General features: G+C 48.2%; 2 protein-coding genes across 2 annotated transcripts; one reads left to right on the top strand and one right to left on the bottom strand.

Moving 5' to 3' along the window:
• Positions 1-18,085: 18,085 nt before the first annotated feature.
• Positions 18,086-42,272, top strand: LOC119435668 (fatty-acid amide hydrolase 2-like). Its single transcript, XM_049659881.1, has 6 exons — positions 18,086-18,343; positions 25,470-25,681; positions 28,764-28,883; positions 29,368-29,522; positions 30,439-30,534; positions 41,994-42,272. The coding sequence occupies exons 2-6, from the start codon at positions 25,600-25,602 to the stop codon at positions 42,270-42,272; spliced, it is 732 nt and encodes a 243-aa protein (XP_049515838.1). The 5' UTR covers positions 18,086-18,343; positions 25,470-25,599.
• A 6,154-nt stretch (positions 42,273-48,426) lies between these two features.
• LOC119435667 (uncharacterized) lies at positions 48,427-49,455 on the bottom strand. Its single transcript, XM_037702407.2, has one exon. It carries the CDS (start codon positions 49,354-49,356, stop codon positions 48,484-48,486), a length of 873 nt encoding a protein of 290 aa, XP_037558335.2. The 5' UTR covers positions 49,357-49,455; the 3' UTR covers positions 48,427-48,483.
• Between the last annotated feature and the right edge of the window lie 10,546 nt (positions 49,456-60,001).

Below are 60,001 nucleotides of genomic sequence, written 5' to 3'. Positions count from 1 at the left end.
GCCGACTACTCAGCCTTGTGCAAAAAACTGGCGACGGAACATAGAAAGGTTATCACGCCTTGGTCTAGAACGCAAATTCGTACTGCTGGCGGGCATATCGTAACACCGTCGGGCACGTGCACGGTCAGAGTACAATATCGTGGGTGTAAGTTTCTAGCCAGCTGCCTTGTACTCCGCGATTGTTCTCTGGACCTCATCTTGGGCGAGAGTATGGTGCCAGTGTAGACCTCCTGGAGCGCACAGTGACTTTTTCGACAGAAAGAGCAGCGAACAGCCGCGACACTTGCCGACGGAACGCGCTTCGGGTTTACGCCGACAGTATAACTTTACGACCACGCGCAAGTGTCCTGGGAGCGGTCGTGTGCGACGATCTGCGTGACAGCGAAGCTGTTGCAGAGGGCAATTTCTCTCTTATGCTGACCTGTGGTGTATGTGCAGCCCGCAGTCTCATTATGCTTCGAGGTGGACGTTCTGCGCTCCTCGTGACGAATTTCAGCCAGGAACATCGACGCCTATTTCGTCGTACTACTATCGCTTTCGCTGAGCCCATAGCGGACGTTGCTGAATGCTTTGCGTCTATGATAATGGACAGCCCAGCCCAGACACTCAGCAATATCGGGATCAGTTTGGACCTTTCGGAGGAAAAAGCAGAAAGCGCTGCGAGAGTTGCTACTTCGGTTCAAGGAGTGCTTCGCATCTTCTATTAAGGTACGCCAGACGGCCATCACGAGACACTGATTATCAGGTATGACGATTCTCACCCCATACGACAACTGCCTTATCGCGTATCGGCGACAGAGCGCAACGTGATTAATGCACAAGTGACAAGTGAAAGAAATGCTTGACGATGATGTCATACAACCATCCCAAAGCCCTTGGTCGCCGCCGCGGTGGTCTTTGTCAAAAAGTCACACGGAACGCTTCGGTTCTGCGTTAACTATAGAAAGTTGAATAACGTCACACAAAAAAAAGATGTTTATCCGCTACCGCGAATTGATGATTCGTTAGATCGACTGCGGCGAACCAGGTATTTTTCATCTATAGATCTGAAGAGTGGATATTGGCAAATCGAAGTTGACGAATGAGATCGCGAAAGAACTGCCTTAGTTACCCCTGATGGACTGTACGAATTTAGAGTCGCCCATTCGGCCTGTGTTCTGCCCCGGTCACATTCCAGAGAATGATGGACACTGTTCTGACGGGTCTGAAGTGGCACAGTTATTTAGTATACCTAGATGACGTCGTTGTTTTTGCGGCGACCTTCTAAGAACATCTGTAGCCTTAAGAGGCGGTACTTCAGGCGCTCTGCTCCGCTAATCTCATTCTGAAGCCAGAAAAGTGTCACTTCGGTTACGAAGAGCTGAAGTTTCTCGAGCTTGTTGTGAGCGTCGACAGCATCCAGCCTGACCCAGACAAAACATCTGCTGTTTCTTCTTTTTCGAGTCCTCGCGACAAGAAAGCAATATCTGTGTGCGTACTATCGTCGCTTCATCGCTAATTTCTCCCGGATCGCCGAACCCCTCATACGCCTCACTCAAGAAGAGTCACCCTTCGTTTGACGTAATTGTTCAGCGGAAACCCGCAAGGTGGAGAGACGTAATTAAAATGGAAAATGAGACATCCACCCAATCGTAGCAACATCCACCCTTCGTTTGGACGGATGAGCAAGACGCAGGACGAAGGGAGAGCACAGACACGGGCGCTGACTAACAACCATGGTTGTTAGTCAGCGCCCGTTTCTGTGCTCTCCCTTCTTCCCGTTGTTCAGCGCTGTTTCGTCTTCTCGTAATCATGAACCAACCAGCCCAAATGCGTGCCCTTCTAGCGGCGTCTACGAGTTTTATGCTTAAAAGAAGTATTCAAACTATTAGAGTGGGAAGGATTAGGAGTGAAGATCAACGGCGAATATCTCAGCAACATTCGGTTTGCAGATGACATTGTCCTATTCAGCAAGGATGGGGACGATTTATAACCAAAGATTGAGGACCTTAACCGAGAAAATTTAAAACTAGTGCTATTGTAGCGCGTATGGACGAGGACGCAATAAGGCACATGAAATACACACACATTGTCATGTGCGTTTTCGCGTCGTGGTCGGTATGCGCTACAATAGTACTCCACGATGCCATACCATCAAGCCCTCATTTGAACAGTGTAAAAGTAGGGTTGAAAATTACTATGCTGAAGGCAAAGGTAACGTTAAATAGCGTGGCAAGCGACCAAGAATTCATGCTCAGTAGTCAGCCTCTAAAATCAGTGCGGGAATACGTTTATTCAGGTCAATTTCTCACTGGGGACCTTGATCACGAGAAGGAAATTTACACAACAATAAAATGGATTGGAGCGCATACGGAAGTCATGACGAAATCAAGACCGGGAGCTTACCGCTATCTTTGAAGAGAAAAAGTCTCTAATCATTCCATTCTGCCGGTACTAACGTATGGGGCAAAAAACTTTGAGGTTAGCAAAGAAGCTTGAGAAAAAGTTAAGAAGCGCGCATCGAGCGATGGAACGACATCTTAGGCGTAACGTTACGAGACAGCAAGAAATCGGTGAGGATCAGAGAACTAAAGCGGATACCCGATATTCTAGTCGGCATAAAGAGGGAAAATTGGACCTGCATGGGCAGGCAATGTAATGCGTTGGGCAGATAACCGGTGCTCTATTAGAGTTACAGAATGGGCGCCGAAGGAATGGAAGCGCAGTTTAGGATGGCGGAAAATTAGGCGGGGGTGTGAAATTGGGAGCCGATTCCAAGCTACAACTTTGAATCGGCTAGCGCAAGACAGGTGTAATTTCAGATCGCTGGGAGACACCTTCGTCCTGCATTGGACACAAAGATACGCCGATGATGATGATGATGATGATACGATGATGATGATGATTACACAACCATTGGTACATACCCAGTCACTCAAGCTTGCGGAAGGAGGTTCGTTGAAGAGCGGTGCATACCCAATGTCACCTACCCTTCCCTCGAGTTGGTCCGACGGTTGTTCTCAAACCCGGTTCCATCAGAATAGCAGCCCATTAGACCTCGGAACTACCCAGTCCACCACGTTGGCGGGAAAACGGTTAAAGACTCAGCTACCGAAAAGTGCGTGTAGTTTCGAAAGAATGCTAGGCGCATTGAAGAAAGTGAAAGGGGGGGACGGTGAAACGAAGAGCTATAGGAATTGCGAATCTTCAAAATTTCGAATACGAATCGAACAGTTTTTGCTATTCGACTCGTTTTCGATTCGGGAATCCCCTATCTGACTATGTCGAATATTCGTCGCTGTCCAAATATGTGGGATCACAGCACTCAATGTTGTCCCGAGGGAGAGACACTAACGTAAGGGGAGATGGGAACTGTTTCAAAATATTTCTGTTGAAGGAGAGCTCTGGTTTTTCCACCGATGCAGCAGATCGTAGACGAATTTACTGGGTAGATAACTTCTGCTGAGTGATTTTCATTCATTCAGTACAAATTTTTCGTTTTCAGGCAGCCTTCACACGAAATGTATGCCTCGATTAAAGCAAAGCAACACAATATTTGGCCATTCTCACAATGTTTGCATCCCTTGAAAAATAGTTGCGGTGCCGTGTAGTATGACAGCTCACTCCCTCCAATGAACTCAACACGCTGCGCACATATGGTGACGTCCTTTTTCATTGTTTTGTGAGACAACGTCCTTCTTAGTGCATTACCTCCCACTCGGTATCGTATCGGGTATATGTGCTACTAATCGTTTTCATGGGCCGATTCCGCGCATACTGCGGTTTAAAATCACTGTTCTGTAGATTGTTCTGTACGTATGTGCAGTTTAAAAATCTGGGCCGATCCTAAAAATGCGAACCGATCCCGAAATTAGTGCAGTCTAAAAATGTGGGCCATTCCCATGGGTAGGTGCACTCTGTAAATCCTGGCCGATCCCGAAGATAGTGCAGCAAAAAAATTGTGCAGTCTTCTTCTACTCCCTCAGGTGAGAGTTGATGCGATAGAGGGCCGTGCGCAGTCACTGCACCCTTCTCACACGAAAATGGACCAAGAAGACATTGTCTTTGATCGACTTCAGATGGACGTTGAATCGCCTTCCAATTTTCTCATCTACAAGCTACTCTGTTGAAAGGATGTCCAGTTGCGAACGGCAGTACGAGCATGTGTAAAATAATGTAAAGAATCTTCTTTTAACAGCGAAGCTGTTCATGCTCGAGGATGTTCTGTCGAGTGTACGCCGCAAAACATTCGCCTGGCGATGATGTCACCATGCGTCGCCTAGCAACGCTTCGCCCCACCTGCGCCGACCGTGACGTCATCGCGCCGTGCGGAGTGGTTGTCGCTGCTACGCATAGGCGGAGCTAAGCCGTGAAGTCACTGCACCGACCCATGGGATATATAGCTCCGCGTTGCTGCCGCGGCGACAGAAAAGTGGTAGTGGTGGTAAACATTCATTGTTCGTGAGCCTTATGTAACAAAACTACTTGTGAGGGGGCTCAGGAGCTCGTAGGGTGGCCGGGAGTTTGTGGCCCTCGGCGACCCTCAAAGGCCAGTCCACCAGCCGTATTTGGTCTCGGCTGGGTTGGAGCTAGACACCGCGGTCTCCCATCCCTCGACGTCGGTGAGTTGCCACTCAGAGGGCGGGTGGAGCTCAGGGCGTATGAACATTATGGGCTGAAAATTGGCTCTAGGTGCGCCGCAGATCGTACATTCCTGTCGATATAGGCGTGCATGAACCAGGGTGAGAAAAGCTGGACAGAGGAAGGGTTGTGCCTGAAGCTGGTGACAGGTAGTTTGCTGGAATTTGGTTAAGGATTTGTGAGGGGGAGGATATGTTAAATGCATTTCGCGGTGATGGAGGGTGATCTCATGATATGCTGCCAATCGGTATCTGGCGTTATCCAGGTCATCGGACGGCGTGGCTCGGTTGACGGCTACTCGAGCGATGGAATGGGCCATCTCGTTGCCTGGATGGCATACGTGCGCGGGCACCCAGATGAGCGTAATTGGTCTGAGGGGGGTCTGACGATTGACAATTTTCCTTGCCAGTTCATAAACTCGGTCTTTGGAGTAGTTGCGGATTGCAGTTTTGTAGTCGCTAAGAATAACCTCGGCAGCAGTGGTGGATATGGCCAGGGCTATGGCAGCCTCCTCCGCCTCTAGGGACGTGCGTGCCTGTATTGTGGCTGCTGGGGTGTAACGAAGCTGATGTCACACTACACTAACAGCATAGGCCGGTTTGTGTGGGTAGCTAGCGGCGTCGACACACACCGTGAGGCGGTCGTGGTGGTGTTGCCTGTAGAGGGTTTTGGCCCTGGCCTGCCAGCGCGCCTCGGGATGCACGGGGTGCATGTATTTAGGCAGGGGGAGGATAGTGAGGCAGTTCTGTATGTCTGATGGTAAGTAACATGTCTGATATTCCTCGGAGGTCGGGCTTAGTCCTAGTTTGTCCAGGATGTGCCGTCCTGTGGTGGTAGAGGACAACCTCTCGAGTTGGGCTGTGTGGTGGGCTTCCGTGAGCTCATAAAGTGTGTTATGTACCCCCATGCGAAAGAGGCGCTCGTTGGGCGTGTGCCTGGGGAGGTTAAGCGCTGTCTTATACGCTTGGCGTATAAGGGCATCCACTTTTTCCTTTTCCGCCCTGGTGAGATGCAAATATGGGAGCGAGAATACTACTGTGCACATCACAAAGACCTGCACTAACCTTCTCAGGTCATGCTCTCGCATCCCATTGTGTCTATTGGCTATTCGCCCGATCAGGCGCATAGTGCGGTGTACTGTGGTGGTGAGATTGGTTACGGTCGCCGTGTGTTTGCTGTTAGTCTTGATGACCATGCCAAGCACTCGTAGCTTTGTGACCTCTGGAATGGAGCACGTCCCCATGTTTATACGGATGCTCGGGGAAGGAGTTAGGTCTGTGCGACTCCTGGGAGGGTGCAGAACAAGAAGTTCCGACTTGGCGGGGGAGTACGCAAGGCATATTGCCGCAGCCCACTCCGCCACCACATCGGCCCCTATACTTGTAAGGTAGCCTCCATGTCGCCTATGTTTCCTGTGGTGGTCCACAAGGTAATATCGTCTGCGTACAGGGAGTGCGAGAGGTTGGGAATATTCGCCAGCTGTCTGGCCATGAGAATGAGATTGAAGAGGAGTGGCGAGAGCACTGATCCTTGCGGTGTGCCTCTGCTACCCAGTTGGAGCTTATTTGTTGTCAGTTCTCCCACAGTCAGGGCCGTAGTCCTTGCCTGTAGGAAAGCTGTGACATAGGCGTGAGTTCTCCCGCCTACGTGTACATCGGATAGGGCCTTCAGCACTGCGGTATGTTCCACATTGTCAAAGGCCTTGGTGAGGTCGAGTGCTAGATTGGCTCTTGTGCGTTTCGCATGCCGGGGGTGCAGGACTTCTTCAGAGAGCTGAAGCATGACGTCTTGCGTGGATAGATGCCCGCGGAAGCCAATCATTGTGTCAGGGAAGAGATTATGCGTTTGCATATGATGTTGGAGCCTTTCTAGTATGACATGTTCGAAGAGGTTACCGAGATATGAGGTGAGTGAAATCGGCCGTAGATTTTTGAAATCTAGCAGCTTGCCTGGCTTGGGAATAAAGGTGATCTTTGCATGAATCCACTGGGGTGGGAGAGTTCCTGCGGCCCAGTGCGAGTTTAAGAGTTGGGTGATTGCCTGTATCGGGTCTGTCATCAAGGTTTCGAAGAGCTTTGTTGGTGATCTTATCCTCCCCTGGGGCAGATGTGGTTCTGAGCTTATGTAAGGCTGTAGACAGTGATGTCTGCATCCAGTTCTGAGTTGTCCTGGCCGTCATAAGGAGGTAAGGGGACCCTTGTAGTGTCCGCCAGATATTGGGATTGCAGAAAGTCCAGCAGTGCTTGGCCTTTCACTGGGTTGCTGTGAAGCAACCCAGTGGAACTCTTGTGCTGTTGGATCTTGTTGTTTTCGGGGTTTTGCAGGCATCGCAGGAATGACCACGTGTCCTTCAGGCCCAAATTAGCACTCATGCGTTCGCACAGCTGCCCCCACTGTTGGCGTGTTAGGTGTGTCACATGCTCTTCTATTTCCTTGACAAGGGCCGCGATTCTGGTTTTGAGTTTGCGATTGTGCTTATTGGCTAGCCAGCGTTTCTGTAAGCAGTTGTGTGCCTCCCACATGTGTAACAGTCTGCGAGTTCTGAGTCTGATGTGGTTGGTACCTGGGATGTGACCTTTGTGGCGTCTCCCAGAAGCTGCTGCACCCACGTGTCCAGATTATCGATGGTGCGGCTGCTCTAATCTTGCCAAACCTGTCCCAGTCACTAATGGCGACTTCGCGGCGTTGTGTCTTAGAGAGCGTGCGAGTAGGGATACGGTTGCTGAGGATAAAGTGGTCACTGCCCAATGAATTTAGCGTGTTGAGCCACGTAGCAATGGGTATGAGCTTAGTGAGAGTAAGGTCCGGGTTTGGGTTATGTTGGACACTGTTGCCTATACTTGTGGGAAAATTGGGATGGTTGAGGAGCGAGAGCCCCTCATTTTGGATGAATGTCCATAGAGTGCATGGTACCTTTCCCGCAGTTCTTTTTGTATCCACAGCTAGTATGATTTGTGTTGAAGTCGCCCACTATTACTAATGGGTTTCTTCCGCAGATGTCTAAAGTATTGCGTATCACCGTTAGTAACGGGGACGCAGGGCCCTTGGGGAGGGGGGGGGGGGCTGTAGATGTTAAGCACAAAAAGACTTGTGTCGTGTCTGTGTCGGGGAAGGAGTTCTACGAGCACTCCATCAATCACGGAATTTGAAGTGGATGGCGCATAGCTGTACAATTTCGGTATACCAATGTGGCTACCCTGATGGAGGTCGCATGGGCTGTCTCGAAAGTTGTGTAATTAAGGAGCTTCGCGGGCCCTTGTGTTTCCTGAAGTGCTATGATGGGTTTGATTTGTGGCTAGGGGCTGTAGGTGGAGTTGCAGGTTGCTGCGCTTAGCCCTGTAACTCCGGCCGTTCCAGTGCCATACCACTGCCCCGTTAAGGTGTGCTGCCATGACGATGACTGTGGAGGGATTCGGCTATGGAGGCCGAGGCTGTAGAATTTGAAGGTAGCAGCCCATTGAGCTGAGTTTGTATTTGAGACACGGTTGCTTGCTGGGTGACCTGCCGTTGCTCGAGCGCCGTGAGTCCATTAGCTATGTTTGCCATCCAAGCAGCATTGTCGTTCTGCATGACCATGAGGCTTTGTTGCGTGCGTTGGATAGCGTTTGCCAAGTCCGTCATAGAAATGGATTCGTTTTGCGAATTTTGTCCACTGCCGTCAATCTGCGCACGGCGCTTCTGAGAGAGGTTCCTGGTGGGGGACGTTGCGCGGGATCGCGGCGGAAGTTGAGACGCCTGCGGTGCAGGGGGGGGGGGGGGGAGGCGAGTTCTGACAGAGGGAACCTTAGCAGGGGGTGGTGGATTAGGGGAGTCGGTTCTACGCGTATGCATGTCGCGCTTAAGCAGTAATTTAATTTGTTCACGTAGTTCGGCGATTTCGGCACTTTGTTTTTGAAGCTGAGCCCTGAGCTCCTTATTCTCCCGCTCGAGGGACGGAGACCGCGGCCCCCAGCTCACTTGTTTCGTGGACTGAGACTCGGCCCCAGGTAGAGGTGGGTAGGAAATCCCCACCGTCTCCGCGCCGAGCACATCTCCGCAGAGATGGGGAGTCCGAAGAATAACGTCACTCCCGTAAAAGAGGAAGCGCTGCGCTAAAGTCACCGCGCCGCTACACGAGAGCCAGTGAGACGACTTCGGTCCGATCCCGAGTATCGCGCCGCTGAAGCAGCGGCGAAAGGTCACCCGGGACAGTCGCGGTCTACCGGGGTGAAGACGCGCTGGACGAAGGTTTGCTCTGCTGTGACGAAAAGAATGACTGCGACACTGGCACTGAATAAACATTGTACATGCTTTAATGACCGAGTGTCCGTTGCTCCTTGGGCTGGCGACTATTCCGGGGTGATCTTGCGCAAAACGTGGCCGAGTCTCGAAGCATAACCTCGCAAAAACTTGGCTGAACCGAGATAAAGCTAGGTGGGGTGGCCAGCTGCGCTGATTTCCCTGTCTTCGCACCAATACTGTGAAGCTGCCCCATTTTTTTTTACCAGTAAGACGCTGCCCAGCTTTTTGTCTTCTTTTCACGCAATTTCGGTTTGTTTATAAACGAGCAAATGTTCTAAATTCGTTCTCATATTCGGTGTTGTTTTTCTCAAATATTCATCTGCAATTCGTATGTAAACTTTCACTGTTTGAACATTCCTACAAACAGGGTAAATAGCAATCCAGCATCTCATAAATAAGAAAGTAGCCATTGCTATAAAACATTCAATTAAGTGCAAATTAGCTTTTCTGAAAGTTAATTAGGAAAGAATAGCGGTACACTATTCAAGTACTTTACGACAAATTAATGATAATAACCAACCATGGCATGTAAAAACAATATTACATGATAGATTTTCGAAAACTCCCCCATATTGCCGCAAATATGTTACAAGAATGTGCGCTTAGTGGGTATTGGCGGAACGGCCAATGCGTATTTGTCAAAGTAGCAAATGCGAACATTTGATATTTTGACAGTATCTATCTATCTATCAATATTGACACGTACACATGTTTATCTTTCACCGGTGGCCGCTTTCAACATTGGCTGACAAATGTTAAACGTTATCGCTCGGCGCAGGACGCGCCTGCATTGGAAGCTTCTCGGACGTTATCAATGCTTCTATCCGTCGTCTGTGGTCACCGACGCCCATGTAATCTGATTGTATGAGCGACGCGAATTGTCTAGAACTTTTTGGAAGACACGCGGGCATCAGGGATTAATCTGGAACCTTCGATGACTCAGGTATAAAAGCCTACGCGTTTCGCCGCTGATCAGATTTCGACGATCGCCGACTGTGTTCGCCGCTATCGTTGTGCTTCAAGTGTAACTTGCTTTTGTGGGCACAGGTTCGCCCAATAAAGAATCAGTTTCGTCATTCCCAGTTTTACGACTGTTTGCTTCATCGTCACTACTACGTGACATCTGGTGGAGGTGCTTTTATGTCCTTGTACCGGACCCCCCCGTCCAGCCGTGAGCCAAGCCCACACCGTCTAGAAGACGTCGACGCCTACCCCGACCAGCGAGCTAGTCGCAGGCTACTGAACCTGCCACCGGAGTACGAACCCCTACCTGAGAAGACCAAGAGGACAAAAGTCATGACCTCGGCAGCAGCTACCATGACAGCCCCTGTGCCAACATCTGCGGTCGTGATGCAACAATCCAGGGAGCCGCCGACTTTCCGCGGTTCGCCATGTGAAGACGCCGAAAGCTGGCTGGAGGCATACGACCGGGTCGCTACGTTCAACAAGTGGGACTGCGACGAAAAGCTGCGCCATGTTTACTTCTCTCTTGAAGATGGCGCCAGAACCTGGTTCGAGAATAGGGAACGTTCACTAACAACCTGGGACCTCTTCCGAGCCGCCTTCCTGGACACCTTCACGAGCGTCGTCCGTAAAGAAAGAGCTGCAGCCTTGCTGGAAAACCGTGTACAGCTCCCGAATGAGAGTATCGGTATGTACACTGAAGAAATGACTCGATTGTTCCGGCACGCCGATCCAGCTATGCCCGAAGACAAGAAAGTTCGCTTGCTCATGCGGGGAGTTAAGCAGGAGCTATTCGCCGGACTGGTACGGAATCCACCAACAACAGTCCAAGACTTTCTCTCGGAGGCTACGACGATCGAGAAAGCACTGGACATGCGCAACCGGCAATACAATCGCCGTTCGACGCCACACTACGCCGAAGTCAAAGGACTTTCCGACGACCTACGAGACACCATCAGGGCGATAGTACGCGAAGAGCTGCGGAAGTTACTACCGTCGTCGCAGCCTCAAGTTGCTTCCATCGCCGATATCGTGCGGGAGGAAATCCAGCAATCGCTAGGACTTCCCGAATCGCCGCAACCCCAGCCGGAAGCGATGACATACGCCGCCGTCGCCCGTCGTCAAGGCCCCCCTCCGCGCTCGCGCCAGGGTCCCGTAACGCCGCAATTCCGTCGCCCAGCGCCGCCGCCGCAGCCAGCACGCCCGCCCGTCGCCCAGCGCAGCTACCCGAGAAAAACGGACATTTGGCGCGCCCCCGACCACCGCCCGCTCTGCTATCACTGCGGGGAAGCCGGCCATGTCTACCGCCGATGCCCATACCGCGAGATGGGCCTACGAGGGTTCGCCGTCAACGCGCCACGTCCACAGCTTGGCGAGCGACCACGTGACATCGCCGACTACCTCGCCGGAGCTCAGTGGCAACCACGACGACCCTCACGCTCGCCGTCACCAGGCCGCTACATCTCGCCCCATCGCCGTCAGTACACCGGTCCCACTCGGGGCCGATCTCCCAGTCCTTACCCGGGAAACTAAAGGCAGCAACCGATGGAGGTGCGGTTGCTGTACGACGCAATACCGAAGATCCTCCGCCGCCGACGAAGAAGATTCGCGAATCACCACGACGAGGTATCAGCACACCGCCTGGCAAGAGCCCTAACGACAACACTTCGCCGCCGAAAGAAGACCTACCGACGCGACGTAGCAGCAGCGGAGCAAGCCGACGCAGCCGTGATCCGACGCCACGACTTAACCGCAACGCCAGTCGACGGTCTACCGACTTAGACGTGCTAATCGATGGTCATCACGTCACTGCTCTCGTCGACACTGGAGCCGACTATTCCGTCTTCAGTGGCCCGTTCGCCGCCAAGTTGAAGAAAGTGAAGACTGCCTGGCAAGGACCCGATATCCGTACAGCGGGAGGCCACCTAATAACGCCGGCTGGAATCTGCACAGCACGAGTCACTGTGAACAACCGCACTTACCCGGCGAGCTTCGTAATCCTGCAGCACTGCTCCAGGGATGTCATCCTAGGCATGGACTTTCTAAACCAACACGGTGCAGTCATCGACTTAAGGTCCAAGTCGGTAACGCTTTCAACGCACAACGCGATACCACCGGATACAGACATCAGTTACCATGCCTTGAATGTGCTAGAAGAACAAGTCACCGTTCCGCCTCGCTCCAGCGTAATGATTTCCGTCGGTACCGAAGTGCCTGCAGACATGGAGGGCGTCATCGAGGGCGATCATCACTTACTGCTCGACCGTGAAATTTGCGTCGCTAGAGGCATAGCTGAGCTACGTGCAGGGAAAGCAAGGGTGATGCTCACGAACTTCAGCCCCGAATACAAGCACATTAACAAAGGCACCACGGTCGCCTACATCGACGAAATAGTACAAGCCAGCAGTGCTTTCGCCTTCACGGATTCCAGTGCACCTGCAACGACGACTATAGTACCTGAACCAACTTTCGACGTCAATCAGAACCTTCCCAGGCATAGGAAAGAACAACTAAAAGCTCTGCTCCTGCAATACAAGGACTGCTTCTCGTCGTCATCAAAAGTTCGACAAACCCCTGTCGCCAAGCACCGCATCATAACCGACGAAAATGTCCGCCCACTCCGTCAGAGCCCGTACCGAGTTTCGGCGCGCGAACGCGAGGCCATAAGGCAACAAGTCGACGAAATGCTACGCGACGACATCATCCAGCCGTCCAAGAGTCCGTGGGCGTCCCCCGTGGTGTTAGTGAAGAAGAAGGATGGAACCCTACGTTTCTGCGTCGATTATCGTCGCCTCAACAAGATCACGAAGAAGGACGTATGCCCCCTCCCACGGATTGACGACGCCTTGGATCGACTCTACAACGCAAAGTATTTTTCGTCGATGGACCTCAAAACCGGCTACTGGCAAATCGAAGTCGACGAGAGGGACCGGGAGAAGACTGCCTTTATAACACCAGACGGACTGTTCGAGTTCAAGGTCATGCCGTTTGGTCTTTGCTCGGCACCTGCGACTTTCCAACGCGTCATTTATTTTATTATTTTTATTTACCAAATACTGCAGGCCCTTTAGTGGGCCCAAGCAGGAGGGGCATAAGAATACAATACTGCACAATGAGAATTGCATCGCAATGACAGCAAAAAACAAGAACAAAAAAGAACATGAGCACTTATTTACAGTGGGGCATGTTAGAGCAGTAACAGGAGAAAACTTATACAAATGCAAAACATGACTATGGATAAGAAACAATCAATTTGTCAATAGAGTCGATGGACATAATCGCATCAGAAGGCAGCCTGTTCCATTCTTCAATTGTGCGTGGATAGAAAGAATACTTAAAGGCGTTTATTCTGGCGTGGTATAGAGTTAGGGACTGATCATGATGATACCTTGTATGACGGGTATTGAGAGGCACAAGATACGGATAAGGACTCATAGAAAGTTTATTGTTCTTTAGTAAAAATAGAAATTTTAGTCTTTGGATTTTCCTTCGTGCTTGAAGTGGTGGAATGGCATGTTCTTTCATTAAAGCGGAGGGAGAGTCGGTAGTACGGTATTTGGAAAAAATGAAGCGTACGGCTTTCCGTTGGATTGACTCCAGTGCCTCAATATTCTGTTTAGTATAGGGGTCCCAAACTGAACAAGCATACTCTAGTTTTGGTCTGATGAGACTATAGTATGCTAAATGTTTTTGGATACAGTACTGGCAGGCTTGAAGTGGCAGACTTGCCTCGTATATTTGGACGACGTCGTTGTGTTTGCCTCAAGCTTCGAAGAACACCTGCGGCGCCTTGAAACAGTTCTTCAAGCTATCAAGACCTCCGGACTCACGTTGAAGCCAGAAAAGTGCCGCTTCGCATACGAGGAGCTCTTGTTTTTGGGCCATGTCATCAACAAGTCTGGAGTGTGCCCTGACCCACAGAAAACGGCGGCCATCACTGACTTTCCTCCGCCCGCCGACAAGAAGGCAGTGCGTAGATTTCTTGGCCTGTGCGCCTATTACAGGCGCTTCGTCAAGGATTTTTCACGGATCGCCGAGCCACTGACGTACCTCACGAAGGCCGATGTCGAGTTCAAGTGGGAGACGCCGCAAATCGAAGCATTTGAAGAACTGAAGCGACGCCTACAATCGCCGCCCATCCTTGCGCATTTCGACGAAAACGCCGATACCGAAGTCCACACCGACGCAAGCAGCGTAGGACTCGGCGCCGTGCTTGTGCAGAGGACTGACGGACTAGAAAGGGTTGTAAGGTACGCTAGCCGGTCGCTATCGAAGGCGGAATCAAATTATTCCACAACAGAAAAGGAGTGCCTCGCCATCATCTGGGCTACATCAAAGTTTCGCCCCTACCTCTATGGCAGGCCCTTCAAAGTTGTGAGCGACCACCACGCCTTGTGTTGGCTAGCTAACTTGAAGGATCCTTCAGGTCGCCTCGCACGATGGAGTCTGAGACTTCAAGCATTCGACATCACCGTCGTTTACAAGTCCGGGCGAAAGCACTCTGACGCCGACTGCTTGTCTCGCGCCCCCGTCGAACCGCCGCCACAGGATGACCAGGATGACGACACTTTCTTGGGACCCATCAGTACCGACGAATTCGCCGAACAACAGCGAGCCGACCCGGAACTAAGGAACCTTGTAGATTACCTGGAAGGCAAGACCGTCACTGTGCCGAAGGTGTTCAGGCGAGGATTGGCGTCGTTTTTCTTGCAAAACGACATTCTCCTAAAGAAGAACTTCTCGCCTCTCCGAGCCAACTACCTCCTCGTGGTACCCTCAGCATTGCGTCCAGAGGTTCTGCAAGCTCTCCATGACGACCCAACGGCTGGACACCTCGGTTTTTCCCGCACGCTCGCGAGGATACAAGAAAAATACTACTGGCCTCGCCTCTCTGCCGACGTCGCCCATTACGTAAGGACATGCCGAGACTGTCAGCGACGCAAAACACCGCCGACAAGGCCAGCCGGACTTCTACAGCCGATCGAGCCACCTCGCCGACCGTTCCAGCAGATTGGGATGGACTTACTGGGGCCTTTTCCGACGTCGACGTCCGGGAATAAATGGATCGTCGTAGCTACGGACTACCTCACCCGCTACGCCGAAACAAAAGCCTTGCCCAAAGGCAGTGCTGCCGAGGTAGCCCGATTCTTCGTTGAGAACATCCTCCTGCGTCACGGTGCCCCAGAAGTCCTCATCACCGACAGAGGTACTGCCTTTACGGCAGAACTAACTCAAGCCATCCTGCGATACAGCCACACAAGCCATCGCCGGACCACCGCCTACCACCCGCAGACGAATGGCCTCACCGAGCGCCTAAATAAGACCATCGCCGACATGCTGGCAATGTACGTCGACGTCGAACACAAGACGTGGGATGCCATCCTTCCGTACGTGACCTTCGCATACAACACGGCCGTGCAAGAAACGACGCACATGGCGCCGTTCAACCTGGTCTACGGAAGGTACCCGGCAACGACGCTTGACGCCATGCTACCGGACGTCACCGACGAAGAAAATCTCGACGTTGCCACCTATTTGCAGCGTGCCGAAGAAGGTCGACAGCTCGCCCGACTGCGCATCAAGAACCAGCAGAGGACCGACAGCCGACACTACAACCTTCGACGACGCTACGTCGAGTACCAGCCCGGTGACCGTGTTTGGGTCTGGACTCCGATACGCCGACGAGGACTTAGCGAGAAGCTGTTACGTCGCTATTTCGGACCATATAAGATCACCCGACGTATTGGCGCACTGGACTATGAGGTCGTGCCAGACGGCATTTCGCAATCACAGCGGCGCCGGGCACGACCTGAAGTCATCCACGTGGTGCGTCTTAAGCCTTTCTACGCCCGCTGACAAACTTAGGTACTTTGTTACTTTGTTATTGTTTTTTGTTATTTTGTTTATTACGCATGGTTTTGTTTTCGCTTTCGTGTTTGTTTGTAGCATCGGGACGATGCTTTTTAAGGGGAGGGTATTGACACGTACACATGTTTATCTTTCACCGGTGGCCGCTTTCAACATTGGCTGACAAATGTTAAACGTTATCGCTCGGCGCAGGACGCGCCTGCATTGGAAGCTTCTCGGACGTTATCAATGCTTCTATCCGTCGTCTGTGGTCACCGACGCCCATGTAATCTGATTGTATGAGCGACGCGAATTGTCTAGAACTTTCTGGAAGACACGCGGGCATTAGGGATTAATCTGGAACCTTCGATGACTCAGGTATAAAAGCCTACGCGTTTCGCCGCTGATCAGATTTCGACGATCGCCGACTGTGTTCGCCGCTATCGTTGTGCTTCAAGTGTAACTTGCTTTTGTGGGCACAGGTTCGCCCAATAAAGAATCAGTTTCGTCATTCCCAGTTTTACGACTGTTTGCTTCATCGTCACTACTACGTGACAATATAAAGCTAACGTCACTCCCGCCCGTCTCGGCTGCGGGAGGCTATGGGTTTGATTCCCACCGTGGGGCACCCACTGGTTCAAATGGGTACAAGCGTGCCCCGGCCTGGCGTTCGGCTTTCTTCAGGGGTGATGCGCTTGGGAAAGGAGCCTGCGCCCTGAATTCCCGTCAAAACCAACATGAGCACGGAAAAAAGTGATGTCTGGGCCGCTCCCATGGCGCTCATTTCCCATGTGGCGCCCCAAGCACCTATTGAGGTGGTGGCACCTTCGGGTTGAGGTCAAACACCCTTTTCCAAGCGTTGAGGTCCCATAATGGCCGAGCACCAGGCCGGGAGCGCGCTTGTACCTATTTTACCGGTAGGTACCCGGCGACAGCACTTGCCTCCCACAGCCGCGGCGGATGCTCGTCTACAAGACCGTCTGTGGTTGGACAAGAGGCGCCCAGACACAAGAGCTGAAATCTCTATTGGGCCCTCTTTCGAGATGTGGACCCCCACGACCGCCGAGCACCAGGCTAGGGGACATCTCTACCCATTAGAAAAACCGGTGGGTTCCCGGCGGCACCGGGATTTGAGCTCGGTACCTCCCGCATACGAGGCGGATGCTGTACCGCTAGGCCGTCGCTGCGGTCCAACCGCAGCGATGGCCTAGCGGTAGAGCAATCTAGATAGATATATATGTGTGTGTGTGTGTGTGTGTGTGTTGTGTGTGTTGTGTGTGTGTGTGTTGTGTGTGTGTGTGTGTGTTGTGTGTGTGTGTGTTGTGTGTGTGTGTTGTGTGTCCGCCTACGTCTTTGTGCTCTCATGGTCGTTTCGTTAACTTGGTAGGTATGAAAATTGGCATGTATGACAGGAGTGTATGACGAACGTAACTATAGGTTATGTTCATAACATAACATATATAGACATGCGGGTTATGTAGGTCATGACAATGACCCAGCGAAAAATATTTAACACTCAAAAACCACTGAAATGGGTTCGGACGTGGGCACTAAGTGAGGGAAACACTAAAGGATTGTGGTAGAAGTTATAATCATGACCATGGCTCGGCAAAAATGAGGACTCAGCGAAAGAAGATGAACGCTCAAAAACCATTGGAATGGGTTCGGATGTGGTACTAAGTGAAGGGAAATGCTAACGGTTGATGGTCGAAGTCATAGTCATGAGCATGACTAAGGCTTTCGCCTTAAAGTTTCTTATGTGTAGCTAAAGGGACTCCTGAGGACTCGTGCCTTGAATGTCATGACATGCGTGTCATGTAAGTCATGAAAGAGCCGCCTACATCTTGGTGCTTTCATGGTCGTTTCGTTAACTTGGTAGGATCCCTGCACACTGCTTCACATAACATCGATTCCCACAGGGCGTGGGATCTGCCGGGTTTTTAAAACAAGAACAAACAGATTTTGCTTACAAATGTCCAATTGGTTTGGGCTCTCAAGACGGTTTATTCAGTTATTTTACATTATTTTACTGAAATAAGTCCTACGTCGCAGTTTTCTGTACTGATTGTATGCAAGTGTAGGTGCTTACGCATACGAAATATCTGGATATAAGCACATATCTTGAAGTGATTACATTGTATGCTTTGCCTGTCACTGCTTTTGTACTTGCATGTACTCCCCACCCACCTCCCAAGTTCATTGTGAATTTTAATCCCACCACTCCTATTGTCCGAGTGATATGTATAGAGAATACGGGACAGGAAAGGGATTTGATACACTATCATGCAATCGTGGCTTGGAAGCAGCTGCCTGGATAATACAAATTATTTTTTGGGCAGTGTCGTTTGAGTAAACAACGAAAAAAAAGCTATGGGAGCTATTGTCCCACACTTCGTTTCCTTATTCTCGCAGGTCAAAAGTGTCGACCTCGTCTCAGCCTACATCACGCGCATCCGGGAAGTGCAGCCCATCATCAACGCTGTCGTCGAGGAGAGATTTGAGGAAGCGCTCCAAGACGCCAAGGAGGCCGACAGACTGGTGGCATCGGGAAGCATGAGTGCCACCGAAATGACCAAAGAAAAGCCGTTGCTGGGGCTGCCGTTCACTGCCAAGAACAGCATTGCCATCAAAGGTTATCTACGGTTAGCCGGGCACGCTACGCCGGAAACATTGAATCATAAATATACCTTGTCCAGGGATGCCAAGTTAAAAGAAACTGGTAAATTTAGACATCGGGGGTGTAAGCAGGCCGGTAGACCGGTAACGAAAGACGTTTATTCATGGAAGGGAACGATATCAGTACATAAAGAAGTCACGTAAACGTCACGTGTTAGTGGTCAGCGGGTATCAGGATGACAGCGCAATCTTTCCACAGGGGGTACCATCAATCTTTTCTTCACTTGACGCTAGATTTGCTAGAATAAAACAACAGAAAGCCGGGTGGCAGCGCCACGTTAAAAGGCCATGCTGCTATCACCCATGCTAACACCCTCCCTACTTTGTGTATGTTCCCACACGAGCATTACAAGGCACATCCCTGGGACATTTGGACACCGACACTTAGATGTTTCACAGCAAAAAAAAAAAAAAAAAAAAGAAAGAAAAGAAAAGACAGTGCTCAGTGGCGAGTAGAACAATACCGACACTGGTCAATATTGTTCCATCTTTTCAGCTGTATTTCACTTGCAAAGAAGGCATACGATGTAACATGTACTCATATATTGCCGAGTACTCCACGACTTTAAATCCTTTATTTCAGCATGTCATAGCTATAGTGTCACATAAATAGAAAATTTCGTATTGCTGGTTGTTTATAACGGCCAGAAACAGAGTGTGAAACGCGGGATTTATCATAAAGTACACACTAAGGTCGTGTGCTTTATGATGTAGTTTGTTTTATACACTGTTCTTGCCTGCCTATAGTCTGACAAAAAACGAGCTAGCATATGACACATAAACGTGCACTTTTTGCATAATACGTAAGCCATCTATTGCAAAGTGTATAAAAATAAAAGAATATTTGGGACACATATTCCATGTCGAATATTGAACTCAGAATACAAGTCGTGACACATGAACACAATCGGTGACATGTTTGGCACAGCTCATGGTGACTGAAGGGGCCTGGTGGAGCTCGCACACAAGCACTTGTAGGGTCATTTGAAAAAACACTTGGAGAAATTAACTTGTATGAGGTAAAATCAAGTTGCAGAGTCTGAATCAAACTCATATGCATACGCTGTAGCAAGCGCCGGAAACGTTCCGGGATCCGATAGCGACTTCTTCAGTGTGTTTCCGCAAATATGACGTTACATGTGTGTTTAAACCGCCGTGTGTTGAAACGTTCATGTGTTTATTTAGAGTCATGTACAAAGCTCTGTGCGTTGTTGAGGCTACAGCTGGACATACGTGCCGTACCCTTGTTGAGCCATATACGGACCTTGATCTCATATCCGTGAGACATAGCGTGCAGTCTGGGGCCACCGCGTCATGTACTTTGACAGCGTCTGTCCGTGTCTAGGTAAAAAATTCGATGGGAAATAACATTATATTCAAGATTAAGTAGTCATACTGGCAGTTTTCGGGAATCTTTCTTGCGCAAGAACGGTCGAAATGGGCTAGAATACCGTGAAATCAGGGACGTCCTGCAGAAGGCATTGAGAGCTCGGTATAAGTGCAAAATAAAAAAAAGGAGTACCTAGGAGAAAGCTTTAGCTCGGGCCCAACCCCAACACGGTCTATTCAAATACATGTAAAACGCAGAAACGCTTTTCTGAGATAACCCCTGGACCGATTTTATTGAAATTTATTGAATTTGAGATAGAAAGTTAAATTCTAGTAATTGTTGGTAGCGGAACTTCGATTTAGGGCCTAAATTTTGTTTAAAAGTTTTCATAAATTCTAATGAATGAATGAATAAACCTTTATTTGAAGTAGTGACTTGGCAGTCGAGGTGGGAGGGTCCCTTATTCCAGGAACCCTCTGGCTTGAATCGCCTTCCGGGCCCCGGCGACGAGTTTGCGCTGGTCGACCAGGTCCGGCTTCGAAAGTTCGAAAAAAATATATATAAGCACAAGGCTCACAATTTAATAGCTCTGCATCAAGTGCAGATATCGCCGTTTTGTAAACGGCATCCATTAGATCATTCAAAGCGGACAAATTTGAGGTGTCAATTTATATCTTACGCGAATTTGTTACGTTGCGTACAAGGGTTCTGCAAAATCTGTATTTCCAGATTACTAATTCTTTTGAGATTCATGTGTAGTACATCAATTTTGTCCGCTTTACATGTGCTGTTAGATGCAGTTCTCAGCATTGTAATATCATTTTTCGTTGCTGAGTTAGAGTTGCAAAGTTGATAGTTTCGTTTTCTGATAATTTGCAATTTTTGCCAATTTTTAATAAACAATTTATGACATAAATCAAAATTTGAAACCAACAGTCACTAGATTTCAAGTTTTTCTTTTAAATGCAACAAATATCGTCAAATTTGGTGCAGCGGTTGCCGAGAAACATTGCTATCGCAATAAAACGTATTCTCCTTTTACAAGTATTTAGATAGGAGCACTCGAGCTAAAGCTTCCTCTGAACTATACTTTCGCCACTCAAACTAAACTTTAAATTACGCTATACAAACTGTAATATCCGCTAGTAAGACGTAAATTATTTACCGAAACGTCTCACGTTTGTCTAGGCTCCGCGTTAGTGAGGAATAAACACTGAATTTACCAGCAGTGTGTTGTGGCCATTTACTTTACTATTCTACTTTTACATAACAGAGGATGATAGCTGAAATTCGGCGTTTACCCTGAGATTGTGATGTTGGAAATGCAGCACGATTCAAAAGGACACAAACACTATGATTTTGCTAGCACGCAAGGGCCCTTGACCCCACATTAACGCTCACAATTTTATATTTCTCGGCACTTCTGATGCTCAAGGTTTCATGTCAACATGGCCATGACAATTACGTTATCTTTATGCAGGTCAAACACTAGGCTTTCGTCCCTTGGTCAAACTGAAAGCTCTTCGCAGTAATAATTTGTCCAAAACCCATTGGATAAGAAAGCAGTGTGTTTAGGCTTACGTGAACGAGCCCAGCGGCTCCGATGTTATACGCCCTTGTACAGACGATCTAGCTTATTATTCGCTTGATGCGATCAAAATCTTATAATAAACTGTTAAAATGTCCACGAATGGAACGTATTAAGATTACTTTGATTAAATTATGGAGTTTTACGTGCCGCACCCACGATATGATTATCAAGAATACCATAATAATTTTGACCCCCTGAGGTTCTTTAACGTGAACGCAACGCACAGTATATACACGGGCGTTCTTGCATTTCGCAGCCATTGAACTTCGGCAGCCGCAGAAGGGTTTCATCCTGCATCCTCGGGACTAGCAGCGCAACGCCAAAGCCACTACGCCACCACGGCGGGCAATTGAACGAGTTTAGTGAAATTGCAGAACACGGAGCATTAAGAGCCCTTCCAATCGGTTTCGTAAGCAGTAATAAAAAAATCGTTTTTTATCGGTTTTAAAAAAAGAAGCATCAGTTGCGATAGCAAATTAGTAGAGAGCTATACGGAGTAAGGATATTAGGTTTATCGGCTGTATAAACTTGGACACATTCGCTTACTAACTGAATTAACAAGCATGGTCTCAGCGCGCAGAAGCAAACATGAATAGATCACGCTCGATGACCGCAGACAACCACTGTCAAAACGCTAGCGTGAACAAGCGCGGCTGGAGCACCGAGAGACAGTTCGTGCGGTCTATACTTCAACGGAAACTGAGCGGCGAAAGCACAGCGCATACAAAGTGAGGAGCCGTGTGCAGATCGCTTTCAAGATACGGTGCACGCGACCGCCCGCAGCCGCGCAAAGTACAAGTACACAGTTGCTGGCAGAGTACAAGCCGCACCCCGTCCCTCCCGCGCTGCCTTCCCGCTTTCCTTCTTTCGCATGCGAGATTGAATCATCAGTTCCCCTTGCGCCCGGTCGCAAGATGCGCAGTTGGTGCCGCAGCTCAACGTCGCCCACCTTCCCTCACATTCCCCCACGGCCTTTCGCGCGACAGAAGACGTCGCGTTTGCTCTCCGCTGCGCGTTCGCTCTCCATGAAAACGCGCGTCCCTCGCGCGCTTTCACTCGCACATACAGCATACGGCGCGCGGCGACGATTTTATCGCCCTTGGACTTTATACGGAACCTGACGGCGACGATGACGCCGATGGAAGGAGTCGGCTTGGAGGGTTGATATAATTGCTGTCGCAATAAAAACATGTATTTTGTGAGCGCATCTGGGAATCCTATGAAGGCAATCATGGTTACAGAGCCCACGCATCATACAGGCAATTTCGGCCGCTCGCGTTATGCGTTTAAATAATAACGTGCGTTCGCGAAGGGTATTTTCGAAGCAAGTTTGAAGTCACTAAAATGTCGCCAATTGTTATGTCATATGGCTAAAAAAGTCGCCCGTCGCTAAATTGAAACATTTGTCGCTAAACAGACAAAGTCGCTAAACCTAGTGCCAAAATCACTAAAATGGCAAAACTGGTTATTTTTGTGAGTTGTTTATAATTGCTACATACAAAGAAAAGTCCTTCAAAATTCCACTGACGGCGCGTGTTTTTTACTTTACATTTGCCCATTCTATTAAAAATGCCAAACGAATATTAGTGCTCACAATCTCAAAGTGGCTTTAATTTCAGTGGTACCCCTCTTTACGGCCAGCGAACTGACGTCTGTGCGGTGCTATTACATGTGCCCTGCATGGCGTGTTAAAGTTTATAGGGTACCAAGTGAAGCGGAAGGGTGCCGCATAAAGTTCACGCGCAACGCTAAACCTTGTCATCACCGACATTGCTTCGCAGTTCGGGCGAAACTGCGAATTCTTTTGTGGACAACTGCCTCCTGTTGGGTAATTGTGTGTCACCGGAATTTGAGAAGTAAAAAATTTGGGGCAGCTTCACACTAAGTGGTGTGAAGACTGTGCAAACAGTGAAGCTGGTGGCCCTTCCCTAGCTTTAACTTTGCTTTCCTTTGCTTAACTTGGTTTGGCTTGGCTGGTTCTTAGCCAAACTTAGCAAAACAGCGAAGCTTTCTTCTAAAGGCCGCTTTATAGTCCGACGTAGCGCTGACGCGCGAGCGCGCTCAGCACGGCGACGCCACGCCAGCGAAAGCATAGTCTGGCGCGAGGCGCGGCCGACGTATCCGGCGTTTGTCGGCGTGCCCCGGCTGCAGCCGGCGTCGAGATGTGACATGCTGCATTTCGTGCCGGCCTCGTCACCCAGAATGAAACGCATCCGCGTCTCGTCTAGCAAGATGGGTTCGTCGATACTGGTGGCAGCACGTGCAGCGAGTTCGCAGTTTCGTATCATCCTGAAACTCCTAGTTTCGTATAAAATGCGCATGCGTGTAGGCGGCGCGGTACGGCGCAGACGTTGGACTATTGACCCTTTTCGGGGAGCAGTTTGTTCTAGAGAAACGAGATGGCGCTTTCGGCGGAAAGCCGTACGTCGCCTCAGCGAACGCACGCGAATACGAAACCATTACCACTTCTACCTTGGTTCTGTGCGATCAGCTGTCGGAAATGCGACTGAGTTTTCGCTAAAGCGCTGTGCTGCAATCATGCTGGATTTAAGACATGTGTGCAGTAGTTGCCTGAAAAATAATGTCTGGCATATTAAAGAACGTAATTAATATGTGCGGCCAAGTTCGCGGGCCACTGCTGCAACAGTCCGTACGCGTTACCGGCACTTCGAGATGTACCGCATTCCTCGAGAATACATAAATTTGCTCATCAGCCTTCAGTATTGCTAGCCATCAGTATTGTTAACCTTCAAAAAAGGACTTCAGCCCCGGAACGTGGGCAAGAGTGAGTACCGCTCGTTAAACAATGACGAAGGTAGTTGCGCCGTTTCCTGTCATAGTAGGCTATTGCGCACAGTATCTACGCACATCTACCCCAACTGGCACGGAAACTTACGCCCACTCTTTCGCTAACGTGTCGAGAATACGTGAATCGGCGCACGTTTGAATCTATGCGCACAATAAATGACTGACTACACCGATAGCGCACGAATGGTCTAAGCTAAATGTTTCGTGACAGTCCACAAGAGTAAGTGAGTTACTAACCATAATACATCTTTGCTACCAGGTATTGCATTGTACAGAACAGCTACGTTTCAAGCCTTGTGCGCAGCAAGAACAAATACATCGGAACTGAGCACAGGCGCGAGCGATTAGGCAGAAAATAATCAGACAGTACCGCACCGAGGAACTTTACTGATTCAGAAACATGAAAATCCGCTGCTTCAAAATATTTGCCAAGTAAAGAACGAAGAGCCAAACACACTAATCCTGATTCAATCCATGCGGAAAGTTTTGCTATCTTGGAATATATATTTAGCCCCACTTTTAGAGCAAGCACCATATACGCTGCTCGTGCCGTTTGGACGCAGCTTAAAGCTCCGAAAGCGCTTTTGCATCTTCTCTGAAGCTGTGGCCAAAGCTTCGTGTCGTCCACTCAGTCGCCGTCTACGATATCTCCCGGAACAGAGGTTTGCTAAGCCGCACCGGCGCCGTACACATCCAGTGTAAATACAGAGGCAACGGAGGCAGCTGAGGCACGCAATGGACGCGTCACCACGTGATCAAACATGGCAGCGCCCACGGGATCGCCGCGAACAGGGTCAATAGCGAGGTCGGTTTTCGCGCCGCCCTAACGTGACGAACTTGGCGTCGCCAACCTCCACTGACGCTGGCTGACGCGCACTCTGCATCGGACTATAAAGTGGCCTTAAGCCTCTCTCTGGTAGCGGCACGCTTCCTCTTCCTCGGGAGTGACGATCTTCTTCGGCTGTGTCACAATCACGGCGATGTGCTCGGTGCGGTGGTGCGAGGCGTACTGTCGCCTCGCCGCGGTGACACGGAGCTTTTATCCTGTGAAATGACGTCACATCCGCAGTTGCGGCGCGGCTGTTCAACACCACCTAGACTAGAGTTTAGGTGGTGCTGGGCTGTTGCGGCGCGCGCATGTGGCGAGGGTGGTCGCTGGGAGGCTCCGCAATGCTTGGCTGTGGCGAGGGTAACCTGGGAGAGGGTGGTAACCTCGCCGAGCAATGACGTCACGTGCATCGCCTAGCAATGCCACGCACGTGACGTCATCGCTCGGTGAGGTTTTCAAGCGTACAACTGACGGCAAACGCCCAGGTTAGACAGCTTCGCTGTTAAAATGTGTTCGCCTCGCAGGTTTGCGACAGGACGCGGGCTCCCTTTTCTGGCACGGACGGCGAGCCGAGGAGGACGCCCCGAGCGTGGCGTTGCTGCCGGGCAGCCGGAGCCTTTCCATTGGCGCTGACCAACTGTACCAGAGCTGTGCATGTGGGGCGACTCTCAGAACCTGGTGGACGGCTGCACGCGGAACCCACACGACACGCGCCGAAGCCCCGGTGGAAGCAGCGGTGCGTACTTCTTCAGCGTCCATTCATCCTTTGGGAAAAAAAAGAGGACTCGACGACGCCTTTGGCCGCCAACAGCGCAGTTCCCACTTTGAGGAATACTTAGAAAACGTAGCACCTTCTCCTGATATGCTGTGCTAATCCGGGTATTAAGTGTTTTATCAAGCCCTGAGCTCAAGATTGACGTTTTGTGTTAACCGCCAGCAGTAATCTTATTTGACTACAGCAATGGCGCATGTTTCCGTTGACCAGATGATTCCATGCACGTTACTGACGTTCTCGTTAATTCATCCATCGGTGATTTCTAGATGTCCTTTTAGGTATATAGATCAATCTAATTTTTATGTCAGACATGAAGCTTCGTAAAGATACCTGCCGCACAACGTCAACGACAGATACTGCAAAAAGGACATCGGGACTAGACAAAATAAACGGGTAAAAAGTCGGCCTTGTTGGCACGCCAGACTGTAAACGAAATACAAAATACAAGGACAGACGAAAGGTACACCACATGCGCTAACTTCAAGAAATGATTTATTTGCAACAGGGAGGGAGCATACAGGATGTTTGACGTAACTTGAACTATAGGCGTATCTACTGGGTGGGCAGGCAGGCACTTGACCCCCCCCCCCCCTCCGCTCTCAGAAGGGAGGGGGGGGGGGAGGTCAAGCTCACCACTGCCCACCCGGTAGATGCGCCTGTGGTTCAAGTTACGTCAAACACCCGGTACAGTCACACACGTGCCACTCAAGTGGTTTAGGTGCCATGCGCGGACTTATCAGCATTTAAAACAGGTAACTCTGTTTCTTACAAAGATATGGAGGGGATCCTCACACACTGAGAACCAAGACTATGAATTCTTGCAAATTGAAATATTAGTCTAGTTAGAGCGTCTTTATTTCTTGTCAGAGCGGTGAAACTCTGAAATGGCGGACACCCCTTAAACGTGCGGCTGTGGAATGCTAGCTAACCATCTCGATCATTTTTTACGTTGTTGTTATGTCTCTGAGGCCATCGTTTAGGCTGTGACCAGACTACCATGCGTAGCATTCGCCACAAGAGAGCAGGAGTTTGCATACTACGTTCTATTTACGGGTCACATAGCTAATTGTGTGCCATTTGCTGCACAGTTGCCTATTGCTACTACATGGCTTGCTGATATTGCACAGCCTAGACAATTTTGGAAGGGGAGGAAAACACTACGTTTAGGTTTGAGCGTTTTGTTATACCTTCTTCAAGCCGGGTGAAATTTTGTGCAGGTATGGCACAACCGCAATTTGTTCTCGGGCCCTAGGAGCGTTCATAGCATTATCGGGCTCATGAGAAAGCGCTTGTTTTAGCAAACATTCGGCTGTGCATAGGGTAAACCTGCATCCGAGAGACGATCAGATTGCGTGAACAAACTGTCATTAATGCAGTGACATCAGCATTTCTTCAGGGCATTACCAAAGCACAACCTAACAACACTTCGTTTTACGACCTTCGAGTGCGCCGACTTGTGGCCAGTCGTTTGAGTACTCGAAGTTAATAGGAGCAACAGGTGCGATCGGCCAGAAAATGAGAGACGATATCTAAAAACTTCGGATAGCCTCAGTGTGTGAGAATCTTTTTCACATCTGTCGAAAATAGAGTAATATTTTTGAAATGTTGGTTAGTCCACGCATGACATCAAAGCCACTTCAGTGTCACTTGTGTGTAAATATATACGCGTGCCCTGTTTCAAGTAAATCATTTGTTGAAGTTTGCGCATATGTTGTTCCATTCAGTCTGTCTCTGATTTCTGCGCTTCATTTGCAGTACACAAAAAACTTTATTGTCATTTTACGCATTGCACTCTTATTTCTGAACTGACAATGTTACAACCAACCTGCTCCGATTCTACCTTCCCGTTGTTGCATTTAAAACAACAGGGGGAAATCTTAAGTGCGCGCCTGATGCTCTGTCGAATAACGAGTATACGGCATAGCGTTTGAGATAGCTCACTCTGCCATATTAGTATAATCCATCGAACTCAAACCGCTGCTAATTAGGAGCTAAAGGCTTATAATTGCACATATAAGGTTCACGCTTGCTCCGTTTGGACGCCGCGTTCTACCCTAGTGCCCAAACACCCTCTTCAAAACACACGGCCCACTACGAATGGGGCGCGAGAACGACTGCAACATTAGATCGAAACCCCTTACTAGATGCCGTATAAGCTAGGCATGTAAACACCTTTGATGCATAAGAAACGTAAGTTGTGTACTTGGTTACGTCATTTATGTACAATATAGCCCCCCATACACCCTCTGCAGCACGCAGAAGACGTTTCACGTACCCCACTACGACTGCGTCCCCGAGCTAATCCCGTAGCTAATTTACAAACAATTTTAACAGCCAAGCCATTCTAGCTAACCGTAAAAAGTGGCGTCTGCTGTCGCAAAACCTCGCCGAGCTATGACGTCACTGCGTTGCCTAACAACCACCTCGCGGAGCGGCGTGTGCCTCGCCTCCTCTCCGAGTCGTGCACATGTTGCCTTGACATGGAACGTTAAGGAGATGGTATAAGAGCATGCACAGGGCGCGCGTAATGCTTGGGAGAGGGAAAAAGAAAATGAGAGTGAGATAGCGAGAGAAAAAAATTGTAGCAGCACCAACGAGGCAACGCGCAGAGCTGCTGCCGACGCCACCCGCGTTGCCTAGCCGCGCTTGCTCCGAAGCAGTAGCGATGACGTCACCTCGCGTTTCCTAGTAACCGCCGGCGCAGGTGCGCGCTCGCTTCTCCCGACACAGACACGGCTCCTGCCTGCCTGCCTGCCTGCCTACGTTTGTGGCATGCCAGGAACGCTGTCACTCGTAGGCGCCGACGCGTCCAGCGCTGCAGTCACGCGAAATGTCGCGAAGGGAAAGGTCCCTCCGAAAATGATCGCTCGAGAATAACTTAACTACATGCTTAGTTAAGTTAAACCAAGTTAATTCCTAGCAGCAACCAAGTTAATACCTAGCAGTAGCAGCCAGTAAGACTTGAGGATTGACACTTTCGCTGTGCCTAAGCTTTGCACGACCGAGTGCAAACTTGCCCGCTTTTTTTCCCCACAAATCGCAGGTGGAGAGGCAAGCCTCCTGGCTGCAGCTGGCTCACTGATTAGCCTAGGCACAGACATCGGCGGAAGTGTGCGAATACCAGCCGCCTACTGTGGGGTCTTCGGCCACAAGCCTACAGCCGGTAAAAAACTACAAATCGATCTTTTGCAATTGATGAATACAGTCATCTCTTTTCATCTACCCACCGTGATAGCAAATTGGCCATGACACCACCCTCGGGAGCTGCGAAGTGGCATGTTCAATTCCAAACCTCACCTGCGACATTTTGACGGGGCGTGTGGGCAAGAACGCCAGCGTGTTGAGATTTTCGCAAGCGTTTGTGGCCCAAGAGGGTTACAATTAAAGTGACCCCGAATGCGAATACAGCTTTCGTTTGCCAAAGGGTTGATAATCAGCAACATATCCACAACTTCTTTCGTCACCAGTCCTCTCTCCTTTGCACATTACATAATTTTTCTCCTGCTCGCAAATGGCCCCGAGCTTGCTCCAATCACGCTTTCGCTGTTAGAAGGAATGTTTTACATTTCCCAAAATGTGTTTAGATGGACGCGATGATGGTGCTACTATTGTTATGTTGAACTCTGCCCTTCTCACGCTAACCTCAGGAGTGGTGCCCAACACTGGACTACTGCCAGATGTTGGAGAAAATCTGGAGCAGTTCAACTGCGTGGGTCCCATGGCAAGGTTCGCGGATGATTTGCCGCTGATGCTCAACGTCCTGGCGGGAAGTGCCACCCATGGGCTTAGACTAAATGAAAAGGTGTGTAGATGTATAGGGTGCTGTCCTAGAGCGAGTGAACGAGCCGCCGTTCGTATGCACACAATGGACACAACAGTGAGCAAAGCGAGAAATACACAGGGTCGCTTCGTGCAAGAAATGCATGCAGTTGTCAGTGTTTAAGGAATAGAAATATTTATTGTGAGAGTACTATAAAACAAGCAGGCCAATCTAAAGCAATGAAAGAACTCTGATCGAACACGAATACGAGTGGAGAACTTTTTATTTCTGCTTGAATTTATTGTTATCTTTGCGGGATGAGTGCCAAACGCAAATGAGCCAAACTTGTCGATAGGGAAAAAAGCAAAACAAACTTGACCCATCAGTATCCCTTCAAAACTACTATGAGTAAAAAAAAAAATAATGCAATTTTTTTTCTGCAAGGTAATTTCTTCACCCCCCTAGACGCCTACTCAATGCTTTGAAAAAGTGCTGATCGAATGCGAATATTTATGTAGATGAGACAAAAAAAAAGAAGAAAGGTAAGATTGCGTATCGAAAAAAAAGAAATTATTTCATGAATGACTCACCAAAAGTGCTTTATTTTATAAGTCGGGGAATCAGTGCGACATTAGCGTAGGTAGCTTTCTTGTCCTTCCGGCAACTAATTTCTCCAAACTTCTAGTTTAACTCAACTTATAGAGGCAGCCTCCAAATGCAGATCATAAGGCAAGGTAGGATAGTTCAGTCCACGATTTCAAGAAAAGGAGGACACCGACACTGAGAACTTGCTAAATCAACGGCAGTGCATTTCTATACATTTCCTAGTAATTACTGATGAGGGTTAACGTGCATAGTTTTTATATAATACGAATGCAATATCGTGTCACCAGCGTATCTTGCATAATAAATGAAAGATCTTTACACCAATAAATGCAAACGATATTTTTTTCTGCAGGTCAATCTGAAGACGCTTAAGCTGTATTACATGGAAACAGAAGGAAGCGTTTACATCAGCCGTGTGACCACTGAGGCTCGCCGGGCAGTTAGACGGGTATGTGCTTTTATAAGTTCTCCACGCAGAAACTTTGAACATGTCACCAGAAACAAAAGGACACGAGTGTTCTGTTTTGAGGGTATTTGGCGTGACATCGAACGGAATGACTGCCTGGCGGAGACCGAGCTGAACCACGCATAGTGTAGATGATGCCTAGCGATGTCTGCTAGCCACTACGTGTTCCCGTGTGCGCGTATGGCGTGCATATTGTCTACAGACTGTGCTTCCGTGGTTGTAGCCCCCCCCCCCCCCCCCCCCCCTAATCTTGATTCTTCGACACGTTTTAAAACTACCAAGAGAGAGCGAACATATATTTGGACCATCGAAGTCGTTGCTCTTGAGGTCGAGTGGGTGGTGTTCTCAATCCAGGACTCCACTAGGCCAAGTGATAGTGAGACGTTCTTACAGGTTCAAGTGGAAAACTGAGAAACTCAAGTGGTACTGGACGAAATCTTGAAAAATTCTGGTGAACTTCAAAAAGTTCCCCTGCAATCTGAAGCATTCATTTAGCAGGAACGTGTACCTTAAACACCGTCATTCATTGGCAAACAACACATGCAAGACACGCCCGGTTAGCGGCTACTCTACGAGGATAATATGAGGAATCTTGGCACATGACATTGTGCATCAGTGAATCCGCGAATCTCGTTGACATATGCAGCACAATGAGAACGCCGTCGGAGCGAAGAAAAAAAATTACGGCAGAGCTCATCTCAAGCTGAATATCGATGTGAATGCGATTAGCACTGAAGCGATGTAGCGATCGACACACCGTGTCGCCACTACCGAAACGCGTTATCTATGAGGGCTGCATGCAGCCGTGCTCCTCCATCACCCTATGGACACGCTGCAAGCGAAATTTGGCGGCAGCACCGTCATGCATGCGGGTGGCGCGTATGTAAATATATATTCAGACAAGATATCCTGATTACATATGCTGTGGGTTGATTTCGCCTAGCACCGGTTAATTCTTAAAGAAACATTTTTGTCCTTGAAGAGCGACACATAACGAGTGACGGAATGGTGGCGTCAAATACTCATCGATGAGCGGCAACGTACCTACTGCCATATACGCCAGTGCTACATACGCCGTGCCACTTGCTCATTGACACACGCTGGTGTCAAAGAGTTTCGTTGAAAAGAGGCACATGACCAGTGACCCACGTTGGCGTGAAATAGGTTCATTGGAGAGTCGCACAAGCCCTGTGATTCAAGTTGGGCCGATGGTTGATTTTGAACCCGGTGCCCTCAGCGTAGCAGCCTGATGCTCTACTCGTTGGACCATGGACTACGCAGTCGCCCAATTTGGCGGGCAAATGATTAGAGGCACTGACAGATAGCTACTAGAAAGTGCCTGAGTATTCGAAGAATGCTATCGGATAAGCATTTTGAGCCAACTCTGACTTTCTCACGTCTTGATAATTTTCGTACAGTGAAAAATGGTAAGGTTGATTTTGATGGGGTGATGAATGAATTAAAGGCTTTTGGGAAGCCGCTAGCAAATGTTTATTCAACATTTCGAATATAGGCGTAGGGTGTCCCCATAGAGGCGCCACTGATGGACACTTAGCGGACGCTTTCGAAAGCACACTCACCGGCAGTAGTAGACGAAAACCCTTTGTAGCAAGGATGGCCGAAGTTCGCGTCTGCGAGTTAGCCTTTGTTCTGGTGGCAGACTGCTTGTTCTGGGTGTTCTGTGGTGACAGCTGTAGGAAAGGCGCGGTCCTCCATGAGAGCAGTCATGTACGCGATGTTACCGGAGTTTGGGATAACCCAGACCGGCACACGTGTGAGGTGTGTTCCGCAGACAAGCGTCAGCCCAGTTACTAAGTGAAGCTCGTATTAAGTAGCCGGTTCGTTTTGTTGATCATCTTTCAATCGTTTTTTTACATTCTATCCTAGCCGCATTACTGTTTCTGTATCTAAATAATAAGCGCACGTTGTCAGTCTGTGTCAGACTTGTACTTCAAACGACTCCGCGCGGCGCGATGCCGGCACAAGTTGAAGGGATCTCGCTACCGCTGAGTACACGTGACACCGCCGAATAACCACTGTGAAATTCGCCCCATGAAGATCAACCGGGAAATTCTTAATGGGAACGCGCACCACCGTCAACAAAGTCGCAAGAAGCACGGGTGAAGAATACCAGCGCGACTTAGCGCTGCACGGCCGTTGCAATTACGTTCTCGATGGTCAAACTGGTCAATGAAACAGTTCTACCGGTCGATGAACTGCCATTGGCGCAAATGTTTTCTCAATTTTAAATTCTCTTAGTGACCTGCTTGGAAACGTACAATGCAAAGATTTTACCAGCATTTCAGTATTTTTTAAATGCATAAGCATTTCTATGCCTACCCAACGAAGAAAACTGTCTGTCCGTACATCACGTAAGATGATAGCGTTGAAGATAGGGCCGGCTCCAGCAAGCGAATTGACCTTCGTGCTTCCACCTCGCTTCAACGCGAACTAAGCGGCGAGGACACAGCGCACACGAAGCTATCAGTGCTCGGTGTTGTCTGTCGCCGTCGCAGATCGCTTTCGCGCCGCCGCCGCCGGAGTATACGGCTGATCACGGTTCATAATGGTTCGACGTGGATGAATAAAGGCTGGAATACATGGAGCGAATAACCGGCGTCCGAGCGAAGAACTTCGTCGGGCGGCGAACGTCCGACGGCCGGCGTCAAGAAATTTGCCGTCCGCAGCCGATCCGCCTGTCCAGACATTTTCGTCGGGCGAACGCCGCCGCCGGAAGCGTCCAATGCGCAGCGGCGGACGACAGCCAATCAGGAGGCACCAGTTCCGGTCGCTATGCATGCTGGTCTATCACGCGCGGGCCGGCGGACCTTTTCGTGTCCTGTGCAATCGCGTTGGTGTTACCGTGTTCTGTTGCCGTGTTTCCACGTGTTTGCGCCGATCGAAGTACCCAACATGAACTCGGAGGAATCGAGAGAGGCAATAGAAGTGGCGCCTAGGCTCAATTTAAAATCGGCGCGGCTACAATATAATGATAAACTGATATCAGCCGTTCAGAAGCGCCCCACAATATGGGATTGCAGGAGGACCGACTACAAAAATCAGAGAAAAAAGACAGCTGCGTGGAGGATGTCGTCGCTGAGATCGGTCGCGACCCAGAAGGTAAGTTTCCCATATCGCATTGAAGTGACATTTCCTTTAGATAAGCGACTAATGCATAGAGTACCCTCCGGATGCGGGCTGCGCGGACAGGTGTCAGTGTTTGTTTGGCCCGTGTCTTTATGGAGCATGTAACAAAACGTTTGCCGCGAACCGCCTGCGATGCTCTGATTTTTTTCCCGCGTCACTAGTGCCGATGCCAAAGTCGTCGGCGAAGTTTCGTCGAGTCCGAGTTCGAAAACGAAATGACAGGGACCGTGAACGTCCGTACCGGTCGCGCCGCCAACAACAGCGCAGCCGGTCGCCACTGCCAATGCTGTTGCCTTTGAAACTCTGTAGCGCGTGCGTGCGCATCTTTCTGTACCTGTTTATATGTTATTCAGCAAGGAAAACGTATATAGTCAGGGGATCGGCAATTATATCTGACCGCTCCTGGCGTCTCTTTCCTTTCTCGAGTTTACAGACTCCGCGCCGCGTGTGCCATGTACTGTACCTTCGATATAGGTTTCTTGCGTCCGTACGACCGCTTTGTGGTGCGTGAACAGGCCGCGGAAAGTACGCTTCGAACGAAGTCAGCACCTAAATGTACGCGACCAAAAAGCAGTAGCTGCTTGCATAGAAAGGTGAAGCCTTGTCAAAAAAAAAAAAAAAAGGGTACAGGCGGAGCGTACTCGTGTAATCGGAAAGGCCAAGGCCACTGACTAATTACTGGTGCTTAAAACTTGCATCAGGTGATAATATGTTCATACTGTGCCATAGCACCTAGATGTTGCTCGAACACTCCCTTCTGCACATACACACTGTTTGCTTGCATGTGACATGCATCTCTTGCGTGCATATTTGACCTTCCTCTATTTTGACGGTGGCATATTTTCATATATGGTTCCACTGCCCAAGCTCGTTGGAAGAGCTTGAGAGACACGTTCTCCAAGAAACACCGCACCTGGAAAACAGGTGCGCCAAGTGATTCGGGTGCTAGCAATGGAAAAGAAGTCCGCTGGCCTTATTTTAAACTGCTCCTGTTTTAAAGGATTCAGTCGATGTCGGAAGGTAAGCGTTAAGTTCAGAATTTACGAGGTGGAAATTGGTTCTACTACATATCATTTAAATGTTGATGAGCTTCTAAGCGTTATTACGACATTTACCTTCATGTGACATTTCCACAGGAGGCACGAGACAGTGTTTGTGTACACTGTAATAAATAGGTTGCTAAGCAGCAGCTTTAATTACTTTTCCAGCACTACAAGCAATCTCCCGCAAGCTGAGCCAGAGAATGCAGAAGCCCTCCTGATGAGCATGTGTCGCCAAGTCGAATGTAAGACATCACATTTATTTATCACTTCAAAAGCATATCAAACAGTGCATATAAAACAAACTTGCTCAGGGTTTGCATGTCGTCACGTGTCACATAATTGATATACATATTTGTACGCCTGAGCAGTTCCTTAGAGGAAAGGAACAACGATTCAATTAGCTGCTTTTTAAATAAAATGCTTTTCTGCAGACACACAAGACGAATCTGGATCCCATGGCAGTGAGTCGCCTGTGCCTGGGACTTCCAGCACGACTGATGAAAACGCCAGTTGAAGCATGCCGTAGTGTTACTCCAAAGAAACACCAGCAGTCACGGTGAAAAGAAAGCGACAGAGACTTGATAAAGAAATTTCAAGTGTAGACAACATCCTTAAAAAAGATGAAGATGAGCCTGCCGTACTTGGCAGCTAGTCGCGCATAGATTGAGAAATTTCCCTAAACGACAGCAGTCAGAATTACAAGTTGAAATACTACAGTTGCTGAACATGCACGACTACAGTTGGAATAAAGTTTTCACACCTGTTTGTTCTGCTACCTTGTCATGTTGCACACTTATAGTCAATGTTTCTGGCACAGTCAGTATCTCCTGCAACAGAGCTGCCCAACGTATGGCGCAGAAGTTCTCACACGTAAAGTACATCAGTTATAAAAATTAAAGCACAATAAGACTTTTGTACAGGCGAAATTACGCATTGCATGGGGTCGGAAGGTAATATGTGCCCCTGCCATGGCACAGCACCTTCTGCCATAAAGTACTTTGCAAAGAGGTTGCGCGTCTGTGCTGCATCCACCGTGTAATTTCTTGACGAAGTTCCTTCCAAGTCGCACAGCTCATTGACCTGAGCCTCTTTCCTCCACTGGCCTGGATTAACATTTCCTTAACAGTCTTCCCCGTCTACACATCCAGGTGGGGAATATGTAGCTTTGCTCGTTGAGCACAAAAAGTTATGCAGCGCACAGCAGGCCAGCATAACATGTGTTGCGTTGCTTGGCAGGAGGTTGAGGCGGCCAAGATGTACTCTCCATCGTGCCACGAGAATCCCAAAGGCATTTTCGATAATGCGCCTGGAACAAAACATTAGCAGGTTAATAATCTGCTAGTCCCAGGCTGTCCAGCCATATAAATATTAACAAGCATGGCTGTCTCATTTCAAACACAAGCTCAACATTGCAACCAAAGTAATTATTTTCATGTTACCTTGCCCTGCTTAGCCTATAGTTAAATACTTTTTGGCTTGGCTGCAGTCCTTTCCATGGTAGGGCCGCATAAAATCCGGCCTCAGTTGAAATGCTTCATCGCCCACAAATACGTGAGGTGCCACCTTGTTGCTCTTCGGGAGGCGTGCTGGGGCTGGCAAGTTTAGGCAATTTTTCATAAGGCCCTTGCCGAATGACGTTGCCTTAAACATACCCCCATCACTGTGCCGGCTTCGAGCCCCGACATCTACCATAACGAACTTGTAGCTGTCGTCAGCCACTGCCATCAACACAATGGAGAATGTTCCCTGAAAAAAAAATGCAGAACAGCGTCTTCACATCTGATCAGAATAGCCCGCATGCATGATATACATACCTTATAGTTGTAGTAATTGCTACCAAAGTTGGAGGTGCCTTTATCTGTATGTATTTGCCATCTACTGCTCCAAGGCAGTTTGGAAAATTCCAACGCTTCGCAAAGCCTTCTGCCACTTCCTGCCAAGCGCAAGTCCTGGCACCTGTGTCACGGAAAGAGATGAGCACATGTCAAGGTTTACAGCACATTTAGTTGGCGACTCGTGCATTTCACTTCAGTTTGTTGTAGCCACGTCCCACTGTCGTCACCGATACTCCCCAGTGTTGCCTAAATGCGCTGCACCCCATCAATTACATTAATTAGGCCCATAATACCACACAAGTCCAGCTGTTGATTTGTTTGTTCGTAATAGCTTGTATAGCATACTCACAGCAGATAAAGTGGCTTTAGTCGCTTACACAATACTCTGCAAGTCTCATGAATGACCAGTCGACAAGTCGCAGGTGCCACTCGAAAACCATTGCGACTTGCTTTATGGCCATTCCTGAAGAGATGTACCTGCATGAAAAAGTGGGTTTTCACATAAACGTGGAGATAACTGAGATATAATAACATTGCTTTAATGCCTTGCTATACCTGATGGTAATGGCCAACCTCTCTTCTGAGCAGAGTGGTTCTCGGCACAAAAACTGCCTGATGAGGTCGTTCATGACGAGCCGGTGCAGGAAATCGAACTTGTCTGGCGACATCCTATAATACTTGAAGAACATTGGTGGGTCCTTCCTCATACCTGGAACTGCAGTAAAAAAAAATCTTGAACTGACCTCTTTCACACACATTTCTTCATGCAATGCAGTATTTGTGTCGCATTTAATTAGTGCACCTCGATGAATGCACTGTTCTCTCGTTTTTTGCAAGGTTAGTTAGATTTGGGTCCCATTTGCAGTGGCTTATTGGTTTCAAATTGCAGTATTCACCTCTGATCCAGATTGCCAAAAAGGAACCCCATCTCCGAATCATTTATTTTTCGTCAAATAGCGCCAGCACTCGAGAAAACTGGTATTGCCGAAGGGAAGTTGAGTCGCTTCACTGTGTACGCATCGTCTGTTTGGGATCCAAGCTGCCAGCTGCGTGAAAAACTTCATGCGGGGTGCAAAGCGATGATTGAATTTGGTGCAGTTTGCGCATCTTAATGGATGATCAATTCTGTCCATATGCGACCCAGAACTCACAGCAATACGTATATTGCTTGCAGTGCTTCACCAGATATAAGACGTGTACTGTTGAAAAGCTGTGATTGGCAACTAGTAGCTGATAGAAGCACCGCTGACAGTATACGGCTGTCACACGGCGCACTTTCGATTGCGATCAAGCCCGATCCGGATTGAATTTCTCAGTCGCAATTGGCTCCTTTACGCAAGGTGCGTAAGGGAGCATATCGCGGTCGAAAAATTCGAACCGGATCGGGCTTGATTGCGATCGAGAGTGAGCGTGTAACACCGTTATTACATGGTAGGAGCGTTGGGAACAGCTATTATAAGGTGATAATTATTGAGCAAACTGAGCGTTACCCACCGCAGTGTGATATTCTCCTTGGTTCCTCCGTTGTTGCCATACAGGGTGTACCATAGCTTTCTCTTTCTCTTCTTCTTCTCCTCGAGCTCGCACAATTTCAGAAGCAGCAGCTTCTTTTTGAGGAGCAGAAGGCGCCGGATGACACCCATTGTGACGCTGAACGCAGCGGCGTGTACTTCGAAGCTGGTAGTACGGACAACCTGACGCCGTGGGCTCTTCACACTTGCGCAACAGCAGAATGGCAAAACAACACTAACCTGACGCCCGTCTCGCAAGCGCAACCAGTACAATACACGCTTTTTGCAAGCTTCGATGAACAACGGCAACCACACTGCACAATGTTGGCTGATAAAACAATGAACACGCCATCTCTGCATTGCATTACGCAAAAGAAAGTTAAAACGCGATAAAAATACTGAAACATTTCATATTACTCTTTATACGCATTTTTTCAATTATAAAAGCGCCATATGACACCTTGAAAAGCGTTTATATTTATTTCGTGGTTTACTTCAACGCATGTGCCCAGCTGATACACTGGCGTCAACAGGACGAACGGCCGGCGGCGGCCGCCCGCTGTTCGCTTGATGTATTGCAACGCCTGCAGCGAACATTCACCGTCGTGCCGGCGGGTCCTTTTTCGCTGCGTGGTGTTCGCCGTGAAAGTTCGCTCCATGTATCCCGGGCTTAAGGCGCTAAAGAGCGATAACCACTCATAATGACCGGAAATCAACAGCGCACCTGCTCCGCCACTCGCAGTCGTTATCTCGCGTCATCGATTCACCTTGTGCCGCCGTCCGCAGCGCTGTCGTTTATATACTGTCGGATCAAGTTTCGTAATATAGATAATGACACCGGGCTGCGTGGAGATGAGTCAGTTTCTTGATGTTAATTCCTGAACCCTTACTTGTGTGCTTCAATGCATAGAACGACGTTTTGTGAGAAAGTAGTGGAACTGCAGTGCATTTTTAGCGCAAGTATGACGGCGCATATACTTCGTAAACGGTGTCATTCACACAATCCTTTTCAAGTGGATGTGCCTTGCAGTCTTACCCGCTAGAATTTGTGAATTGCAATATGTGCGATAAGGTAATTAGTTAAAAATTATTTAGTAAACTTTTGGTAAATAATTATTATGCATTTCAATTTTTATGCAAGTAATACCGCCTCTTCCAGTAGACCAGCTCATGGACTAGAATTGTGCTATCTGCCATAGGCAATTAAAAAAAATTGAAAGTTTTTGCTGAAACACCGTCTTTTTAGAGACGAAGAAAGAGAGAACGTGCTTTTTTCTTCTTAAGGAGAAATATATAGGATCGAGGGCTGACATGTTGCTCGTCATGTCTATCTATCGAACTAACTTCGTGAATTTTCCTTGTGGCTTGTCTGTTCCTTCGTCTTTGCATCGAAACAAAAGAAGACACTCGTACCGTGAGCAGTGATGGGCCAAATTGTGTACACTATACTAATAAGTATTATTCATTCTCAGTTAATCTTATGCCCCTTCTTCGCTACTTCTTCTGCATGATAAACCACCAACTATCTCACATATTCAGTTTAGCCTAGAATTAAAAGATCTTCCGCTTTGATCAATATACTATTGCGGAGGGAAGACACGCGATACACATTGTTCGTACTGCTGCAGAGGTAAATTTGTTTTATGGTGCATCTGCCGGCTTTCTTGCGGTTCGGATCGCAGAACTTCCAAATCTCATAAGCTGAACTGGTTACCGCAAGACCAACAGAGGAATTAGTTTGTTGCACAGTCATTTTCAATTCATGTGACGAACAGTGCATGGAGAGAATAAGGCTACGTTCACACTTCGTCTCGAAGCAGGCGGAAGCGGCAAAAACTTCTAAAATCCGCCCGCCTGGCGGCGAAGCGGGCGGAAAACCAGGCGGAAAGCAAAATCGGTCTCGGACCGATTTTTTCGCCATGGCGAGGTGGAATCGCCGCGGAAAGTCGTTCCGCTCGACCGGAAGCTCCACTAGCATGTAAACATCCGGTCGTAAAATTGTACATGGCACCAAACGTGTAGGCTGCGATGGTGCTCGACGCGATCTAGATCCACCACTTTCTCTACGACAAGAGTGGTACTAAAACGTACTGTCTGCAATACTCGCGATAGTATTCAACGTCGCGCGACCGGAGGTGCAGCAACGAAGCCTTGGGGTGACCCAACTTCTCGCGCTTTTGCAAAGCTGGGCGAACCCACCACAGCCGCTTCCGAGGTGTCCGCTCCTTCCGTTTATTCAATGTCCATTTCTAGGAAACAAGTAGGTAGAAGTATAAAAAATAATTTCTTCGCCCACTTCTGTGGCAGAAAAAGTTGGGCAGATTCTTCGTTGGCGCTCCGCAATTCTCCTCGCACGTGCACGGTATGTTGCAAAAGTCGCAGGGCGCTTTTTCGTTGCGCGGTGGTTTTCTCGTCGCGACAATAGATTGGAAGCATAGTAGGACGCGCAGGCTTCGGCGAGCCCCAACACAAGGGCCAGCCCGGGTTTTAGCTTTGGTGTACTGGAGGCACCGCCAATAATACGAAATGATGAAATGTTATTACAACCTGTAAATAAAAGCTATTAAAGAAATATAATCACGCCTAGGCACCAACCTTTGACTCAGTGGTACCATGCGTATGAGGAGAATTACGGAACGCCTACGAGGAACTTACCGAAGGTCGCAGATGACACGCAAAGTTGCGCGAAATGAACACTTTTGATGACGGGTGGGACAATGAATGAACATACCGCTCGAAATGGTGCGATAATGAGCGCCACCACGCCGACAAACGTACGCAGACTAGATAGATGTGGGCGAAAGCGGCAGCGGTGGCCGCGGCGATAGCAAAACAAATGTGAACAACTTGGACATGCGCGGAAAAGATTTTCCGGCCGCTTTGGCCTTTCCGCCCGCTTGCCGCTTCCCGAGTGTGAACGTAGCCTAACAGGACTTGTGTATGTGCATCTGCTGTACTTTAGCGAAATTTCCGAAGACAACAGAGGTATAGCTCTACCCACCGTGGTTGCTCAGTGTGATGGTTGGGCTGCTCAGCACGAGGTCGCGGCATCGAATCCGGCCACCGCGGCCGCATTTCGATGGCGGCGAAATGCAGAAAGCACCAGTGTACTTAGATTTTAGGTGCACGTTAAAGACCCCAGGTGGTCCAAGTTAATCCGGAGTCCCCCACTACGGCGTGTCTCATAATCAGATGGGGGTTTGGCACGTAAACCCATAATTTAACTTTAATTTAAGTAAGCTCTTACACAGGATGCACAAAGAGCAACAGTCTCTATGCCTTGCCACTGAGATAACCTTTACTCACCTTCGCGGAAGTATATGATGAGGTGCTATAGTCTGTAGATTTAGTGCTTTCGACGAAGCCGCGTTCACTCATGCACTGCTCTGAATGTAATGCGTGAACCGTCCATACCGTCCGCGACCGTTTCGAAACAACTTGCAATAAGCATGCGTTGCAAGATGGCTCGTCGCATCTGTTCCAGCTTCCGCTTTGTAAGAGGCTTTCGCTGCTCCATTTTATCAGCGACACTTTATCGCAGCGATCTGGGCAATCGCCAAAACACAAGGCGACATTGTAATCTACCGTCGCGCGACATACCACCAACTCAAAAGGCTGTCTTCGAAGACCAGTTAGGCAAAGGACGGACTAGCAGGGGCCCCCCACCCGCGCACGCTTGCTTAAAAGGGTATTTTTCTAGACCGGCGACATGCATGAGACAGCACATCTCCTCGCTTCCGTACCCCGCTCACGCACTCTGGAGAAGTGTGCCGTGGGCTGTAAATGCTTTTGTATACCCCAACTTTGTGCAGCTCTTACAGCCTGACTTCTCTTTTCTTGCTATAATTCATCAAAGTAGGTGACATTATTTTCACAACGTTTTTTTGTCTTTGTACTCTACGCAGGTGACCCAGTACCTAAGCGGGGCGCACGGACTCGAAGCGCATCGCGCTGCACCTAGAGATGCGATTGGGCATGGTTATGTGGTTCAAGGTGGCCGCCGCCAAGGAGCCCAAGCCTTTGCCCGAGATGTTCCGGCCCGGCGGCTTCAACACGTTAGCGAACTGCTCCGCCACCTGGTGGGAGCTGGCCGGCATACACTTGCAGCGTTGGCCACGATCAGCATGGCGCCGCTTTTCCGCTTCGGTTCGAAGCAGCAGGCTGCGACTACGTGGCCTCCTTAGACATCGCCCGCGACCGGTTCGAGGAGACGCGGGGGAAAACGGAGTGCTCGTCCTGCCCGCGGCCACCAGCGCTGCCCCGTTCCAGAATCAGGACTTGCTATTCTTGGATTCGCCGGGCATGACAGCACTGTTCACTTTCAAGGTGCCCGTCACGGTGTGCCCGTAATGTGGTCAGCGGAGAGATTGCCCCTGTGTGTCCAGGTGGTGGCGAAGAGGGGAAACGACAGGCTATGCCTGGCTGTCGCCAGGGAGATCGAGAACGCTTTGGTAGGCTTGATCCTTCAGCGAAACTGCAGGGGCGAGTCTGAGGTCCGGGCAAATGACACTTCATTATAGCTGGCCCTTCTGCCAGCGCGTTTTATGTGGCTAGAATTGCAAGGAAGCTGTTTCCAAGTGTGCGCAACGGCAAAGCAGAGATGATGAGTGCCTCAGGTGCAATAGCTTGTACGTGTGCAAAATATTTTGTACATTTGTTATCGTGTGCATTGAAAACATACGCCGTAAAGAGCATGTGGCATTTTCAAAAATGATGCGTCACGTTTCGTATAAAAGATTCTCTTGTTTTATTATTTAAATCGTTGCACAGAAAGACTAACATTACTAGCAGCTTGTTTGCAGGAAGTTTGAATAAAAGAAATTGCAACATTTGAGGCCTTATTCCCCGCAGGTGTCCCTTGCGTCAAATCCGCGATGTCAGTAATTATGCATTCAAATTATTTAGTCGCAGCGTCTGACAGAAATACAGTGCCGTGCCGCGAAATCAGATCGAGTGCTCGCAGCTGCTCAACGGCCCTAGACTGTATTAGAGACGGCTCGAGGAATCAGGCTGTGCGGCCCTAAGGTTTTTTTTCTGCGCGCCAGAAGACTGTTAGCAGCTTGTACCTGATGAGCCGTATATTGCCAAAAGACCACTGGTGCCTTTTCTTGCATGACTAGTGTTGTGGCCCATTTTTTTCATTTTAACAGCGAAGCTGTTTAAGCCAGTCGTAAAAAGTACACGTTTCACGAAACTATCATCATCAAATGGCTCGAGCGTCGTCTTCTTCCGCAACTGGATCGTTCCCTCGGTTAGCGCATTGTGACGCGAGGCTTGCTGCTTTACGAGAACCGCCGGCGCAGGTGCGCGCTCGCTTCGCACGACACAGACACGGCTCCTGCCTGCCTGCGTTTTGGCATGCCAGGAACGCTGTCGCTCGTAGGCGCCGACGCGTTCAGCGCTGGTCAAGCAAGGGAAGGTACCTCCAAAATTATCGCTCGAGAATACCAAAAACAGGAGGCGAGGACACTTTTTAAGAAAGCAGCCTGCATAAGAGAGCAAGCGTATATAGCCATCTTCGTCTTCGGATCTTCCAATCTATACAAGAGGCGGAGTCCGCGCTAGAGCTCCCGAATCTAGGTTGAACTTGGTAGCAGCTAGGTTCGGCCTTGGCTATGCCTGAGTTGAGCTTGGTTATGCCAGGTATCTCTTAGGTTATGAGCAATAGATCGGCCAGATTCGCTGTGTCTCGAGCTTTGCGCGGCCTGTGCAAGCTTTGCCTTTTTAGATGCGAAGCATCTTATGGTCAGGGCTATGTCACTCCTTCCCTCCATCCATCCGCCGTGCGGCGTCCACACCCGCACTGCGCATGCGCATCCTCCTCCCCCTCCTCTCCTTGTCTCCTCTCCACACCGTACTGCGCATGCGCATCCTCCTCCCCTCCTCTCCTTGTCTCATCTCCTCTCCTCGGCATTCCTCCTGTCCTCTCCGACGCTCCTCTCCTCTCCGGACTGCGCAACGAATGGCAACACCTGCGGCTCCGCGCCGATAATGCGAAGCAGCTTAGGTTAGAGCGAGGCGCGACGGTAGGCGCGGCTTACTCCGCTGGGGGGCGCCACTGTAGCTCGCGGTATAATGACGCGCGCGCTCCGCTCCTCTCATTCTCCTCCCGCAACGTCGCGATGAGGCCACGGACAGCGCCAGCGTCAACGCCAGTGTCAGCGCCGTGGACAAGCCCGCGGAGAGGAGGGCTCGAGCCGCTGCCACGAAACGGCAGCGGCGACAGGCTGATCTGAAAAACTATGGGAACTTTAGTCGACCCCATGGCTGCTTTGCATACTACTCAGGGTTCCCCTACGGGAAGAGGTTGTAATTTTTTTTACTGGTCTCACAAGACTAGTTGGAATGCCTTATCAAACGAGTCGTTCAGTAGAGATATCAGCAGTCATAGAGGCATTGCGTAATCAAGGAGTGGAGGAGGCATACGTGAATATCTTGGCAAATATCTACAAGGATTCCACAGCTACCTTGGTTCTCCACAAGAAAGTAGAAAGATACCTATCAAGAAAGGGTCAGGCAAGGAGACACAATCTCTCCAATGCTATTCACTGCATGCTTAGAAGAAGTATTCAAGCTCTTAGACTGGGGAAGATTAGGAGTGAGGATCGATGGCGAATATCTCAGCAACCTTCGGTTTGCAGATGACATTGTCCTATTGAGCAACAATGGAGGAATTACAACAAATGATGAGGACCTTCATCGAGAAAGTGCAAGAATTGGGTTGAAGATGAATATGCAGAAGACAAAGATAATGTTCAATAGCCTGGCAGGGAACAAGAATTCAGGATCGCCCGTCAGCCTCTAGAATCTGTAAAGGAATATGTTTATCTAGGTCAATTACTCACAGGGGACCCTGATCATGAGAAAGAAATTTACAGAAGATAAAATGGGTTGGAGTGCATACGGCAGGCATTGCCAAAGATGACTGGGATACCACTGTCGTTGAAAAGAAGTGTACAATCATTGCATTCTACCGGTGCTAACATACGGGCCAGAAACTTGGAGGTTAACAAAGAAGCTCGAGAACAAGTTAAGGACCGCACAAAGAGCAATGGAACGAAAAATCTTAGGAGTAACGTTAGAGCAGGAAGAGAGCGGGTGGATCAGAGAACAACGGGGTAGACGATATTCTAGTTGACATTAAGCGGAAGAAATGGAGATGGCAGGCCAAGTAATACGTAGGATGGATAACCGGTGGACCATTTGGGGGGACAGAATGGATACCAAGAGAAGGGAAGCGCAGTCGAGGACGGCAGAAAGTCAGGTGGGATGATGAGGTTAGGAAATTCGCAGGCGCAAGTTGGAATACGCTAGCGCAAGAACAGGGGTAATTGGAGATCGCAGGGAGAGGCCTTCGCCTGCAGTGGATAAATATAGGCTGATGAGATGATGATGATGATGATATGATGATGAGATCCAAACGAGACCGGGACCGGCCTGAATCTATCGAACAAAAGGCAATGCGATCCTCTCGTCCCTCCCTCTTGATCTAACACTCGTTTCTGCCCTTCTAAAGGACGCTTGCTAAACTGACGACGAACTAGTACCAAGCACCAGTAGCAACTTGAATTAAAAACACATATCGTATGAAGGAGTGCATTCACTTAACCAAAATGTTCTAGCAAATGAATCAGTCGAGAATAAGCTATGGTGCTAAGCAATCTGGAAGCACCGTTAAAATAAATGAACAAGAGGCAACGGATACCTCAACTGTTTCTGGAGTCACAGCTTTTAACAGCAGCATAGGCGGAAAGTTTTCATTTTTCGGGGGGGGGGGGGAGGGGGGCTGGGGCCCGACCAGCTCTCCGAAACCTACCTATATATATATATATATATATCTATAGATATATATATATATATATATATATATACCCTTGCTAACAATTTTCTGTTTCTAGCTTTATGGCAAAAGCAATTAAATTGGCAAATTGTCGCGGTTATCGTCGCCGTGATGTCCGAATTAAATCCAAAAGCCATATACATGAGCGGCCCATACCCTGGGGTGCGGGAAAAAAAAAGCACGTAACAGGGAGCGAAAAGGTTGGCGGCTTGATGGGCATGATTTCTCACGCGCTCAATATTCGGTCAGTTGTAGGTCACGTAATCAAACGCGAATGGGACGGAGAGCACGCGTCTTCTCCTCTAGCCCTGCCGTAACTGTGAATGACTGTGCGCGGCTGACGATTATGGGGCCCGCGTGCCATATCTAATTGTTGGTAATCGTGGTGGATGCAATGATAAAGGGCAACCAGGGATGGCTGCTAACTTCATGCCTGCTGTCTGCCTTGCTGGGCTGTTTTCTGCGCCCTAGTGTTTGCAGAGTTAAGAGACAGAGGTCATCGCAGATCACTCACAGAGGCCGTCAGTAGTGGACATAGAAATAAACAGTAATGAAGTGAATCTAATTTTCGGAGTTGCAGTGAATCGCGCGGCTGTACGAACCGTTTGCCTCCGCTCCCGGCGTTCTCACAATGCTTGCTTTGTAAAAGCGAGTGCTCGAGGTCATCCAGTGAGGTATTTAAGGTTTACATGGTCCATGCTTATATGTCCACTATGTCCACTATGCTTATATTTTAACTTAGGTGATGTTACACAATTTATATGGCCACTATAACTCGGTAAGCCACCTTTTCCGTCGCGATTTGACGAGTCTTTCATAGGACCAGGCCTGTGACCTCTTTTTCTTCCAACTAAGCGTATGAAATCCGCCGTAAATCTCCGCGATCGCCTCTTCTCGACATCCAGTAGCGACGCGCGAAAGTACGCTGCGCGTGACAATCGCTGTTGAGCCCGATCAGAATGAACGCACGGGACGCGATGCTTCTCGTTGGATGTCTTTTTTAAAATATGGCTTCAAGTTATGGGTCGGAGCTTACAGGGGTGCGATCCCACAAGATTCCACACGGTAAGAATCTTCCTTCGTGTAATTGTCTTTACTTCGCTATCACTAATACTGCTTCGCCTTCCCGGCCAAACTGCACTTTTTATTTTTTAGTACTTGAGTCCGAGTATAAGCGCTGCTGCGCACGACTTCTAGACTTCTATTTATTCTCATTTGAGTGAATCAGCTGGCATCATTTCGGTACGTGATTCTATATACATTAAGGTGTTTCAGCGAACAGTTTCAAAAATTTTGAAGGTGGCCTGGAGATAGTACAATTCTTGTTCAGGTCGTTACTCGAGAGGCGGGCATTACTTGTACAAAAAATGAATTGAATAATCGACTAATTAACAAAGTTAACCAATTAGGTTTGTATCTAATTACCTATGGCCCATGTTGTCATTTACAAATTCAAGCCGTGGAGTGCGATCCACTTTGAACTAATTCTCAGGCAAACACCGTGTCGAGATATTAATCTCTAACTTGCGGAGAAATACATTGCCATACAGTCCTTTTTCTCAACAAAACGTCTTTTTATGCATCAAAGCACAAAAGTTGAAAAAGAAAAATTATGGATTTTACGTGCCAAAACCATGATCTGATTATGAGGCACGCCGTAGTGGAGGACTGGAATAATTTAGACCACCTGGGGTTCTTTAAGGTGCACTAAATTAAGTATACGGGTGTTCTAGCATTTCGCCCCATCGAAATGCAGCCGTCCGTGGCCGTGATTTGATCCGCCACCTAAGCTTGCAGTCCAACACATAGCCACTAACAGCCACGGCGGGTAAGCGCAAAAGTAACTGGGAACGCCAATCCTTTCTCCGCATGTCGGAATTAATATCTCGAAACTGGTGCCATCGTGAGAATTAGTTCCTTGTGAAGCCACCTTGCGAATTCCACGGCTAGGATTTGTAAATTGCAACACGGGCATAGTTACTATGTTAAAAACCTAATTGGTGATTTTTTTTAATTAGTCGATTATATATTTCATTTTTTGTGCAAGTAACGTGCACCTCTTCGAGTAGACCAGCTCATGAACTAGAGTTGTGCTATCTACCACAGGCAGCCTTTAAAATTTTAGGGGCGAAGCTCCTTATAGCGGCACCCGTTCGTCCCCGTCGTAGTAGGTAGCCACGTCTAGTTTTATGAATTGCTCAATAGATGGCGTTGTGTGTCCGTATATGTATGTATACCCATATATACATATATATGTATACATATAGTATAACCGCAAGCCTACTTCCGCTTCCGTTTCCACTTCCGGTTCCGCTTCCGGAGAGAACGCTTCCGGCGTTTTATGAAAAAAAATCCGAAGTTGTGTCCGTAGCGCGGAATCGAACCAGGGACCCCTCGCTTCCGAGCGCGCGGCGTTAGCCCACTACGCCACGAAGCGCTTCTTTTTTTTTTTTTTCTTTCATGGTATTTATTACGAATACGTAAGATATTTCCATAGCGGCCAAAACAGTCAGCCGCGTCTACAAGCACAAAACAAACACTTCACAGTACAATTATTACGGTAAGAGTTCTCTAAAAGGGAGGCAAAGGATACACTTCAACAACAACGGATACCAGTCTGGTTGGGAGTCTCTCTGATCATAAAAGTCTTTCAGCTGTGAAATCATCCGAATGAAATGTGACTTCGAAGATACAATTGGTTCTGCATTCCGATCTAGCATGCGAGTTTTCCATAAACTGTGCAACGCCATAAGCAGGAGCATATCAAAAGGCACATCGTCACATTGAGGTTGTATCAGATATCGTATTGTATAAGCATTTATATCAAAATCCTTTTTTAAAGTCCTTTGGAGAACGTCCCAAAACAATATGGCATCCTTGCAATCAATAAAACAGTGTTCTATGGTTTCCGGTACATTACAGAGACGACAGTTTATCGAAGATACAAAGATTCCTTTCCGATTTAACCAGGTTTTAACAGGTACCGTTTCAGTGTGCACTTTGAAGAAGAATGTTTTAGTGTGAGGAGGAATAGGCATTTTACAGACCCGTGTAAGGACGTCATCTCCAGGTAAGCCGATGTACAGCGATCGGTATAACGGAGGTTTAAAAAGCATATCAATTAGATCTTTATACAGATTTTTCCTTGAGATAGAGAATAAGTACTCATTTGAGAACCTCACTGCAAGAAAACGCACTGAGAGACACACTTCCCGCATGAATCCCTGCAAATATGGATGTGAAGCAAAATTTGTCGAAATTACTAAATTTGGTAAAACGTTGACGAGATTAACTTGCAAGAATGCCCGAAGTAATGGATGAGAACAGTCGCGAAAAAAGACGAAACGAGACACTAATTGTCTAACATAAAGGTGAACCAGGCCAAGACCGCCTGCACTAACCGGTCTGAAGATATTGTCACGCCTCATTGGCTCATAAGATGATGACCAAATAAAGGTTGCAAATATTCGGTGAAACTGCTGTATGTAAACCCTGGAACAATGAATTATTTGCAGCACATAGAAGAGTTTTGTTGCCAAAAATAAGTTGCACGCTTTAGCTCTGCCAAAGATTGAGAGATTATGTGGAACGAATGTTTGGGCATAGCGTCTTAGGGTTGGTACACGTTCTCTCCAGTAATGTGCACTTGACTTATATGCATCCAATGGAACGCCCAGGTATTTTGGTGGTTGACAAGTCCACTCAATGCCAGCAAAATATGTCGGTTTAAATATCCACGAGCCAAACCAAAGCCCCAAACTTTTAGCACGGTTCATTCGTGCACCAGAAATTGCTCCAAATTCCTCTATTTTAGACACCACATTCGTGATACTGGGCTTGTCCGTGCAAAAGAAAGCGAGGTCGTCTGCATATGCCAGAACTTTCACCTCTGTTGCAAAAACACTGAAACCATGAATATTAGTAGAGTGAATAACGTTTAAACAAAGTGGTTCCAAGTAAAGGGCAAAAAGCAATGGCGACAAGGGACACCCTTGCTTCACAGAGGAATGAATTGACACAGGCTTGGACAGGTGACCATTGACAATCAAACGAGTTGAACAATCATTATAACACAATTTCACACCTTGAAATATAACGGAGCCTACGTTAGCATGCTCGAGAAGAGAAAGGAGAAAAGAATGACGAACCCTGTCAAAAGCCTTAGCTAAGTCTACTTGTAGCATTGCTAGCTGATCATAAGAACTGGAACAATGTTCCAGTACTGTACGGGCGATGTGTATGTTTGTTTGTATTGAGCGGCCTTTCAGGCCGCAGGTTTGGTGTGAACCAATAAGAATAGACATTGCAAATTGTAGTCTGTTTGATAATACCTTTGCAAAAATTTTATAGTCTACATTAGACAGTGTAATAGGTCTGTAGCCTTCAACAGATCGCAGTTTCTCTCTGTCGGTGAATTTTGGAATGAACACTGTGTGGCTTCTAGTGAATGACTGAGGAAGAGTATCCAGATCAAAAGCAAGTTTGAAAATCTTGAGTAACATGGGAGAAAGTAGGAATTTAAAGGCTTTATAAAACTTGCCAGAAATGCCATCCGGACCCGGCGTCTTTGATATCGGTAATTGGTCAATAGCTAATTCTATTTCTCGTTGAGTGAAAGAACCACTAATGACAGAACACTCTTCTTCAGTTAAAGGGGTTACAAAGGATACAAAGCGTCTTACCACATTATCATTTTGTTTATCAGAAGGGGCGTTAAACAATGCCGTGTAGTAAAACTCAAATTCCGACATTATTTCCTTTGTATTAGAGACCAGAGACCCGTTCGAATAAATATCTGGTATTAGCCTGCTTTTTGCATTGCGGTATTCATCAAGTAAAGTTTGACGTGTGGGTTCCTCAGAATATAAAGTACGATTATTACGCGATCGAACACGGGCACCTCTGTAGCGTATTGCGTCATATTCCTGAAGTGCACATTTAGCTTTAGTAATTTCGTCCACATAAGAGCCAGGTGCCTCACATTCTAGATCATAGAGATTATTAAGACTTTTCAGTAAAGTATTTTCTTCTAATTTTCTATAGAACGACCTCACAGACCCGATTTCTATCGCGATTGACCGAACGTATTGTTTGAAAAGCTCCCAAGAGGCAAATAAAGGCGTATCAGCAGCCAAACAAGTTTTGAGTGCCACCCGCACACGAGAAATGAAGTCCCCATCATTCACAAGTGAAGAGTTAAGTTTCCAGAGCGCCCAGTTCGGTCTGAAATTTGAACGAGTGTTTTTTTCAATCTGCGTGGTAACAATGCAGTGATCTGAAAAAGAAACAGGTTCTGCTTTACAGGACATTTCAGGGGATATAAGAGCCGATGAAACATAAATGCGATCAAGTCGTGTGTGGGTACTTCCTTGTGCATGTGTATAAGAGGGTAGGCTACTCGATGCCCCTGTGTCTATCAGTCCAGCCTTCTCAACTATAAGAGACAACACTTCAGCACTCCTATCACTACGACTAGGCCCAGTACGGTCATTTCGATTGCACACACAATTGAAATCGCCCATGAACACAACGTTACGGTCACAGTCAAGTAAGGTAGCTATGTTCTCAAAAAGATTATTGCGTCGCGGTGCATCATTAAAGGCATATACATTGATTAGGCGCCATGGCAAGCCATACAACATAAAATCGCATTGTATAAATCGCCCCTCACTGTCAACATTATATTCGACAGCAGAATATGGTAAACTCTTCCTGAGAAACAAAAGGCAGCCCGCCGAAAGGCCCACAGCATGTGACACAAATACATGAAATACAGAGAGAAATGGCTTCAAAGCCTTCTCAGTGTCCTCATCGCTGTCTATCTTCGTTTCTTGAACGGCTACGAAGTCAAAGTGTTTGCTGAACAGCAACCGGCGTAGCTGCACCTGTTTCTGGCGGGACCGGAGGCCACATACGTTAAACGTTGCAAAAATAAGTTGATGGGACAGCGCCATGGTGACTACAAGGTATGCCTCATTACTGCATGCGTTGATCTGGCGGGGAAGGTGGAGGCGAATCCTCCCCCGTACCAACTCCAGGTCTCCTTGATCTCGAGCGTCTGCACTTTCCAGAATGCTTTGATGTTCTCCGACGACGCGACTGTCTAGGACCGCTTGTTGAGTCACTTTCTTCACTCGTAACCGTGTTGCACGATGCAGGGCGCTTAGTTGCAGGTATTTCGGTGCAGACATGTTCGTCTGCAGCAGTGCGTGCTGTAAGATGGGGCTGTGCACTAGGCGGTTCCGTCTTCGAAGTTTCTGCAGCAGTAGCCCGACTGAGGTTATCCTGTTCTCTCGCCATTGGCTCAGAAGCAGTCGGCGTTGCCTTCACACAGTGGAGCGTCATATCTGCATTTTCTGCGTTGTCTTCAGATATCGCCGCGACTGTGCACTCACTTCCCGATGCCTTGTCGACAGCGTTGGCGTCAGACACCACAGCACCTGGAAGGTGCTGTGGTGTCCGTTGCATCTAAGACTTCAGTAGCATCCATGATATGGTCCTGCAACACATCGTCGGGTGGTCTTGTGCGGTTCCGTAGTTTACCGGCGTATGTCACCACACATTCTTCTGCAGAGTGTCCGAACCGGTGACAATCCTCGCATCGTGGCGTACGGCAGTGTCGACGAATGTGCCCGACTCTGTGGCAGCGTAGGCATAACGGTGGCCTGCCAGGAATGAGTACTAGGCTCTGTAGGCCACAAACAGTCAGTAGATGCGGAATGTCACTGACGCGAACTCCATCCGCCAGTGACACTACGACGTCTCGATTAAGTGTGCGCATCTGTTCCATATCGGACACCCTCCAAGTTTCTGCAGATATGGCTTTAATCTTCCCAAATGACTGAAGTGCTTCATGTATGTAAATATCTTCCATGCGTTCAGGTAGCCATAGCAGCTTCATCTTAACTTCTGTAGGCTCAGGGTCTATCACAACACAGCGGTGGCCTCGAACCAGAAATTCACCACAAGTGACTAGCTTGATTTTAGCTAGCGCTGTCTTGCAAGTCACCATCCACACATGTGACATTTGAAATTGACCAATCGAGCTTATGTCTTTGAGATCGATAACGTTCCGGAGAGCATCTCTAAAGTCTTGGGCCCGGTAAGGACGACCAGCGAGGTCTGCATGCAGAAAAACGGAGTCGGCGACGAGCTTACCGGAGGGCAGACGAGGCAGGACGATACGATAATCATTACTGCTGGTAGAAACCTGTGCAGTACCTCGGCTTGATGCCGATTGATCCTTTGTGGCGGAGAACATCAAAAACGCGACCGTTTGGTATGGTATGGTATGCCTTATCTGATGGCGCATACCCACTGCGGGGGATTGGCCAAGATTTGGGTGGGATTAGGCAATCTTTTTTAATACTAAAATCGGTAAAGCTAAATGGAGAAAATGAACAAAAATAAAATATTTAAGAATTCAAGAAAATCTATTTGAAGCATTTATAAATTCCTCCACGGCTGAGCAAATATCCCTGTGGCACTTTCCAAGAGAGGAGGCTCCTAAAGAAAGGATGTTTAGAATAGAAAAGCTTAAACCAAGCTGTGCAAATTTTGATTCTAGAATATTTTTCCTTAAAGAAGAAAAACGTCGGCAGAATATGAAAAAATGATGTATTGTTTCATCTTCTCCACAGAATAGGCACAGAGGGGAGGGCACCAGACCAGCCCTGTGACGATAGAAGTTTAATATTGGTACCCGACAACGTAATCGGGTAAAGATGACTTCAGTTTTTCTGGTGTGAAAGGAATTTTTGGGCCAAGGGAATAGGAGGTGTCGATATTCTGAGAAATTAGCTACAGCCGGGTTCAAGAAGTCTTGAATAATAGAATATCTCCTGAATCTAGTAGTCGTTAGGTAAGCTATTGTAGGAAGTAATCGTAAGACAGGGCCACTGAGGGCCGCTCTCGCGAGACTGTCAGCCATTTAGTTCATGACTAATCCTTTATGTCCAGGCACCCAAAGCAATCTAATTAAATTTATGTGGGCAGGCACTAGAAAATGAAATGTACGTAAAAGGTTAGTGACATTATTTGCTGTGAGCGAGGAACATAAAGATAAAGAATCTGTTATTATTACTACCGCTGATATTGATGAATTTAGTTTGCGTAGGGCTAGAACTACAGCTAGAAATTCAGCCAGAAATACGGAAAAGAAGTCCGGAATCCTGATTGCGAATGACCAATTTAGAGCAGGAGAGAAAATGCCAATTCCAGATTTTTCTTCACACTGTGAGGCGTCTGTCGCAATGACCGTACTTATTGATAAACTTAATAAATGGTCTTGTAATAGGCCGTTTAATATATTATAAGAAAGGAGTTTTGCGTTGTTTGGGTAGATGTCATCATATATGATTTGTAGGTTTTCTCGCACATCACAAATAGGCGGCACCTCCCAGATACGTACATTTAAGGGATTGATTAATGTTTGTACGAAGACCACCTGGGGTGTATGAAAACGAGGCCAGTGTATTCCGAAGAATAGTACAGGCTGGGAAATGAATATGTATTCTAATCTTGTAATAGGGGATTCATACAATTTTAAGATTGTTTGCACCGTCAGTAAGCGAAATCTACACAATATTGAGGGCAACCTGACTTCTTGGTGTAGTATGTTATTGGCAACACATTTGGGTAATCCACAACACAGTCGTAGGGCTTCCCGCTCAAGCAGAACAAGGGGACGTAATTTATAAGCTGGCGCACCGGAAAATAATACACATCCAAATTCTAAAATGGGCCGCACATACATTTTATATATCATTAAAAGTGGATCTCTCCGCATTCCGGACCGACTGTTGCACAGCTTACGAAGCATACCAACGGCTCTCACTCCTTTTTTAACTATTTGGTCAATATGGCCGAGCCAGCTGAGGGAACCGTCATAAACTACACCTAAATATTTCACAGACTCCACTTGAGGAATAGTCTCGAGGCGATAAGATAGCGATATGTTAACAGGATTGTTAAGAGGGAAAACCAATATCGAGCATTTTCTAACGTTAAGTGAAAGGCGAATTTTGTTTAACCAGGTTTCTATGGCATAGAGGTAGTTTAGAACGGCGTCTTCGTCTTTCTCCACCATACAGCCACGCTTTCCATGTTTGCAAGCATGCAAACCATCCTACGCCACGAAGCGCACATAGACACGCCCACCACGATGGCAATAAATACCCAACATTAACGAAAGGCCGCGTTCCTAGCGCGTTTCTAACGCGTTTGTGCTAGCGCGTTACGGCCCGTGTAAGAAGCTGGTGTAAGACGCTGTGGCCTCTCCGCCTTACCTTCAACGCGTTTCGAACGCGCTGCCCAAGGCGGTGGCAAGTCAAGTTCAAGTCGAGGAGCGTTTATGAATACGGGGGGTATACTCTCTCAGCAGTCATGTGATGGCGTCGGCAAACGCGGTGCACGTTCCGGCATGTGTAAATGGCTGCGTAAGACGCTGTGGCCGCTCCCCCTTACTAGAGAGTACTGCACGCTTCTAACGCGTTTGTGCTAGCGTCCCCTTAAGCGGGAGATCCGATGATTCCCTCCGGAGCTTCGCCCACTCATCATCATTCACCCCGTGGATATGCTGTGATTTTTTTCATTCCATACGGAGGTGTGTTTAACTGCTCAAGAGACAAACACTTCAATTATCTACTTAATATAAAATTTCAACAAATGTAATATGTAATTAAATACAGATTCTGGACTCGTGCTTTTCGATAACTACCAACGTACATACACAACTCAGCCCTTTGCAGTGAGCTTCAAGATAAGCTGGCCCAAAGTTAAGAACTCAAACAGAGCAGGGGCCGGGCCACTCACGCTTTTTTCTTGGCATACGTTAAGCCTCTTGCGTTCGCTTCTTTTATAATTTTGCATAACGTCTGCAGAACTTATAGGCGACATGAAGGTAATACTGAATACTATACTCTTGACCTCTGAATTTCCGAAAGTTCCGATTTGCGATAAAAGTGCTTGCACTGCGGGGCAGACACGCTACACAAACAAAACACATACATACATACATACATACATACATACATACATACATACATACATACATACATACATACATACATACATACATACATACATACATACATACATACATACATACATACATACATACATACATACATACATACATACATACATACATACATACACATACACACATACATACATGCACATACATGCATACATAGACATACGTACATACATGATGTGGACGTACCACGTACCTTCGGATACGTACAATGTCCACACGCCTTTCATTACTATACATATAAAAAGGGCACGTCCGAACGCAATAAAATCAAGGAATGGGAAACACTCATGCGTGCGAGCGAAAATACTACAGTGTTGCCTGCGTTTCTGTGTCACGCCAATTATATATCGCTATTTTCCGGGGTCAACTTGTCGGGCCCGCATGCAATTCGGCTCATTCCAGGGGTAGCGTTCATGCACAGAGCACCACGATTCACCTACTACGGTTTTCTCCTGCCAACAGCCGTCACGCGCGCCCTGTGCAAACGAGACCTTCGCGCTTCCAATCGATCGAGCTTAGTGCGTCAATGCGACCCTGCCCGAGCACGAGAAGCCGTATTTCAGTGCGGAGATAGTCGATTTTCATGTCCAGCACCCACGCACAGCGATTAACTGCGTGCCCCGAGCAAAACGGCTCGAACGAGGTAAGCGGCGCCCATAGCTGACTGCGTGCCTGTGCAGTAAATGCACCAAATAATGCACGCCCGCTTGTCTTCTCGATGTAGTGCACAAGAAAAAAGAAGAAGAGAGAAAGAACGGCACATTTTGCGGACAACAGACTTTCTCACCACTTACGCCCACTGTGCGGAAAATAATTGACCGCAGGCGTGGCCGCTGTGCGGTGTGGTGTTGTCAGTCGGCCTGCCCTCTTTGCGCATTGCAGCTTGCAGTGCGTGTCGCCCATTTCGCCCAGTGTCCCTACATGTACATGATCCTGTGTGTTACGTGAGCATATATGAAGGAACGCTGATTTAGCGGTGATTTACGAGCCGCCTATTTCTTAAAAAGGGGCCAAATGTTCGGCCTCCTACGATACGTATATAGGCTACACCAACCACGTGCAGCAGCTGATAGCTCGAAAATATTAGCCTTTAGTATTGCAACAGTATACGTACGCTTAAACGACTGTCCATTGCACATGCACTGTTCCCGCCAAGCGTGCATTTACAACGCTGCACTCAGGTGCGTCGCTCACGAAAACACCGGCTCCCAGAGGGTTCCGCGGGTTTCCCGCGAGAGACCATTCGTACCGCTCGCTCACGTGACTTGTATATTTCACTCCGCGCGAGTGGAGGGTGTTTTTCACGGTGCCTGCTTTTCGCGCTACCGCGGTTGACTGCACGCCTCACGGCTAATGGGCCTATACGTTGATGCGAGATCGAAGTAAAATCGACCCACCACGAAGCGTTCCGCCACAGTCGCTCGCTTGCCACCGGCTGCGTCCTGTATACACAATGTGCTAATATGCGCGCCGCAGTGGGAGCGACGACGACCTCGAATGCCGGGCTCGCATCGCCGTCAGCGCGAATCGGATTAAGGCGGAAAGAGTTCTCGCGCTGATGCTTGTGTTGCTTTCTTTTGTTGTCTCTCTATTGCGTTTTGTGATGCGTATCAGGAAACTAACAAGAAAGAAAATAAAATATACTTTCTTGCCGAGGCGGGATTTGAGCCTGCGTGCCCACAGACCCGAGGCGAGCGTCGTAACCACTAGGCTATACAGCCACGCTGTATAGCATGCATTTTTATGCAGCATGCATTTATGCGAACCATATATGATTGCGTTCGAGCGTCGTCGTCTTCGTCCACAGCTGGCGCATTCGTACGCTCGTGCTCTGCGAGGTGAAGATCGAGGTTTTGCGCGCTATGAGAGCGAGAGAGAGAGAGAGAGACGCATTCACAGAGCGGGTCTCCTGGAACGCGGTGTCGGCAATGAAACGCGGTGTCGGTGTTGCAAGCTGCGCTATGCAACGCGCAGTGACGGCCGCAAGTCCGAGACGCGCGAAAAGAAATTGTCGTCATAATGAGTAATAAGATCAAAAGTTCGCGCGCACTTCCGGAAAATGCTGGGCTACGATCGCCCAGCTTCGCTGTTTCAAGCGTTGCGCGGCCGAGAGCAAGGTTTTAACGCGATAGCGTTTAGGGCCCGGCGTCGCAGAAAATCCGGCGTCGGCAACCGGCGTGTGATCGCGGGTGGCGGAGAAAATCAGCCAACAACATCGACCGCGCAGGCCCTCCACGTGGTGCAAGGTTTTGGTGAACAAAAATTGAATTTATCACAGTGAAATCGTCAGAAAAATGGTAAAGTACGGCTTCCATTCGGCGTCGGACCGCCATCGGATTGTAATTTGAATGTACGAGAAAACCTAATTCTTCTACGAGGAAACTCAAACACAAACCCCTTTTCCAGCATTTCTACCAGACCTGCGCGCGTCGGGGCAATAGCAAACAATTAATAAAATAATAAAAAAAGGTGTTAGGGCCTTCACATTTTCATATAAGACCACTTATATTGCCTTAGAAAAACGTCTTTCCAGCAATGCATTTCAGTTTAAAAGTGAAGCCGACTTTAAGGGGATTGGTGTAAGCTTGGTCTTTTTAAGCTGACTTTCCCACGTTCAGTGTTGCAGTGAATGAAGCCTACTTGCCGTATGTGAACTATGCGATGCGAACGGGTCCCGATAACGCTCTCGCGTTCTACTCTTAAAGGCGAAGCTTAAGCGTTCTCCAATTTTTTGTTGTTGTTGCATTTCATCGTGTGCGCTGTGCACTGTCCGCAGCCGTGTGTGCTAGACAGCCACACGGTCAGGCTTATGGATGTTGGCATCAACAGGCGGCGCTCACGAAGCACCAAGCACCTCAGCATGGCTATGGGATAGCTCAAAATGCAACTTGTCCTGCTCTTCGGCAGACATAGGGTTAAGCGGAAGAAGCAGCGGATCATTTCAGACTAGTAGAGTGTTCTTTCAGAACTCTATTTTCTCTGATTTGGCGTGAAAATGCACAAGAGATAAAGAAAGGCAGAAACGGAAGGGAAAGTCGGGGAGGTTAATCAGGTTGCACCTGGCTCGCTACTCTATATTAAGCTAGGCGTAGCGGGAAGAAAATAAGAGAAAGGGATCAGGAAAGGGACACCAAGTGATGCTTGAGCACACCCAACAGCATACACCACGCAGTCAAAGGCGGTCACAGAGCCTATTCGTATTCGAATAGTGCAGCAGTGCTCTCATGGCCATCTGCGCTGAGGACGGCTAAGTCAATGGTCCTATAGTATTGTATTTTTTTTTTCTTCTTCTGTGAACGCTGTGTCGTCCAGTCGGCTTAAAGCGGCAAAGAAGTTCTGTCTTTCATTGTCAAAGAAGAGCAGTAGATGAGTATCGGCTGTGTGGTCTCATCGTAATCGCGAAATGCCGATACGGAAACAGAATTTAATTTTTAAATTCACACTGAAACCTCAGTGCCAGTATAGGTCAGTGTGAGCCTATTATACTGGGCTTCTGTGTTTTTATTATTATTATTATTAAAATGAAAATAAGAAGAAAGAGATGTAGTCACCCTATAATGGTATGGGCTACTCCTTTTCGCATAGCAGAAACAGCCTTATAAAAGATACATTTAGGGAGAAAATCAAAAGAAACAACGCCACGGGGCCAGAAATCCACAGCACACTATCCCATACACCCACAAACATATAAATATAAAAGGCAAAGGCAAGTCGCACCACAATGGCTTTTTAAGCGAAGTCACAAACACGAACACGCAGCCGCGAGGTAGACTGCATGTGATGAGCATGTAAACAGATAAAACTACACAGAATACAAAAGAGTACAACCCGTGTTATGCAAGTGCTAATATTTCTTGTATATGGGTTGTTATGGCTCATAAATATGTCTAACGACTGGCATGCGGTGAGTCTTTGGTTCCTTCGCAATTAGGTACCGTCCTTTTTAACAAACAACCAATAAACAAAAATATTACTACGTTAAGTAAGCTATTGCGTAGGAACTTCATAGCGGCGTAGCCGCACCTATTTCGTTA

This window comes from Dermacentor silvarum, unplaced genomic scaffold (assembly GCF_013339745.2).
Source record: "Dermacentor silvarum isolate Dsil-2018 unplaced genomic scaffold, BIME_Dsil_1.4 Seq818, whole genome shotgun sequence".
Classification (NCBI taxonomy): domain Eukaryota; kingdom Metazoa; phylum Arthropoda; class Arachnida; order Ixodida; family Ixodidae; genus Dermacentor; species Dermacentor silvarum.
This window is presented reverse-complemented; position numbering and strand designations above follow the sequence as displayed.

What these genes read in the sequence shown, in the direction of transcription:
- LOC119435667 (XM_037702407.2), bottom strand. Translation starts at nt 49,356, where the DNA reads ATGAGGCGTGACAATATCTTCAGACCGGTTAGTGCAGGCGGTCTTGGC.
- LOC119435668 (XM_049659881.1), top strand. Translation starts at nt 25,600, where the DNA reads ATGTGGGGCGACTCTCAGAACCTGGTGGACGGCTGCACGCGGAACCCA. An exon ending in GGCTTAGACTAAATGAAAAG is followed by an intron (nt 29,523 to 30,438) that starts GTGTGTAGATGT and finishes TTTTTTCTGCAG; the next exon opens with GTCAATCTGAAGACGCTTAA. An exon ending in CTCGCCGGGCAGTTAGACGG is followed by an intron (nt 30,535 to 41,993) that starts GTATGTGCTTTT and finishes TACTCTACGCAG; the next exon opens with GTGACCCAGTACCTAAGCGG.